Below are 72,089 nucleotides of genomic sequence, written 5' to 3'. Positions count from 1 at the left end.
AATGGCCCCTACAGGGATCAAACCCACAACCTTTGCATTGTTAGCACTGGGCTCCAACCAACTGAGCTAATCTCAGGGTCTTGAACAGGAGGTGTATATTAAATATCTACATCTTCATCCTCATAGATGGTGCTGCAGTAGAATGAGTTATGCCAGGCTGGAGTCAGGAGGGTAATAACATAAGATCTGATATTGGCTGAAGAAAATAAGCAACATCCTCATAATGTCAAAACAATTTCATAAATGGCAACAAAAGAAAATAAGTTGTGAGGAACATACTAATTATTTGATTCGTTGGCCATCTGAAAACTTTGAATGACTGATTACTCACACAGTCAAAAGTCTAAGTATGAAAATTGTAGAGAAATCTTTTAGACTTGCCTGTGCAACCAAAGAGAACTTGTGTAGAAATAGGATGTGAAGATTTAACAGTAAAGATGGTGTGCTTTACTTTTCTCAATATGTAATAATTTTTTTTCTGTCATGTATTTTCTAGCAAACATGTCAGAATTCACCTTTTACTTAGTTTTGTGCCTACAGAGAGATGCTTATCTCAATACAGGGATAACCCAGAGAGTGTATAGTGAAGCAGACTTTGGTACTTAATTATTGTTCCTTGTCCATTCCTTCAGAGACCCTCTGAAACCATGGAATGTTCTCTGCCTTGAGTTACAACTTTTCCTCTTCAGTTTTGCATCATATCACTGGGAATTTTCCAGTTCTTTTTGTGTTTTCTTATCTGGTTCCAGGCTTTCCTAATCAAAGACTTCAGTAGTCTGCCATATTTCTCAAATACATGAGAAATGTATTAGTATGCTCAAGCTCTTTGCTACAACTATGTCCCCGTATGATGTGCTCCCACTGGACTTACTTACTCTTTCATTTTTGTACTGGCAGAAAAAATAAATTGAGCAACTGCATCTCTTAATTGGTAACCTTTGAACTGCTCAGCTTTATTCTTGTATTGATACTGTGTCCCAGAATGCAGTTGAGGATTTGATTGCTTGCAAAATAGAGCGACCTTTTCGAGTCCCTGGAATTCCAGACTACAAGATATGCTTACCTGCCTAAGGGCCGAAGGGACAGATTTGTTCTGTACTTGAGTTAACCTGTTGCCAAAATAACTCAACCCACCATACTGTATGATATATTATGCCCTCAGAATAGAGGAAAAAAAAGTAAAGACATTGGGAAGTTTGTTTATAGGCCACTCTAACATGAGTCATTAAATAGGAGAAAGTGACACACATAACCCTATTGCAGCCATTCAATCAATATGAAATTGCTCACATAATTAGGCTGTGAATGAGCAAGGTTCCTTCAGCCATTCTCCTTATCATGGGTTTGGGAAATAGCAAGATTGGTTTTTTGGTGGTTTTTTTTTGTGTTTTTTTTTTTTTTTTTTTTTTTTTTTTTTTTTTTTTTTTTTTTTTTTTTTTTGTTTTTGTTTTTCCAGAAACCTAGGCCAACATCTGTTTTATAAAAGTATTTTTTAAATTTTTTTATCCATTTAATCACTTTTGTTGCTCCTCTGAGTTCTAGCAACCCAAAGGAACAAGTAGCTTAACTGAGCTTTCAAGGCTAAAACTAAATGAATACAGGGATCCTTCAGTGACTTCTGCAGCTCTGTTTTAAGAATGTTGCAGAATATCTCTCTATCCTCACCTTGCCTTCCCAGGCTTTACAGAAGACCTCCATAGCAATGCCTATTAGATGGCAAAGAAGAAGAGAATAAAGGTAAAAGGTAGGAGAAAATCAGCAACAAAATGAGATTAATGAGGGAAGGGGCAGACAAAAACTATATCTAGACAGACATTCCTTTCATCAACTGAACTCAGGTTTTGGGATTAAGTGCTGCAAAATCATGTCCATATGTTTTATCTTCTTACCCAGCCATCAAGATAGCCACTGACAGAGGTAACGGTCCACTTCCCCAGCCTTTGGTACCTCCACAGTAAATTGCTGACCAGTGTTCCTGATGCTCCTTTAGGAGGGAAAGGTGTTATTTATGGAGAGATATATGTAACATTTTTCAAGTAGAATTTTTTTCAAAAATAATTAGACACTACAGCATTGTTGCAGAACATAGATTGCTACAAGAATAGACTACTTGCAAGCACATCTACTCCCAGTTCATGTTGATCCTAGGCTGAGGAAAAGATGTGGGAGTGTAGGAAGCGCTATTTCCAAGCTGTTAATTCATTGTCTGTGAGCAATGGCAGCAATTATTTGCCCGTCAGACTTCCACATGAATAAAGCATGGTCTGGATACACTCCTGATCCCCTTGGTTCTCTCTCTGTGCAGTATGAGAACAATGTTCTTGAGTGTTAATACAGTTTTCCCGGTCAGCCAGCCCACGAGTGGGGGTTCAAGAGTCAAAAAAGGCTTTAGCAGGGACACAAAACTGTTTTAAGACTCAGAGGCTGAGCTGTCAAGAGCAACCAGCATTTGCTGGGCAAAGGAAAAACAGTGTTGAGGAAAGAAATTCAGAAAAAGAAAAAGGAGGAGGGGAGCACTAAAGAACTAATGAAATCGTAAATTTTCATGTGACTAAAACAAATGGCTGAAGATCCAAGCTTCTGGGATCTATTGAGAGCTTTCCTAAAAACAGACCTAGCCTCTCTCCTTGTGCAAGTTCCCAGTGGTATAATTCCTATTTATTATATTATACCACTTACCTATGTAACAGTCGTGCTGAAGGGCTTTAAATGCTTGGAAGAAAATTATCTGATGTGTGCCAAATTCTATCATTATTACAAGAGATTAGACATTGCAGATAAAACTCATCTCTCTTCTTCAGATTGTGTCCCTGGAAGTGCTCTGCAGTTGCGTTGAGCTCACCAATTGACTTGCTCCATGCCCCATCATTTCCACTGATCTATAGCAGTTTTGTGGTTAAGGCACTCCAGAGCCACTTCTTATCTCTCTGCCACTGACTTCTCCTGACAAAACACAAATTTCTCTGTGGCTTAGCTCCTGATTTATAGAATGAAATGTTCCTAGCAAACACATTACCAAGATCAATCCATTTATGATGTGTTCACACAGTTCACATAGAGTTGTACTTAGGGGAAAAAAAATTCTGACATAAACAATGTGTTCGTGAGGCAGGAAAAGTAGATTCTCAATCTTTTGCCCCTGTCCAGCACCTACATTCCCCATTACCAGCACAGATGATATCTGCATCTAAAATTTCATGAGAGTGCATTAAAAAAACCTGGACAAGACTAACACATACCAGAGACTGAAGTAATATGCACAATTATCTTGTTGGAAAAGAAAAAATAAACACAATTATCCGAATAAAACCAGAACTTACAATACTTAGATAGGAGGCATACCAATTTTGATTTGAATGAGTTACCAGTTCAGTGCTTGTATATCTACTTAAGCTGTCAAAACATTACATGCCATGGAATATATTATATATATTAGGTGGGTCAGATTTAGGCCACTTCCTTCCCACATACAAAAATCAGAGGTGGTTAAGTAGGGCACAGATTTTAAGCTTGTTCGTGGCCCATAATCCTACTCTCAACAATTCCTGTTGTGGGAGCCAAAAAGAGAACAGAAGGAATCAGACGGAATAATTTATATTTTTTGTTATTAATGCCTATCAGCCTGATGTTCTAAATGCTTTCTTTTGACAGAAGTCCTTAAACAGCCAAGCATGATATGGAGCAGACGACTTATCATTTGACTACATCTCTCACTCTCCAGAAGTTGCCTGAGATTTTCATGCACTTACAGCATGTTGTTGCAGTCTCTCTACCATTCTGTCACCCCCCACTTCAGAAGTATTGGATTGACCTGTCATCTACTGCTCTGCGATCTGCAGACCAGCTGGCTCTTGCACATGACCTGTGGAAAAGGGAGGAGACTGGGATGCTCTGAAGCAGATGCAAATTAGCTCTCAGCAGGACTCTGTGTTGAAAATAAGAATATAAGAAGTACCCTACTGTGCTGGACCAGCATTCTGCCTTCACCAGTGTCTAGGAGATGCTATTCAGGGAGAATATGCACTCTTGGCCACTATCTCCCTACTATTCCTCCCATGTCTAGAGTAATTGATTAAGGAATTCCTTTTTATTTTCTTTAATGTAGTATTAGACTTGTTTCCCAGAGTTTTTAATTCCTTGTATCCTCTGCTGAAACTGTCTCCAAAATTTGTGGAAACAAATTTCAGAATGATGAAGGGTTCAGTGAGTTAACAGCTCTGCATTCACTTCATTGCTTGCCTTCTAATTTCTCACTGGGAGTCCCACTCGAAGTTTAGGATTTAGCCCTTTGAATCTCTCATTTTAATACAATTACTTGACATGCTTAATCACTTCTCCTGTCTTTCTGTGCACCTTTTCTAGCTCCACTATGACTCCTTGTGATGTGAGGATCAAACTTCAGACAATGCCCAAGATGTGTGAGATTTTGTACCGTAGCAAAATTATGCTTTCTCTACGTCCTCAGTGCCCTTTCTGATGAAGTTTGACCTTTTTTCTTCCTTTTGACTGCTTCTGTATCTTAAGTTAATGACTTCAGTGAACTGCTGGTGATGATTGCCAGCTCTCTTCCCTGAGGTGTAACTGTCAGTTACAAGTTCAGAATCCTATAAGCACTGTTTAGACTATTTTTCCTCAAAATAAATTACTTCGCATTTTTTACACTGACATTAATTTGATAGTTTTTTGTCCTCTCACTCAGCTTTGTGAGGCCTTTCTGGAAAACAGAACCTACCAAAAGGCACATCCCTCACTGCAACTGCAACATGCAACTGTGTGAGATCCCTCATGTTACTGGAGCACCTCCAGCACACAAAGCTCTTTGCAGATACCCTGCAAAGAGATGACTCAGCACAAGGGAACACCTGTTCTCCTACCTGAATAGGCTCTCAGGTGCTGGGAGAGCAGGCAGTTGAAACACCTGCATGCTTAGCAGGGATTGTGTATTTGCATGACTGTAAAAGTGTTCTTCAGTCATTTCTGTAATGACTAAAATATAAAATGCTTGAATTTGAGTGGTGATAATTTAATCTTTAGGATCAAAAAAAGGGAAAGAATTTCCTTGCCTGAACAGCTATGACAATTTTGCGGCCAAGTGAAGAGTTCATACACCTTCTCCTTCGCTGGCTTCTGTGTGCAGTGACAAATGGTCTGTCAGCTCCTTTGACTATTCAGTTTGTTTTTTCAGTCCTTTGGGATCCATCTTTTATGTCAGGCTATTCTTATCTACAGGGACATCAGAAACACCAATTCCTCTGCCATGTCCATTGGGATTCAGAACACAGAAAGGTAAAGGAAGCATATTTTACATCCCATCATGGATTTAAATAACATTGCAGTGTCGTATCAGGCAGGCAAATTAATTTCAATTGTAATGACAAAGCCAGATAACTGTTTTCAAAATTTCCCCAACATACAACAGATTTAGCAATGAAAAGTAGTAAATAAAGATTTGTAACTGGCCAGGGAAGACCTGGCCAGGGAATGTCAGAGGCAGGAGACATGTTAGAATCTGTAAGAATCATGCAAAGGGCTGTTAGATTCAGAGTAGCAAACACCCTTTGGACTCTTGAATCCAGGAGCTAAAATAATAGTAAAATGAAATAAACCCTGGTTGTTTTGATGGTCTGTGCTTTATGTGCTGCATGAACCTTGCTTCCTTTTATCCATTCTTTGTTTCCAACGCTAGTGCTGAAATAAAATGCTTCAGAAACAGACATACTTGACAAGCAGTCTTCAGTAATGTATGTGAAAGACAATTCAATCTTCAGTGCTCTTCTACAATGGAGAAATTATTGGTTCATCATCTTCACGGTGTTTGTCTTTTGTTTAAAAAACCACCACAATAAGATTATGCCATAAAAGACAAATCACACATTCTGCCTCAGGTGGCCACTCCTAGAATGCCTCTCGCAGAATACTTAGTCTGTACTTTAAATTAGCATTCCCTGGAAAAAATTAGCTGTTTCCTCATAGATCCTGTCTCTGCATGCCAGAAGCTTTCACTTAAACCTTTCTCAGCAGGATGGCCACCTGCTTCCAGGGCAGGGTCCCTCAGGCAAACAGTGTCAGCCTCTTACAGGACAGCAATAGCCTAATCTTATTTCCTGACTGTGACATACAGGGAGAGGCTGATAGAGCTGAGACTGTTCAGCCTGGGGAAGAGATGGCTGAGGGGGATTCTCTCAGTGTGTGTAACTATAGGATGGTGGGGAGCAAAGAAAACAGAGCCAGGCTTCTCAGAGGTGTCCAGTGAAAGGACAAGAGGACAAATATTGAAATACAGGAAATACCATTTAAACATAAGAAAAAGGTCTTTACATTGTAAGGCTGTTTTAACACTGGAAGAGGTTGCCAAGGAAGATTGTGAAGCCTGTATCCTTGGAGATAATTGAAAATCCAGTGGGACTTGGCCCTGAGCAACCTGCTTTAGCTGACCCTGTTCTGAGCAGGGGGGCTTGGACTTAGTCTATCCAGCTGTTAAAGGCCCCTTCCAAACTTGACCCTTCTCTGTGATTCGGTGTGAACATCCACAGGCTTGCAAACATTAAACTCACTGATCTGCTTTTTTGCAGATTTGTCACAGGATATACAAGGGTTTGAACACAACTCTCGAGCAAGTGTGTTGGGGTAGGATGTATTTACACTGAGACAACTCAGGAGAAAAAGAGCAATAAATTTGAAACACACAGGTATAATTTATGTTTGGACATTTGTCTCTGTCATGGGCTGTAAGGCTGGCTCTCCACCAGGAATTATAAGGCAAAATCCTCCAGAACCAGCATAATAACCATTAAAGACCATGCCTCAGAAAAGAACTTGCACATATAATTGCCTACAAATTTTAGTGGAACTTGCTTAAGCACACTGCTGTATCAGGACTAAAATCCACCAGTATTAACAGGCACTTCACCTCTGCAGTAGGGTGACCTACTTAATTACACTAATACCTTTCAAGAGATTTATTCCTCTCCTGAGGTATGCATTTTCCCTGGTGTTTTAGGAAAGTCTATGACAGACATTATGATGTGTTAAGTGAACTGCTAAAGATTCCAAATAGTCCCAGATAACAAAGAACACTTTTTCTTTAATGTGCTTTATAGGAGTAAAGTAAATATATCCAGAAATTTAAGAGCACAAGTTGAAGTGTTTATGAAGTAGCACATGAGCTATTTGGTTGTAACAATGCTTGACTGTAATTTAGTGGTCCTATGTGCAAAACATTTTGTCTTGTTTTTTTATGGGACTAGGCAATTTACAGTGCTGTGCCCAGTACATCATGCTACAAAACTGATATCCACCTTTTGTTGTTCCAAATGGCAGCCAGGCTTCTTAGGTAGTTCTAGGAATCATTTTCCACAAATATGTGTACAAACATGTGTCAGACTCATTTGCTCATCTTGAAGTAACAAAAAGTGTTTAGACCAAAAGAAATCCCTTTGGAGAGACTTCAGTTGCCTAACCAAACCCATTAGCTATTCATTTCCATAAGAATGCAAAGATGTAAGCAGAGTACAAATATCGCTAATAAATATACCAGAGCTTACTTCTCCATCAGATAGTGGTGAAAACAGTTGTCTTTCTAGCATGATCAAGGTTAGATGAGTTCAGCACCTGTTGTAGCAAAATGTCTTAACTATTGAGCATGTTTTTCTACAGCAGGTGTTGAACTCCCTTGACCTTATTCGTGTCAGCCAGACAAATGGACAACTGTTTTTCCCCAACAAAGAGCATGTGTGTGATCTTGACATACAGTAGTTTCTGTGATTTTAAGAAAGCCTAAGAGTAAAATCTGAAGTTTGCTGCTTAATAATCTCAATAAAGTGGAAATCAGTCCTGAACTAAACCACTTCTCCAAGCTAAACTTGAACTTTAAGAGGTTTGTAATTGACTAGTTCATGTGATGCCTCTTACAAGGACACCAGTTCTTATTATCTCTGTTTATCTTTTTTTTCAGCCTTTCAGAAACCTATAGTTGACCTCTGCCTTAAATATCTCCAGATGCACTTCTTTTTCAACCTCAGCTACTTCTGAAATTCATGGCACCCTTACCTCTGTAATACCAATCAGCACAAGGCTGTTGCTTTCTGTAAGATGTGTTTCTTGGACATTTATATTAGATAGGCTTTCCTTATTTCCTACCAGTTCCTCCAGGAAGAGTAAGTGAAATTTCCCATTTTGTAATGTGCTGGTGGTGTGAAAATTGCATACCGAGTAACAAGATTTGTCTGTGTAGATGTTTTCCTTCTAATTTAGGTTTTATTTCCTCCAAAGTTATAACTGAGTTACCCTTTTCCAGAGGGAAAATAAACTGTTCTATATAACGCCTTTCATTAGAAGTTATAACAGTGTGGTTCACAAGGCTTTACCCTTTTACTTTTTTTGTGATTTCGAGATGCTTGGTTCAAAGGACCAAACAGTTGTGCCTCCCATTTAGAGAGTACCAAATTGTATTGGAAAAAAATTCCCTTGAAAAGTCTATGGTTGGATGCAATCATGAAATAGGAATATTTTAACTTGTTTTCAAATCATTAAAATTCATTAGCATTTATATTTGAGTATGAGATTAGAAGAAGAGCAAAATGTACAGCAGTGTATGATAATGCTCACATAAAGACATAATAGAAAATATAGCTAAACACAAGTGCTTCTAAGATATTACAATAATAGAAATCCTGTTCCCAAAGGAAATAGGATATCACCTAATATATAGAAATAAAGGAATTTTAATTCTTTTGTTTAATTTCATGAATGCCCACTGTGAGCCACATCTAAAAATTGGTTCATTCAGAAAAGAGATTATCATGAGCAGACAATTACTTTCATATTTTTCAATTTAAAAAGGGGGTATAAAGTTAGTTCAATATATAGGCTGGCAGTTCCTAGGACTTTTCAAGACTTGCATCATATGAAAAAATGAAATTATTTCCTACTTTGACTATGTTCAGAAACAAAGGGAAGAAAACAGCCTTATAGTTTGAATACTGAACTGGAATTTGGGACTCAGTATAGCATGCACAAATAAATGTCTACTTGCTTTTGGAGTTAGCACCTGTGGACTGGAAAAGGTTACTAAGTTTTCCTGAAAAGAGATATAGATATATAGATATAGATTTAAGTATCTCCAACTTTTCCCCATCTTTTTATTTTCTGGCATAAGGGCTAACTGTTTTGGAAGGGAGATAATTTCTCCTTCATGATACAGAGCTAGTTGTTCTATAATTACTTTTACACGTAAAAGTAATTACTTTTAAGTGCAAACATGTAAAAATATAAGTAGACTACAAAAGAAAAGCAAGGCATGTGTTAGTGTGACGGACTCCAGCAATTTGTCATGCAAGTGAGATTGTTATTTTCCTCCTCTTTTTCAAGCAGCTTTCTGGTTTTACATCCTCAGTGTAAGGCCCCAAACACATGGTGGTCTTCCTCCCTGCCACAGGTGCAGGTCTGCTGCACTGTTTCCAAAACCTGTAGTCAGAACATTCACATACTCTTTGTCCTCTCGTGTGTGGCTTATCCTGGTCCTCTCCTTGCTACCAGACCTTCTCATTTCAGGTCCATCAGCTACACTCCTGAACCACAGCACCTTATGTGATGGGACCCAGGTTAGCTAGTTCTGACATGCAGAGCACATGAACACCTCATATGGCAAATGCTTTAGCTGGCAGTAGTAGAAAGGATTGTATTTATATGTTCCTACAAAGCCAACTTGATCTTATGTTCCATTTGGTACATTTTTGCAATGAAACCACCCAACCTATGTTTAACTAAGGCTGAACAGCAGAGCCATCAGCCCAGGCAAAGAGTAGTCAGTGGACTACTGACTCTGGCCTTTCTTACTCCACTACGGTGGAATTCACTTGTGTTAGTGAAGGGGTCTGCCAGATAGCAGTCCTAGTCTTGGAGGAGTTGAATCTGTCCCTGACAGGTCAACATGAAGCTTGCTCCTTCATTTCAATGAAAATAGCCCTTTTTTTCCCTGAAAAAGTCATGCTCAGGACTGCTCCTGGGTGTCTCTCTGAGAGCAAGTCCAGTTTTCGTCCTAATTGAAAAATTAATCTATTTTTTTCTGCCTAAAATACTCTTGCATGTTCCATATAATTCATATGTTTCTTAAAATTATCTGGGCAGGGTGAAAAACACAGAGAATTTTTTCTGTCTTCTGAAATTTGTGTTTCAAGGGTCAGTTATCTCTCCATAAAGACTGTCTTACTGGGTTACAGATGATGTTAAAATCTGTTAAGCATCAGTAAGGCAGGGCAGCACACTATGGTCTGAACCTCCATTACAGCTCAGATGGTACTAGTGACCTCTCTGTAGGGTGTTTTCATCTCTGCAAATTGCAAAGCTGCCATCTGGACTGCATTCACCCTCTCTGTAACAACGCTACACAAATACAGATACTTTTAGGCACAAGATTGCTCTGTCATGAAAAAAGAGAGTCCTTCTGTCTTGATTCATTTAAAGGACCTCAGGGCACTTCTCCAGCTACACAGTGGTATGCTGGAAGTGCTGCCTGAAGCCATATACTGTGTGAATACATGTAGAAGCACTCAAAGAAAAAGAGATTTTACTGGTAAATGAGATTTTCTCAGTTTGTGTTGCCTATGGGTATACTTGCAGCTTTCTCCTCAGCCTCTCTCTTCTGGGTCCCTGAAAGTGTGCCAGATTCATGAAGCCCAGAGGAACAGCTTAGGACCATAGCATCGCTTACATGCATAGCCTGGTTTTCTCGAGAGGATAGCTGAGGGAGTGGGGGTGCTGAGCACTGCTGCAGGTGCTGTTAAAGAAAAAAACCCTACTCTGTTGTGCCTACACCATGTATCCTGAAGTCCAGCTATTGGTGAGTGCCTTCTCTATTGTAGAAAAAGAGCTGATGTTGCAGACACCCCAACAGTGGTCCTTGGGGCATTGCACTGCTGTCAGAAGAGCAACATTTTGTTCCATCACAATATTATTACCCAGCTACAGGTTTTGTTTCAGGTTTTCAATAAATATATCATTCATTTAATGAATATCAGCTACCCTTGAACTAAAGATTTATTTAAATAGTAGGTACAAGAGTACTTTCAAAAATACGAGGGACATAATTGCTTACAGGGGAACAGGTAGAATTCTGTCCCAAACCAAAATAAGTGAGAAATTAAACAGTTGAAACTGAGTTCTCCTGCAAATATACATTAAGTATTTGCTTTATTATACTACTATATAGAAGGCTGATAACTCAGCCAGAAGCTCAGCCAGTACAAATGCTGGGCTGCAGCAACTGAATTTCTGGACCTGGAGTACACGTTCAGGGGAGGCAGAAAACATTTTCCGTCTACTACCCTTCTACACAACTCCTGCTACTCCAACAATTTAAATTAATAGAGTACCTGGCCCCTACTGAGTCTCCACCTTATTAGAAACACATTGACTCTGATGGCTGCTTGGGAAGCCAAAACCCACATTTGTCACTGGGGTATCTCATCTGACATCAATGAGATCAGAATTTGGCTTTAATCCTCCAAAATGCACACCATTTTTACACAAGGTCTATGTAAGAATTAACTTTGACTGCTAGACTAATTCTACTGTATTTGGAGAAGGACTCTGAATGCTTCTCTTTGTTCAAAACTTACTCTTAATAGCATTTTGCTTTGCAGCAGCAGATAGGGCTGGACCTTCACACTACATGCTGTCAGGAATATTGTAGCCTAGAGAACAGTCTGGTTTCTTCTCACTGAAGAATGGAAACTTGCAGTATATTATTTGATTTGTATCTTCTGATTTTGTTATGATTTTGGCTGCTGAATAGAAATAGGAAAACAGAATGAATTTGTTTAATGGAAAGAAAGTTTATGAAACAAGATATAATGGAAAAGATGATTGTGTATGTACTGATTGGTTAAAACTACTTTTTTTCTTAGTCTAGAGATCTTTCAGAGAATCTTTATTATTTTTAAGAAAAGCTTTAAATGAAGTAAGGACTTTTGGTAGAAGACTTTAGTTACATTTTCATTTTAATTGGATGTTGGATGAAAATTGTTTTTGTATTCATAAACTTTAATGGTAATTTGCTAATGCTCTATGGCATCAAAGTGTATATAGTGTATAATTTGTCTCCTACACCATGCCAAAATTCTGGTCTTTATGCATTAGAACTTTCAGTCACAGGCCTCATTTTTAATACCTGATTCAGATATATTTTATATGTTTGCACTTTGAAGAGGTGGCTCTGATAAAAAGCGGTCAGAGCTTAATTTTCAAACTAAATTTCCAGCTGAAAATCAAAATCTTCTTAGTGCCTTGGATTCAGCTAATTTGTCACTTTTAAAAATTTAGACAGGTTCTTGCAATAAATTAAGTAGGAGATATCCATCTCCAACACAGGGTAAAACCACATATGCCGGACATTCCTCTCACTTGACTGTGTTTGTGCATGTGTATGCATGCATATATGTATATCACTTATGCAAAAGTTACTAAGTTGTTTATAACAAAGCTTCTCTAGCTACTTGATAATTTTTGTTGTTCCACAGACTGGGAGCAATATTTGCTGGAGCTCTGAATAAGTTAATTTTTATATAATTATCATAAAATCATCTTTATGGAATATTTCTTATGTAATAAGCATTGTTTGGAAAGTAGTTCTATGTCTTAAAAATTATAGACTTTTAATTAACCTCTCTTTTCACTGGCCTTTTTTAATAGGAAAAAATAAGGAAAACAAGGCCCACTGACAGAATCGATTATGCTATTTATTACAGAGCTTTAAAAAACACTTTCATAAATGGTTGACTAATGACACAAAGATTTACATCCAGCACTCTGACTTCTGCTTGCTCTAATGATGCTATCTATAAATGACTGGCAGGTTTATGGCATAGGAAAAAGTGGAATTTTCTCTGGTTTTCATCACAAATCATGCCCAGAACATGGTGTTCTGGCATCCTGAAAACCAAAATAGAACAAGAATGTGTTTCTTAGTATGAAATATTAATCTACATTGAAGTATGTTCACCCTCTGGGGGTTCTATTCTGATTTTCAGTGATTGCCACGTATCTTTATAGATGACTGATTTGGTGAGTGCTCTACCCTGTATTCAGCAGTACAAGCACTAGAAATATGTCATTGCATAATATCATAGTGATGTGATCTTGCCAGTGAGAGACAAACATAAATTGCAACTAAAAAGTAAGAAGTTTTTACCTCGTGCAATTTCTTAGGAGACTCCACCTCCCCTCTCTACCACCTGTTATCCTACCTATGGCGAAACTCCATCTAGAATAAAGCCAGAAGCAGTCTTATCTTGTCTAAATGGTGTAAATCTGTAGCAACTCCTGTTGCTGCCTTCTCCAGGTATCTCTTTTTGATTTTGGAAATGAAAACTGAAGACTCAGTAAGTATTAAGCTTTATAGACTTAAAAATCATGTCAAGTTAGTAAAATTATGAGATATATGAATGTTAAGAGGCTATCTAAAATACATTTCAATTTTAGCATTTTGTTATGGTTTAATTTGAAAAAAACCACTGCAAATTAGTGTCCATCAGTTTATATCTACAACTGTAGTTGCCCCAAGGTCTGATAGAAAAGAGACTTTTTTGAAAGGTAGTCCAAAAAATATTCTTTATGGTTAGAAATAATGAAAACAAGCCAGTATGCATGTATGCAGATGAGAATGTAGAGGCCTTTATCTTTTCTAAGCTGAGTGGGAAAAGGCTCAAATGACAAGTGAAGTAATTTTGGCAATTTGATGAAAGCTTGCAGTACACAGGCAGATCTGTCAGAGGCAATGCCCTCATCAGAAGTAACACTGAAAGGATAACTGATAAGAAATGGATATCCACAAAATGCTGGAAAAGGCCGGCAAAGCAAACAAAGAATTGAAATCCTGCCATCTCTGTATCACTTGTTTATATATGGATTGTATCTATGCAATGACAAAGTAGTTAGGTCTACATGTTACAGAGAAGCAGAGACTATTTCCATGTTATAATTATTATCCCATTTTAACTTGCTAAAAACGCCCATCAGGATGCTACTTCAAGGTGTTAAACACAGTACTAATAGCAGGACTTCATGGGTTGGAGTTTGCAGACTCTACTAATTTCTTTGTGGGTTGACAAATGAGATGGTGTGGAGTAACTTGTAAAAATAAGGAGTCTTCTCCATTCTGTCACTCTCCCTACCAGCTGTTCAGTGCCTTTCATTCATGCCACCTCTTTGTTCAAAACCAATGGTGATTTTAATATTAAAAAAGCACAAATTAATTTACAGTGTCAATTGTTGAATCAGAACACTAAAGAACATATCTTTCCCTGTTTCTGCTGGCAAGATCTGCAACAGCATTTCATGATTGTGGCGTGTTTCTCATCGCTAAAAAAAGCCCTGCTTAGTTTTGAATCCATAGGTAGTACTGGTGCTACACAATGTCACTTATTTGTAAAAGGCCATCAGAAAAGAAGACAAAAATTAACCTGTACAAACAGCTGTCAAAATTCACCTTCTGCCTTCAGGAGGTGATTATTTTCAGTTCCTCAGGGAAAAATCATCCTGTTCTTAGACCCTTTCATTACTCTCATCCACCATCCCTAAAAGGTACCACTTACATGGGGTGTATAGCAAGCTGGCTGGAGTGATGCAGTCTGACACCTCCTCACAAGAGTGCAGCCCTGCTCATCAGGCACTGGCTGACACTACAGAAAATTTTTGCTACACGTGATCAGGCTTTCACTGCACACATCTTTGTGACTAATGGTTTTGTTAATTGTGAACTACATTTTTTCAACTTACTTTCCTGCAGTTACTTCATATAAAATGCTGGGAATAGAATTTTTTTACCAGGGCAAAAAAAAAAAAGTCTTACTAAACTGAAAAAATGCTGAAAGGAATTTGCTCCATCTTTCTCCTCTCACAGTATATATACAGAGTATTAATCTTCAGACAGTAGAAGGATGATAACTGGTGTGAGCAGGCATGCACTACAATCAACAATGATTTAATTCCATTCTGGTTCTAACATTTAAAAACATTATCCCTTCCAAGTATCATAAATCAAGTCCTTGTTTAGGAAATACCAAATTAGTCACTGCTGCTAAAAGGCCATCGATTTTTGTATTTAGAGGGAATATTCAACTGCTCTTTTTTGTTCAGATTTGGTTGTTGGCTGTTAACATTTCAGTAGGAATGTTACAAAAGGCTTGTTCAGCACATCTCTATCTTCAAACTTGAGACAGAAGAGAACCATCTGCAGAGCATAAAGTATCCTCGGCACGACCATCATCTTGCAGGCAGCTGCTCTCCCATCATCAGAGAGGGAGCTGGTTTCAGTGTCTGTGATTTCCTTCTAAAATATTAGAAGTTAATGTGGTTCACACAAGTGACTGGGGTTATTTTGGTATGTAAGTAATCTAATTAAGGTTTGATCACTAACTGAATAACTGTGGTTTACTAAACAGTCTAATGAGAAAAAATAAACATGTTCCGTACTGAGTAAGAATGAATAACAATTAGATGTGATTCTTCAGTTACGAACTCTGCTTTGAGTCACCCCACTGAGTTCAGTGTAGCTTGGTAAGGAGAGGAAGGGAAAATTTGAGCCTGTTTTCCCTCTAACCCAATTTGTAGTTTGGACACTTACACTCAGTTTATAATAATTTTCTTCCATTTCTCCTTTTACATCTTACTTTTAATAGGTAATATGACCATATTTGGACAGATTAGATTCCAGGCAACTTTGCTGCACATTTTGTGGGCTCCTACATAGTGAGTATCCTGCAGTAACACGTGTTGGCACAGTTGAAGGAAGAATGGATTGAATAGAAAGCATGACCATTTGAAAGTGTGGTTCTGTGTATGATTAGTAGAAAACTCTACGAAGATTTTAACAACTTTGTTAAGATGAGTGAAATAGGAATGTGAGCAGCTGGTTAGCTGCTTCATGAAATGGATGCTCCACTAAACTGATCTGAAATTGCACCAATTTTCTACAAAAATGTCTGGCACCTGTTTCAAGCTACATTTTTTGTGGCCTGATCACAATGTTCAGAATGCGGTGGTTCACAGATAACATCATATTTTTCTAACTGAATGCTTCAGTGAGGCTTTAACTTTTAGTCTAATCCAATGTCTGCTAAAATCACTGGAGAGTGCTTGAAAGATTTTTAATAAGCAGTGAATGTACAGAAATGGTAGAGTTCTTTGTAGAAACACTCTCTTTAGCATTACTCTTACTTAACATAGAAGATGTATTTTTTTATCTTGTTCCTGGACAAATTTAGGAAAGATTTGCAGCATCCTATAAAATATGTAGAAATCAAAACATACTCAATAACCTGAAATGCAAAGTAACTTTCCTGGGACAATTAATCCAATGGATGGCAAAATCATAATCAGAAGCAGTACAGACATCTGCCTGAATCTCTAGGCTACAATAAAATACCTTTGTCCCCAAATGCCTTTCTAAATCATCTTTTTCATCTGTAACATTGAAGAGTACCTTATATAGCAAGGATTATGTTGTGCTTATGTCTCAGTTACTTCATGTGAACTTGCCAATTAACCTAGGTGTATGTTCAGATAGGTTTGGGAAATGGTTTCCTAGAGGAGTAGTTTATTGCGGAAAGGTTCAGACAAAGCAAGTGTCAGTCACTACAAATACAGTACTAATGTAAAGCTGATTAGGAAGATAAATGAAAATTTTCTAATACATTTGGATGCATGTATCTTGATCTTTCAATATAATTTTGCATCACAAGGTCATCTCTGCAGGAATTAACATGGGCATGTAGAAGATTGGCTTTGCAGCAGCATATATTGTGGTAGCTATAGTTACTCTGCTGTTTCTGTAATTTGTAAACAGTGTACAGTCTTTTGCAAAAGAAAAGAATATGTGAACAATGGATAACCTCTTTCTCCTGCCTTGATGTCTTAAGACAAGAAAGTTGTTTGGGGGTTTTTCCTTGGTTTATTATGGGTTTGGATTTTTTTATTTTATTTTTGGTTATGTTCCTTATCTGCTTTAGAGTACCCTTTCTTATCTATTTTTCTTCCCTATGCCCAAATGTTTTCACATTCCTTTTTGCTTTATCATTCCCCAAACATTTTCCTTATTCTCTGTTTCTATTTATTTTTTGTTTTTGTCAACAGTTAATTCGAGTCTCAAACAAAGTCTCCCTTCCTTACTCATTCCTCATATTTAGTGATGTTTGCCTTAGCCTCTATTCTCCTCTAGCTGTCTCTGCTTCCTCTATAGTGGTTTTCTATACCACTTCTAACCTCATTGTCATAACACTCTCACTCTCCTATGTATTTTTTCCAGGTTCTTCCTTTTTCCAGGTCTTTGAATCCCTCCTTCTTAACCTAAATAGAACGAATAGTTTCTATTCCCTGTTTTCAGTTTTGTACTCCTTGTCTGACATTGTTTCCATGGTTTTCCTCTCTTCTATCATTCTTAAAGCCGTCATATTTTTTTTCTCTTCCCTGCTCTTCCTTGCTGTCACTTCTGGCCCTCCATTCCTCTTTCAAAACACCCTACATGTCACACTTTTCTCTGCGTGGCTGTCATCTCCTGTCAGTTCTGGTTATGTATTGTGGGCTTTCACAATCAGCACAAGTGGGAAATGAGATATTTTGAATTCAATTCAATGCAATTCTGAGAGCAGGCACTGGAAAGACAGCACAGCTCCTTCAGTATATAAGAGGCTGGTGCTAGATGCGACAGTTTGATATAATGAGATGAACGTGAACGTATCCCTGTGTTAGAGATGGATTTCCCTGTCCTGAACAGTTTCGTTCATGTGTCGGTATTAAAGAATTTCCTAGGCCACAACTCACTCACATCCTGCAAAATTTCCAACAGACTCAAGTCTTGTGCAAGCTGAAGGTGCTCTTGCATGTCCCATCCATGATTTGTGCTTCCAAGTGACTGCTTTTTCTTTAGTGTGATGAGCTTTCAAAGCTGAAGCTGACAGATTTCTAGAATGAGACTCTTAATTCTGACAATTAATTTTTTTTCCTTGCAGTCACCAACTAAAGAAATTCAAGGCATGTTGAACTCTTGGTGAAACATCAAAGTCCAATTTTAAAAGCAATGACAACCTGGCAGCAGAATATCCTTGCATTTTTTATTAAAGATTACAATGCACCGAAAAGAACATAAAATTCTGCACATTGATCAGCCAGCCTGTCCAGTTTCCTTCTTTATGGCAGCAGTCTTTGCCTGCAGAAGACATACTTAAATCCAATATACCTAATTTTGAATAACTGTATTGAAATAATAATTCTCTTTCTCTCCTTTGAGGAAGAGTGACAGACCAGTGGAGCTTCCATAAAGAGAAATGCAAAAGTGCGTGTGTGTGGGCTAAGCTAAAGATTTCCTTTTATCAGTTCATAAGGACAGCATATTCTGACACATCTAGCAAAAATCCGGAATTTTCACACAAGGGCTTGTAAACGCTGTCAGCACTGGCGAAATTATCCACATTCTGCAGTTGGCAAAACAGTTGCTTGGGTTTTGTGTCCTTGAAACATATTTAACACAACCTGCCACTGACAAAATTGGATTTCAGTTATCCTAACAAGGGAGTTTTCTAAGCTGAAGGAAGCTTGAAAAGGTGAAGCATTTCCCTGCTGTTCATGACTACCAGAACTGTTCTTCCCTGAAACTGCTGCTGGCTGAAGTTCCTGCTGCTACAGATCTGTGAACCATGTTATGAGAAGAAAGGTCAGATAAGCACTGATACGTTTTTCTAGTGTGCTTGAACATATCAGTAATAACTATGAGATTGTAACCTGGTGAGCTAGACTTTGTGCAGCTGCCAGATACAGGAAAGTTTCTTATGCTTAACTTTTGTTTCATTTAATTCTTCTCTATAGTTTCTAATATAATTAGCACTGCTTTCTTTAACGCAATCTTGTTTCACCAATTGTTAGTGAAGCAGGCTGCTCCAAAGCTATGCAAGTGAACTTCTGACCTCTGGGGGTGATAGAAGGGAGGTAAAAGATACTTGACCTGTAGCCCTTTTCAGCAGATATGAAGTCAGAATGCTTCCAAGGTGCTGGCAAAAGTTACCTAGTACAGAAGGCAAGTCAAAAAAGGGGGGATTTGTTAGCCACAGGACCAAATACTGACAGGTGTCAAGAAAAACCCTCTTTTATAGCATCAATATTTTTGCTTTACTTTGTAAAAATATTTGCCCTCTGCTGTCCTACAAACAGCAATATTAGAAACACATTTCCAAATTACAAAAACAATCACAGTTGAGGTGGTTATTTCAATAAAATGTGTTTCATTTAATCTGGACACACGCAATTGTGACAGATGCTTTATTGAAAAAGCTTCTAGAGAATTCATTCATTACAGTACACAGAAAAAGCTGGGACTTCATTAGGACAGTAGTCACAAATTTTCCTTAATGAGGTGTATTTGGCCACTGCCATCGTGTTTAACCAGGTGTTAAACATGTGAAAAATTAAACTTCAATCTTTCCACAGAAACATTGCCAAACAAAGATTTAAAGAAGCACAATAAATGAAATCCAAGATTATTATTCTTGTTTCCTTTAGCACTTTATATCATTCTGAGCCTGCTGCTCCCTTTTGTGTGAATTTCAGTGTCAGGTCAGGGAAATGCCATGGATTTTCATTTGTATATGTGAATGTCAACATTATAAAAAAGATAATTTCCTGAATGAGCTAGAGACCGGGAGGGTCGCAGGCCTCCAGATCTTGGAAGGCACATGTGTCATTCCATTTATATCACTTTACCTCAAATGTCACAGTTTCAAACCTCAAATTGGTCTGGAGTCCAGAATGTGGAGACCTGAATTATTCAAAACTACTGAAACACTATTCAAACAGCTTTTTTCTAGCAGTAGATGTTTTGGCATGAGGATTGGGAGCACAGCTTTACGCGAAGGAAATTCAGCCCATGAATTCCTCCACTGATAACCAAAAGATAGGGAAACATTTATTTGCTTCCATGGGAATTCCACCAGAAACAAAGCAAAGAGTTCTAGTTAATGAAATTCAAGGCCTTTCAAAATTTTAAGTGAGGTTATCCCAAACCCTAATGTTTTAAAAGTAAAATACACTCTTTATCACTACTTGATATTTACATTCAGAGATCCTATCTACACAAGAAAGGTATTTTTATCTGTACAGTTTGAGTTGTGAGCTTAAACTGAGATAAAGAAAATCCTTTCCAAGCAAATAATTTGTTCAACTTTTTATTGCAGTATCCATTTTAGTTCATTCATTTCGAGAACAGTTAATTGAAAAGTTGTTCTAAAATTTATTATCTGTAAGGAAAACTGGGGACAAATATCCTTTGTTTTCAGTCTTACAAAGGACAGCACAGCAAGTTAAAACTGGAGTTCTGGTATGTCCTGTGGCAAAAGGGGTCAAGGACACTGATAATTATGATTTGCAAAAATAAAGGATTTTTAGATGTGAGATGTTTCTTCAGTTTTCTTCTAAAGTGCATAAAGTTAAATCTTTTGCTCTCTCTATTCAGGACAGGTTCATTTTAAGGCATTTGGATGTCTAAACATAGTGGATAGGTTCCTAAGAGAGTCCTGGTACTGTATGCTCGCTCACAGTGAAATCAGCCCTTGGAAACTGTAAGAGACAGCTAGAAATAATATTTTAAAACACAACACAGTACTGAAGAATGGGATCACATTTACTCATCAGAAACTAGGCTTCTCCCAGGTAGCAGCCTTGTTCAAGACATAACAGAACACAGAGATCCAGTCTCTGCTCCTGCTCCGTGTAAAGCCAGCTCTGTCCCTATAGCCATTGTGGTATACCCATAGAAGAGCTTTCCATACACATGATTAGAAAGCATACTCTTGAGGCCTCCCACTCTTTTTACTTTTACAAGTTAGATCTGCAGCCCTTATCTCAGTTCATGTATAGAAAATGTGCCCCTTAATACCTTCAAACTAATACAGAAAGCAGTTATATTTGGACTGCACATAACTAGAGAAGTGTCCAACAAAGCATGCCAGTAGAAATCCAGCATATTTCCTATTTTAACAGTCTGTAATTTGAGTGTTTGTTCTCTTGAGTGCCTTCAAATTATGCCAATTTCTAGAGATTAAAGTCTAGGCTAAGTACTCTCCATGAACAGATAGACACTGTATCTCTGTTTTAGTTGGAATAAGGTATATATTTGAATGGATTGCTCATTGCCTGAAAGAGCTATTCAACTGGCTATAAAAATTGTGGTTTTGACATGGGAATGTTCCTGTGGCATTGTTTTACATAGCAGTGGCTGAATCTGAAACTTCAGATTCTCTTTGGACACTTCAGCTGTGATGTGGTTTGAACTGGAGTACCCAAGTTTCCCTTTGATTCTCTACCAGGGGAGAAGTAAAATATTATTGCATGGTTTTGATGTCCAGAGAAGTCTACGTTACTTTCTCTGCAGGATCATCCTGCTATGTTGCAGGTACACTTCCTTCCTGGTAAGTAATGATGCTTAATTTATTTTTCTGATGCAGGAAAGAAAATTCAAGGAGTCAAGTTTATAAACTTGAACTTAGTCTAAATCACTCATTGGAAAACGTTTCTGTTTACATACAGAGTGGTGACTAAAGGTTGAGAAAAGTCTCTTATTAATTCCACGTTTCCTGCACTGACTCAAAGCAGAATCATGCGCATATGCCAAGACCTTGTCAGCTTCAGGCAGCTCAAATTAGGTTAAAAAATAAGCATTGTGGATGCTGAGTCCCATATACCACCTGAATGTGCTTTGAATAAGTTAAAATTCTTGAAAAGTTCAGATGAAACGGGGATGTATTACAAAAAATTTATGTACATGGGTGGATTATTGCACTCCTTACAAAAGAATGCTGCCTCCTGATAGAAGAAAGAAATTAGTAAAGTCAGCTGCTCATTTACATGACCAAGTAGAACTAGAAAAAGACTAAAAAAATGAAGGCTCTAGATTTTATTATTTAATTCTTTGGATAAATAAATATGTTACTGATTTGGGAAGACTGATGTGGTTCCATTGCTGCTGCAGATAAGTTCATAAGGCAATGAGCACTTTTCAGACTATCTTGCTTACTATTAATTGTTAAAAAAATAGCTTAAATTCAGCTATAGGATAGTTGGAATTTTATAATGAAGGAATTTCTGATGAATATTTTTGCTAAGTTTTTACATTTATGTTATATTTGAATTAGACATTTTTGAATCATGCATGAGCAGCAGCTTCAAAGAGACAATCTGAACTTTTTAGAGTACACTGTGAAAAATATGGAACTGCTAAATTCCATTTCTGAATGTTCTTAGATGAACTGAGGCACAGTTTCTCTTGGAATTTTGCTTGAATGAGTCCTATAGGATTTGTCCTAGTTTTGCCTGTCTTCAGTAAAAACAACAGTGCAACTGGTCTGTTCTTTGCCTGTCACAACACAAATGGTTCCTTGAAACGAAGACTTACAATGTCAACTTCAGTACGTTGTATGAATATTGACTGTAACTCTGCTTAGTCAAAAACATTATAAAAAGAAAACTGCAAATGGATGGAAAAAAAGCAGACTTTGGAATGAAAAGATTCAGTTGTTTAAAAATAGATTGGGTCCTTTGTGACTATTTAAAAAAAAGGTACAGCAGTCATATTTTTAAAAATAAAATAGCTCCACTGTGCAACTTTTTCTTTATTCCAACAGAATGGTGTTGTGTTGAATTTCAAGGCTGACCCTGGAAAACATTCTAGGTGGCAAAGCAAAGATCAAGGCTAATGTCAAATTTTTCTAATTTATACCTCTCCTATGCTTTCAGAGTCTGGAAGAAAGACAAAGTCTGACTGGATTGAAGGTATTATATTCCCACATATGTCTCATGAAGAGATTTCTTGGAACTAAGAAAATCATAGAAGAAAAATCTCTTATTCTTTTTGGCTTAGTATAAGATGTGCGTATGTGAAGGGTAACACTCAGGCAAGGCTTTTCAAAATCTCTTGTTTCAGACTGATAGTCATTCCTGTGGTGGGTATCCTCGAATAATGAAATTGCTATCAGCAAATGACCCTTCTCCAAGATCACATGAATGCCACTGTGCTGTGGAAGAAAATGAGGTCGTATTTCGCTTAAGGACAGAATGAAAGCTGGAACTGATTTCATATTTTCCCCCCATGTTTTCTTTTCCAGTTTCAGTCATATCTGCATGGCTGATGGTTAGCAGGGTGCTTTGCTTCCATGTGAGGAAGCATTTGTTGTTGCTTGCTCGCTATTTTCCATAGTAACACAGTGTCTCTGTTTAAGATCCAGTGGAGATGAGCAAACAGAAAAGCCTTTAAGAAGCAGTTTGTAAAAGAAGCTAAATTAAACTTAACTCCTTCAGGTTAACTGTGCAGTCAGTATTTATTATGGTATCTAAAAGGTCTCATCAAGAGTCAGAATGCCCTCAATCTTTAAGCACAAGAATGGACATACTGGGTCAGATCCACTGTCTCCTTAGCACAGAAAGCCATCTCTGCCAGCACTGGATAGTGGATTACTATGGAAGAACACAAAAGTAGGGCAGGCATGACATGATAAAAGCCCTGCTATATCCTTTACCTCCTCTTTCCTACCCAAGTTTCTACAAGCTGCAGCTGAGGAACTGTTGTGACTAGAAGAGGTGTCTGTGTTTTTAAATGCAAGTATGTACAAAGTAGTTAGATTGGAGATAATTTTATCCTTTATTTACTCCACTAATGGCAAGAGACAAATCACAGTTTCTGTATATGGTTACACACTGCACTCATTGGAACATGTAAGAAAAAACAGACACAAATCAGAGATGGAATCAGAGACTACTTGAAAGGTCCAAATCATTTCCTGAGCCTTTTAAAACTGTGGAATCAGTATAGAAGCTCGCAGCATTAAAATATCTCTGCTGATGACCATATTTTGTTTCCAAAGAATTAGAAGAGCAAGCGAATCATAAATTAAGACTCATGTCATGCTGTGAAAGATGAAGTATCCTAGAGAAATACTCAGCACATGGAAAAGGGTACAAAAACATCGGTAAGGATATACACAGCAAATGGTTTGTGGCCCAGCCTGAAAACTGAAGTATGTGCAGGACTTTGTGCACAAGTGCTGCCCTTGTAGTGTAGAAGCAGTAGCCATTTACAACATGCATTTCTTTAGAATCCTTTTCCCTACCATATACATTACCTACTTGGTAATAGCAATAGTAGCTAAGAACAACAGAGGTAGGTAAAGAGCACTGCCTGCACAGTATTTCCTGCAAAAGATTCTGAATTGAACAGACCATTCACCAGCACTGCCAACTCTTTTAACTTTTGTCATAAGTCCATCAATATATGAAGGGTGCTTCAAGCCTCAAGTCCTGGAGTAATTTCCTATATCATATTGGCTACACTTTTCCATTCCTTGCCCTTATGTTTATGTCCTTCATGACCGTGGATAAAACCTTGAAACACATATGCTAAAGTCTGAGAATGTAACAAATGAAAAGAATTATCAGTTTTTAGCTCCTGTAATTACCAAACCAAACCCAATTCACACGAGCCTTGTTCAGGCAAGCCTGCCAAAACCTCACAGAGTTGTCTGACTTGCTACAACAGCCCTGATTTTCCATCAGCATGGTCTTTTTATTTAGTGTCTGTCCAGTCAGGGGTGCTCCCATTACTTTGACATGACATCCTAAAGTAGTCGTGTACTTACTCTTCAATTTAGAAAAATAAAAAATTGTCACTGCTTTGAAAATAATATTTAAAACATATGTTACCTAATCTCTGATTGCTCACAAGCAGTTCTTGGGTTTATAATGTTCATTTTCCATTTAATAGAGATAAATTTGGATTTCAAGTATAATACTCTGATATTTCTACTTTTAAAAATCCTTACAAACCATATGGAGGTGGTTTGCAAATACTAGCAAAACATGCACTGTGAGAGCAGCAGTGCTCTGGTGAAAAGGGCACTGAGTACATCAGGGCACGAGGAAGGGTAAAGACTTAAGTCTGTAAGCAAAACCCTATCTTTTTGTCATCTAAAATGGCATAGGGACACTATTCTCTCTCATTTATGGTTTTCTTCAACTTTATTTTCATGGTTTCTTCAACTTTATTTTCACCAGACCCACAGAGCTGAAGAGCAGCCATTTTTCACATGACTTAGAGCTATTATACTGTATAAAAATATTTATGTAGGATATTATAATTGGGATTTTTCCTCTGCTACATCAAAATCGTGGTTATAGACACTTTTAAATATGCCCAAAGATTTATGAAAATACCAAGTGACAGTGAATGACAATATAGATTTCTACCTCATAAACATAGAAACAACAGACTGACAAAATAAATAGCAGCACAAAAGAGAGTAAGAAGAAAATAAAAAATGCTCAGAAGCTTCAATCTAAGCATGCAATAGCAACAGACCAAGAGCAAGAAGACACACAGGAAAGCATACTGCAGTTTATGTAGATGATTTCTATTTTCATGATTCAACCTGACAGTCTTTTGCAAAAGCTACATGTATGGCACGGGATGTTTTTAGAGTAATTTATGTTACACAACTACGTGTTTCTTGTAGTAACTCCTATTACAGGCTAACTTCTTTGACCAGTGCATCTATGTCACAAACATAAGAGAAAAATAACTACTTAAAGTCTGAATCAATTCTAAAGTTTATTTACATGTAGCTGGAATCTACCACCAAAATCCAGACATGCTGACAAAGTACCTCAGATCCTGTGTGATGTTAGACCTGTCAGCTTACCATCCATGAGGCCTGAACAATGTTCCTCTCTCACATGTCCATTTGCAGATCTGATGTGCATGTGCACAGAAATTTTGGCTTTTTACTGTGTGGTAAAAAGCAGCTCACATTGCTGGCATACAGGACCATGCTGGAGCACCTGAGCCTGCCAGGTCACCTGCGCCAGCACATTCACCACTGTGAGCTGTGCAGCAGCTGTGCGTCAGGAGTAATGCAGTCCCCTTACTGTCCCCAGCTGGGGGTAAACATCCACGGCATTCAGAAACAAATGAAGGAAAGGAGAATGTAAATTCAAAGGAATTAAAAAAAAAAAAATTCAAGTTAAAATATTCTTACTGCTGGGAATGGGACTGTTCTGGAGCTGCCTCTGCTTCACCTCAGGAAGGGGTAAGTGATACACACAGGTCTCTCGCAGAAAGAGCAGGAGCCCTGAGGGAAACCCTTGGCTCTCCCTCTCTCCTTGCTTCGCACAGCCCCAGCTTCTCCAAGCTCTCACCACTCTGCTGCCTTCTGGATCCATGACAGGCCTCTTCATTTCAAGGTATTACATGTATTTATTACATTCTGATTAAAACTGAAGAGTATGGTTTCATAAGGCACAGCAGGCTGATGAAAAGCTTGCTGCTACCAAAGGCAGAGTGTGCGCTCACCTGCCTCCTCTCCCCTTCTCACCGACAGGGTGGTGCTGGCACTTGCCAGAGCCCTTCTTATGTGCCAATTCCATTAGCTAAAATGGCAAAAAAAACTACCCAAAAACCAAGGAAAGATGGAATAATTCTCTGCCATTCTAGTGAATTAAATTAGAACACAGCAGGGCCTACAGTGTGCCAGAGCAGGTGTAAGAAAGGAGGTGCACAGTCAGCAACAGGAGGAGTGGGAAGAGGAAGCTGAAGAGATTAAGTCTCCTCTGGACCCTGTTTGGTTAGCTTATCGAATTTCAGTCCCTGGCCCATCAGCCTGGCATTGTCAGGCCTTTCCCTTCAGTCACTGGTATGTGCCAATGGAGTGCTGCCACCATTTTGGACCTTGGCTAAAGCATCCATCACTGCGCCTCTCACTGCTCAAGAGCTACCAGTAATGAGCTTTCTTCTTTATAAAACAAAGTTCCTAGGACAGGTATTACTTTTGTAATATTTAGGAACTGATTCTACCATTATGCTACAATGGCCGAAATGCAGCCTGAGCCCCATTCATGAATGAAAACTAGAACCTGCCACAGTGCCTAGATGTGCACATCCCCAAGGTTTTGTTCTAAGAAATAGCCTTCTAGAGAGTAATGTTAAACTTCCCCTGTGCAAGGCAATGGACTGATACAAATGCCTGTAACTTTTCTGAAGTGGGATGTAAATATTTTTCTTAAAAATCACTCAATAAAACCATGAAGAAAATGCTGTGCAGGCAAAAGCGTTCTAACTTGCATATGGATTAATCTAATAAAGTGTTCATATTGGCACAATATCAGAAAGCTCTCTTGAGGGTGATAAAATTTAGCAACTAATGCATCATGTATTTTTATGCCTTTCCTGGAAAACTGGAGAGAGCAAATCTGTTGCCTTTTAGCTTTGCTCATATCCTTCGTCCCACCCTACAGACAGAAGATTTTTTTATGAGTACTAAGGGCAGATTGAAGAGTGTCTAGTATAAAGGCATAGGGATAGCAAAATGCAGTGGTTGAAGTTTAAATCAGCAAATTTACAACAGGAAATAAAATATATTTTTAACACTGAGGTATGTAACTACTGGAGCAGTTTACCACAGGCATGAAAAACTCAGCATGTTTTGCACTCTTTGAATTTGAACTCATAGTCTTTATAAAAACATATTTTCTACTGTACTTTTTTGGGGTAGCCATGGAAGTTGCCAGACAGGATAGGCAGAAGGTCAGGTCAGGCCAGACCATTATAGCCATCCCTTTTTACTACAAACTATGATTATCATCTTCTGCACCTAACAAGCCATAGGTTGATAGCCTTTCATTTCTAACAAAATTGACTTGAAGGCTGAAGCTGGAGTGTGCATTCCCTGATTCCACTGAAGAGCAGATGTCCTGTGTGGCCTGCAGAGAACTGTGAATTTGGAAGAAACACTACAGTTAGGGCCAAATACAGTGAGTTCACCTTACATGACTATGGATTTTAGAGAAAGTAATCAGCCCAGAGTAATGCAAGTGCTATACAGTCATACATCTTTTGCTTTCCAGTTTCATTTAGTATTGGCCACCTCCAAAAGAGTATTTGGAAAATCTTTTTTTGCCTATATTGGCAATTTCCCCAAAGAGCAAAGACAGAGATGTCATTGATTTTAATTCCACTAAGTGTATTCATTGTAATTATCCACTACCAGAGTCCATGTTACCCAAAAAAGAGAATCGAAACCTAACTTCAAAAAAACCTGACAAGTGTCAAGTCCTATTACCTGTTGACTTGAATAACTGCACTTGATATGGGATATTTTTTTGTCTAACATCCATTTAGAACCAAATGTTCAAAGGGAAAATTTTATAGAAAAGAAATGAGAAAAAATAATAAGCTGTAAACATCAATGCATAACATAAAACTATGGAAGATTACTTAGCAACAGTAATGCAATTAAATCAATATTCTGGCATCAATGCTATGTATTTCAGGACTACAAGTTTTGGTATTTTCCAGAGTCTTTCACCTTATAGCTGCCCATTAATTACCTTCATTTTTCAGCTGGCAATACAAACAAGGTACAAATGTTTAGTCTGCTGCTTGTGTTAATATCTAGGAGCTGCAGTAGACAGAAGGTTTCCAGAACTCTGAAATTGCTTAGCTCTGATGTTTGCTAGCACGACTAGCAAGTTTTCTTTTTCTTACAAATAAAGTAACAGATGAAAATGTCTCAAGCCAATGCCAGATTGTTTGCATTCTTAACAAAACCATTTTAGTGCAGAGCAGTAATTCCACCTCAAAATCAGTTTTAGATGTGCTTACTTACAAGTTGCATTTTAGCATTCAGTTTTAGGGCCAGGATGATTTACGCAGTGAAAGATTTGCGTAAGCTGCCTTGTGTTCCCACCTCATGAATAACAGCGCAGGCAGGAATGGAGGTAAAAGCAGGTCCATAAACTAGCCTGTTCTGCTGGTCTTCTCAGACAGTGAAGCAATAGCATAATGAGACAAGAAGCACATTGAATGTTACTGCTGTGCTCCCACCAAGGGAAACAAACTTGATCGTAGGCATTGGCTCCCTCAGTCACTTGTTGCAAACCAGAGTATAAACATGGATGTGCATAAGAGCTTTCCATCAAGCCTGGCACCGGACCAGGCTTCCTCATTGCCATATAAACCAGCCAGTGCAATGCTTCATCAAAACTCTGACTGCAGATAGCATAAAATTCCTTTTCTGAAGTACCCATTTATCAGCAGCAGGCAGTTCAATATTGAGAGAAATCCTAGCAAACAGCATCAGCTAGGACCCTGTGTCTAAACTTCTACTGACACTTCGTTAGGAGGTACCATCGGCCTGCTTGGTCACTTAGCAGGACTGTAACTCTGTCAGCATTCCTTGGACTAAAGCTTTCCTATGAGCAGCAGCATCAACTGCTCTTAGTGCTACCTCTTTTTTTTACCAGCTGGAAGCTAACTGAATAGATACAGGTGAGATTCAGCGCTGTTCCTTAAAAGGCTTTCCCAGAGACTAACAGTGTGAATATTTTGATTTACACTTGCTTTCTCAGGCTCTTTTTGCACTGCAGTTGAAAAAACAACAAAAAAAAAAGTGGCAATTCAATGACCTACTAACATTTTCCACAAAAAGCCAGCAGCAGAACTGGCATATTAACCTAGTTCCTCACGTAGCAGTAGGTTGGCATGGATGTAACAGACAGATATGATAGGTACCCTGATCTTGCAATGTTTTACAAATGTCACCTAGCATTAATAATTAATATTTGCAGGATTAGTGTTGAAGTCACACCCAATAAAACTATAGGTCTGCACAGAAGAGAGAAGGTAAGTGGCCTTTGCTGCTTGTCCATGTGGAAGACCTGCTTCATCTTGTTTGTGACAACTACCGAAGACAGCAATAATGCCAGTTTACTCGTCTCTATATGTTAAAGAAACACAATGATGATTTCTGTCTTCAGCATTGTTGCTTCTGGCTCTTGCTGAGGCAGCCTACAGGTTTATACAGCTGAACTTTCCTCTTTTATTTTATACAGATTTTTTTTATCAATATAAACACAGACCAAGGCTAAAACGTTTTAAAAATGAAGCTACAGACAAAGAGGGCAGCTGGTCCCCAGAGGGAGGGTTTGAGCTTCCAGGTCAGAGCAACTGGGGAATTTCCTCCTTGTGTCTCAAAGGCTGTTGCTAAGGAGACCACTTTTGCTTCAATGAGGCTGTGGGATGGACTAGTTTGACATATATGTGATATTTCTGCTACTAAGAAAAAAGAAGTTCAAGCTGCGGAGTCTTTGTCAGGATAGAGCACAGAAACCCACTTACAAGGCTCTTTTTAACTGCTGTACTTGCTCCTACTGACAAAAGTTATTAACCTCACTACTTCTTTCCTTTGCAGTCAACTTCATTTCAGTTGAGAAGGAAAATATTGCTGTGAATGGCCAGGAGATGATACCTTACCACCAGCAGAAGTCCAAGGGGAGCACAAGATTTCCCAGGGAACAGCTCTCCAGCTAGGCATAATCCTTCCTTTACAAGTTCAGCAGGTAATCATTCTAAACTTAGTTCCATCTGTGTATTCTTTGTTAGTATGCTTTTACAATAACAGGAGGTACTATAAATGAACAGGAGCTTGTTTCACCCCAGATAGTGCTCCTGTGCTACTGAATAGTTTCAATGGTGCTTCTAAGTAGCAAAATTATTTGGCTTGGTTTAGAGCTTAAAATGACTATTTTTACATTTAATCTTCCAGCATTCCCAGTTTTCATTTTATGTTTTTTCCACATTGACATTTGTATCAATAGATTTGACATTCACTTCAGTTGTGTGACTGAAGTTGCAAGACCTCTGTTGTCCAATCTATTGTTTCCCTATGATGATCTTTCTATGAGATAAATTATGAACATTTCCTAAAAAGGAAGAGAGAGGAGTTTCCACTGCAGCACTATTGAGAATCAAAAGGTCATTCAAATCTGATATACTTTTAAAAGTTTTACTGTTATTACTGCTTTGATTAGAAGTGTACTGTTTCACCAAAATAGTTATATGCAGGAAAGGCTGTTGGGTGGGCATCCATATATAAATGTATTCCACAGAAATAGCTACACAGCTTCTAAATAAGTTCTACTTGCATAAGCATGTTCATCTGCACTAAAGAAACTCTGTAAAACCTTGTAGCAGTGAAACTAAGGCTCCCCTAGCAATCTATGGCTCATCTAGGAATAATAAACAATAAGCCCTTCCCCTGTTCCCTGAACCTAACTTTACAAAACAATTGTACAATATGGAGGAAGGACATGCAGGTTTTATCAAGGAGTTTCATTCTCCTGCCAGGTAAAGTGACACTCCTTTCCCCAGTAACAATGGCATGTTATATTCCTCACTTGGCTTTGGCTCCTCTAAACTCGGACGCATTTTTTAATCTTTAACCTTTAAAATATTGTCTCCATCAGTGATGTAAAGTGGCTTACAGTGTATACTTGAATAGCACAGATCTTTCACATCGAAGGAAAATGTAAGCATGTGAAGTTGACAGATGGCAAAAGAGGATTCAGAAGCATTGATAATTTCTTTTCTGTTCATCTAAGCTCTTTTATTTCACTATAATAAACACATTTATTCTCAGTCTACAGGGAAGTAAAAGCAAAAATGGTGCATGGCAAGACAATGAAGAGCCGATGTGTTTCCTTTCAATTGTCTTTAAAGAAAGATTAAAATAATTTGTCTAAATAACCAATTAATTCGATAATACAAATACATGTATTTACATTTACATTTTACATGTATTTACATCAATTTACTGATTCTATTAAAGGAATATGAGCATTATTAACTTTGGAGTAAACAGGAACATAAACTATTTGATTCCTGATGGTCTTTTGCTTTGTACTCCCATGCTTTGAGGGAAGAAAACCAAAATATTAAAGGTGTACTAAGGAGGGTGCCAAATTCTGAAAAATGTGCCATTTAGTACCAGCTACCATTCCTACTGCTTAGAAGGAGCAGGTTCCAAAGCAGGCAGATGAGTGAGGGCTGGTGACAGCTGGAGAAAAGTAAGACTCATTTAGTGGTTTCCTAAGGCCCAAGATTGCAGCAAGAACACTTGGAAAAACTCTTGAAATGACCTAATGTGCCATGCTTTGCATGTCTTTTGTAAACTAAAAGGTAATTTTGTTGTTGTTGTTACTTTTTGTTCTGGGGGGAGGTATAATCATGTTCTGCAATACATTGCATTTTTATAGAGCATTGTTTCACAAAATCATCACCTCCTTGATGCTGAGCTAGTAGGAAAGAATGAAATTTCATTGTAATGTCACTTAGATCTATCACCAATCAACTCTGGTTTCTTCTCACTTAATTACTCATCTCATCCTAAACTATTTATATCTTAGAAATACTTGGTTTATTTTTCCCACTCAGAAGGAATGCAACTAGAACAAATTGAAAACAAAAGGAAAAAGCCAAATTTGCTTCAAAATGAGTGAGCATGGAGTTATTCTTCTGAAAACACTGTTAGCTCTTCATAAATTATTAACACTTAAAAAAGAAAAAGCCTAAATCATCAGATTTAACTGCAGACTTCTTGTGCTGAACCTTTTTTCTTTTTTAAAGGTTTATAGTAAAAACCCTGTTTTGCTCACAATGCATTAATTCTTACTGCCTGTAGAAATTATTTTGGAAGGTATCATGTTTTAAATACGAGTTTCCAGTAATTTTTCCACATTACTTCTTTGCATGTGGGACTGAGCTTGTAGCCAGTATTAGGGCTTCACTCTTTCAAAGCTGATGTTTTACACTCCGTGTATGTTATTCAGTTTCTTTAACACAGTCTGAAGAACTTCTGCAATATATGAAGCTGGAGCTTCTCAACACTAAACCAAAGTGGATCGCTAAGTTGCTGTGCACACATTTAAACTTCCTAACACTAGTTAGGAACTAGTTCACTATTTTATGTATTTTAAATGTGTGGGGAACATTCTTTGCTAAGAAAATGTGGTTTCAGCTAAGCCGTGACAATTCTCTGTAGCCGAAGAACTCCTATCATGTATTGTTATAATTCACCTTCTCTGTGATAACATTTGTGTTACAGCTACTAAAATCTATTTAAAATAAGCCACATGCAGAAATTTTACCTTTACCAAAGAGGATGACAAATAGAAGCTGTGATCTTGTACATTATGGTTAGCATCCAGGCCATCTGGGCCCAAGGAAAGCCAAAAGGAATTTTGCCATTACTTTAAATGCCACCAAGTTTTCGCCAGATTTTGCAATTACATCTATCTAGTCACAATCAAGACAAATTCTTTCCCTCTTCACAATGGTATGAAAAATGAGAAATTTTCTCAGGAAATTAGAATCTCTCAGAAAATGAGAACTATATCCACACAATACATTCATAGTCACTATCTCTAGAAGGGTTGAGCTACCTCTGTGGTAGGCTTCTGTTTCCTCCAGTCCTGAGGAGGACCCTCAGTGGTGGCTCAGCTACATCAGGTTCGAGCCTTCCCAGATCTGTAGAGCCTCACAACACCTTATCAATAAAGGATGAGATGGCAACTGCATAAAAACTCTCTGAGATTTCTTGACACTATGGATGTGCAGGAAGGAAGTAGCTCAGGTTCATCCTTCTGTTTCATGAGGATTTACTGGAGACAACACCTCTGTACTCCATAACAGACCTGTAGAGAACTGACTGTTTTGGTGCTACAGTGTGGGTCATGGTACAGGAACATGTGTGGTAAGGCAAAATACTGCACTAATAACTGGTGGACAGTATCCACTCTACAGGGTCTTCCTTTTAAATGCACATGGAACAACTCTCCAGCTTTCCATCAAAGCAAAACCAACCACTGCTTTGAGAATGGCCAGCTGGAAATGAGGGGGACACAAACTGGGCCTTGTAGCAAGAGGTAAGTACTATGGGAAAACTTCTAATTCACACAAATGCTCAAACACATTTAGGTTCTTTCAAGCATTTCAGTGCTATTAGGTATCCAAATAATGTCTGGTTACGGCTGAGGCTGGATTTCCCTTCCAGAAGTAGGTCTGACCACAGGGATGTCTAAGTTCAGGAATTCAGGAATATGTAACCATAACACTAGCTGGGAATAAAAACACAGAAGCTAATGTAGCCTCTAACTGGTTCACCACATGACAGACTTTCTACTTAGCAACAAAAGCCAGCACTAGCATCTCACTTCACTGCTTTGCAGCCTGTAGTGGCTTCTTAAGGCCCAAGTCTCTAGCAGGCTCTTCCAGTACAAATTGGGAAGTCCATGTACTGGCGAAATAACTTTTGGGAAACTGCACAGTCATGTGTGTACAGGAAAGATAAACTTAAACTGGAATATTTGCAGAAAAGAGCTGGAAGGATCATCAGAGAACAAAAGGCCTTTTAAGAGATTTAATAGAGCAGCTTGTTTAGTCTAGTAAAATTAAGATTGAGGGAGAAAATGAAAGCTGACAACAAATACACTGGTGAAGAGAGGTAAACACCAGGAGAAAAAGCTTTTTAGGTTAAAAGACAGCACTGGCACAAGGGTACAGACTGACCCTTAATGATTTTAGAATGTAAAAACAAAAAGGTTGCTGCAAGAGTGAAGTGATGGACCTATGACAGCAGCAGTGGAAACAAAGGGTTTAAGATGGCGTTTGACCTTGCTATGAAAGGGTCTATTACATAATGGTCTATATATAAGCTATGATCAGTCTTGTTAACTGTGATTCTTTAATGCAGTTTTATCTTTTTAAGACCTAGTCTACAAACAAACATGTACTGAAATAACTCCAGACATTGCCTCTCCAGCTGTGAGCAGGACCTTCACACAGCAGATAAATTCCACAAAAACAATGAAATGAGCCCAGGCTCCCTTGTGAGCAACACAAAAAGAGACTTGGCTTTACTGCATTGGGAAATTGTTACTGTAGAACTAAGGACAAGCTTCAGATCTTACTGCATTCATAACTAAATATAAAACTAATTTGTTTGATTTTCTACCATAAGTGTAATAGGCTCAAAGACAGGCTCTGATTTTAATGATTTTTTTACTACTTCTACAACTGGGGAGAGAAAGAGTTGGGGAAAAGTGTGGTTGGGGTTTCCACAACTGTTATAAAGTGTTAATTTTTAAAAATTTTTTTGAGAAACATGGGCAGGTGCCTACCTTTAATGAAGAATTCGTCACCAGTTCCTCAGAGCAGTTTCTTCTAGGATATTGTGTTCTTAGACATCTTAAGAACTTAGAAAAATAATTTCAGAGCTACTTCGTTTTGCTGTGCTGTATTGCCTTTACAGATAAGCAGGTTTACAGCTGTTCCTAGAATTCTCTTTCTGCTGGACTACATCCAGAGACTATACCTTAGACTTCTGTCATGGCCTAATAGTCTCATGCTGATGAAATTCCTTTTAATACTCTAATCAGAACAGATAAAAAGGGTCTCTAAAGATAGTCTCTTTGTGTTGTCCTATTGCTGATCCAGAGGTGTCTGCTTGGCTGCCACATTTCCACGCAACACAGTGAGGTCTTGCTTGGGTGTGTGGCTTGTCTTAAAATTACTAACTCCTCTTCACAAGACTTAAACAGACAGAAGCAAAGCATTAGAGCCACATCTCTTTATGATCAGGCCTAGATTTGCTGGTTTTAAATTCCTCATTATATTCTGTCTGATCAGAAGAAACCGTTCATCTAGAACATTATAAAGTATACAGGCAGACTATAAAGTATCAGTTACTCTCTTTCAGCATATTCAGCTAGTGGGTAACCTTACCCATAGATCTAAACTATTTATTTATAAAGCACAATTAGAAATGATCTCTGGTGTAAAACACTTACTGTAGGAAGAGTTTGGGCCAGTTGGATCTAGCAGCGCATATAAGAGAAGGGGAAAACAATCCTATAAATGGATGAGATTAAGAAGACTCATGAGATCATCTTGAAATTTCCCCAAGATAAACATCAGGAACAAGTTACGATAGAAAACAAGTGGTTATTATCTATGAATTCAAGACATACCCGATTCTTTCTGAGGTACACTGATGTTATTCTAGAGTAGTATCCTGTCATGGTTAAATTTCAGATCATCATAGATGATGGGCTTAGTGGGAAACTTCCAAGGCCACCTATGTATTATCTATGTATTACCTAATATAACTGGGGATTCTGTAATGGATTTCCTAATTCAGTATTCATTTCTGCATACATTTCTTATGCTCTAGACTGCTCAAGGGGTGGTGGCCAGAAAAGACATAGTACTTTACTGTGGCCTTGATACTAGTAACTGGGGGAAGGAGGAAGGGGACAAACCCAGAACCACTGGAGCACTATAAACTTACATAGCTTCCCACAGACAGCTCTATTTATGATTGCATTCTGGCAAACACTCAGATCTATAGATAATATATTTTAAAGCAATAATTCTTCCTTCATTCCACAGGAGCTAAACACAATTTCATTGTAAAACTGAGTTGAAAGATAGCAAAAGAAAATTCACAGAGCACCGTGGACTCTACTTATCCTCAAGTCAGGTCTAAGGCTTTCAGTTTGTCAAAGAGTTTTACTGTAGAGAAATCCAAATTCCCTTAGGCCTGCTTGGTACTGTGAGAATTCCTCACACATGTAAATTGTTACAGCTTTATGGATGGATTTGAGATATTTCGTTGTTTCTTTTCTTCCTTTTCTTTATCAAGTCCAGACATCACTGAGTTTTATAAAATGTATGTGAAATGCTATTTAAAGGAACATCTCACATTGGGGAGAGAAGGAAATCTGCCAAAACTACATCACATTTCACTTTTCAAGGTGTTCTTTTGCACCTCATGTTATGAACTCTTAGTTTATTTAGTTAGAATGTCTAAGGATATTTCCCAGTATCACAGCTTTCTAAATGTGAAAAAAGCTTCATAACTTTCTGAACTGTCCTATACCATACACACATTTGCAACTAGAAAATACTTTAACCAGACAGGACAATATGTTCAAAAGAAATGTAGATTTAATCAGGAGATGTGTTTGACTAGATTATTACATGAGTTTTAGAGGGGAAAATGTAGAAGTTCAATATTTCAGAGTGTGTGTCCTCCCTACTTTGACTCCTTCATGTGCAGACTTTTTGCATATCAAAATGAAAAGACTTGGCTGATCTGAAAAGCTGGAACGTATCAACTAATACCTTTAATATAAATTGAACGCTGGTAGAAAGTATAATGAGTATGAACAAGCAGGTATAGAATGCAAATAAGGGTATATACTCACCTCCCTTGAAATGAAGACTAGTGGAAGTTTGCTCTGTCAATAGATTTTCCCCTAAAAGGAAACAGTTCACAGAATCCAAAAAATAGCCACGTGCAAGCCCAATTGTACATATCTCTGCCTGACAGTGATGAACTTTTTATGAGGTAGTTTAAATTACATCTTTAAGACATTTCCTAAAAAGGAAGAGATAGAATTGTCCACAGCAGATTAAAAGATGTGTTAAGAAACAATGAACAAACAGTCCAAAATTGGACTCCACAGCATTTAAATTTATTTGTACTTAGCACACATCTGAATATCAAAAGACTAAGTCAAACTGAGCATTAATTTATACTTTGCCTGACTTCCTAGACTTTGTTATGGTGCAACACAGTACACAATTAGCCTGGCTTTATAAAGAAATGCAGTCTGGAAATCGCAGTGTGGGATCCTGAAGTACTTTTGGAAACCTCGTTTTGTTTCAGTCAGAATGAAAATAAGCAGCTAGACAGCAGAGAGAGACCCTTTTAGTATGCCTATACTCCCCCAATGCAGAAAAGGGTGTATCATGAAAGGAGCCCTTTTTAGACATGAAAGAAACCACACAACAGGATTTCTCCCTGCTCCCAAAGATGTGAAAACTCTTAAAAACCCTAATGCATTAGCAATGTTGGTTTATTTGTATAAGTGTGCATACTTATGTCATAATATTCATATAATGTTATAGATTTTTATTCTATACCAGAAAAAACTGCAATACCCAGTGGGTCAGCCACTAACTTATGGTTTTTTTCTCAGATTTGCCCACTGGCATGATGTATCTTCCAACATTCCAAGGGTTGAATGGTTATGATTTAATGTAGTAAGGAAGCTTTCAGAATGCATCTTGGAAATGCAAGTTAACTGTGAAGAGAGGGAGGCAGTAGGACCTTTTCTTAATCCATATGCCATTTTTAAAAATGCGGGAGGAGCCCTACAAATAGAAAACTGTGTAATTTATACTTTGCTTCTTCTCATGACCCACAGAAAGCAAAGCCCAGTGGGCACACTTTAATCTGAGTGACACTTTGCAAGGTGCATGGTGAAGAGGCAAAGCCCACACTTCCAGCAGGGGAAAGCTTCAGGGCTGTAAATAAACTGGTGTGCTCTTGGGCTTCTGGCTACGGGGTGTGCCTGGCAACGTCCTGTCTGAGATCAGAGCAAGACCCAAGCAGACATTAATTTTCCATTCTTTTGCTCATTTTTCTGTAGAAGGAACTGAACATATGGGGCAGAGGGGATCTAGGCATACTTTAGCTTTGTCTTGATGCTGTTCCACTGAAGGCTTTTAGCCTTCATGTGCATGGTGTTGCTCAATGCAATTTCTAAGTGGAAAACCCTAGACAGTTTTTAAGTTGGTGTGAAGGCACTGAGACTAAGTAAGCAATGCCACAGCCTCCTACAGATTATGGGACATCAGAGACAATTTTTTGTTGCATGAAGTGCAAAGTAATCCCCTTGCTAAAATCCCCTGATAAAATGATGTGGTGAAAGAATGCCACCACCATATGCAGACTACTTATAATTTCCCTCTTTTCATTCAATAACTGTAGGAAAGGAAAATATCCTTTGATTACTCCTATATAAGGGAGCAATCCACAACATTAACAGGATAAATATTTTTCATTATGCAGCAGTAATTAGGGATGCCTGTTTCTCTTGCTTGCTTGCTTTAGGAATAGTGTTAGATACTCTGTGCCTACAGGATGGTTTAAGATTACAGATACCATTAGGGTAGGGTGCCTCATGCCTGACTTACAACGACTTAACCAGAAAGTTATTCCATGGTGGTCTGATTGCACCTGTTCACACTTAACTGATTCTGCACAATTTGACCTCTGACATCTCTGCTAAGGTGTCATGGGGCAGTGTATATCCCTCTGTTGCTGGACATGTGTTGTATTACTTTTTGTACTGTGATAACAGCCAGGTTATTCTAACTGCTCTCCAGACAAAGGATAAGACAGTCCCTGCTCCCCAGCAGTTCCAAAAAGACAAACAATACTAGCCAAACAAATAAGTCAGATGCCTTGCTTGTAATCTCCGAATATTAGATTTCCTGAGGCCACCACTATCCCATCTTGGCCTCTTTTCCAAGTCATGTAATCATACTGCCTTTTGATTGATTATAGTTCAAATTGAGAGCAAAATCTAGATTTTTTTTCCTTCAAATGATACAGTTTTTAATGGGATTTTATAGAAAATATTATTTTAAGGCATCTAAGATTGAAATCTTACACAGCCTGTTGAACATATATAATTCCATGTTGTGTATAGCCTAGTAAAGCACTGTACTTCCATATAACAGTACTCCTTAGATGCCCTAGCTAATGCTTTCAGGCTAAGCATTTCCCTCCAAACATTTTACTTGTAAATTTTTTCACTTAATTTGACAGAATTTCACTCAGTTAGAAGCACTGACGGGGACACTTAGCACCGTGCTGGTTCCCTAGAGACACTGCTGCTCTGAAAGTAGAAAGGATCTCTTCCTTCTTCCCTCCTGGACTTATATTTGGAGAGAGATTTGATCCATTGTAAATACTGCTTTATCATGGTAGAGATAGTTGAGATTGTGTGTGTAATGTATTATAATATTCATTTGTACAGAGTACAGTCATTGTAATATAACCCTTTCCCCCCATTTTGAGTCTTGTGTGGTGTCTGGAAAACCCATCTCACACTGGGCTGAGATGTGGGAGGGGGGCTTAGACTCGGGAATTGGATTTTGGGGCTCTCAAACCATGACACTCTCTTATTCTGAAGAGCCAAGAGAGTCTTGGAAGTTCAGGATAATGTTGTAGTCGGAGGGATCTTTCTCCTTCTCTTAGTTCTTCCTATTTGCTTGGTTGTCTGCCCCGGCACTGGTAGGCGAAACTCCCTTCCGTGTTCCAGAGCAAGCCAAGTGATCGGCGTTGGAAAGCATGTTACTGCCAGTATGAGAAATGGTATTCCTCAGTGTGCACTTAGTGTGGTTAGGATCTCTGCAACACTGCCACAGGGTAGAAGTCTCACTAAAAAAACCTTAGTTAACATTTAGCATATTTGTGGCTTACATTCAAAAGTAATTTCATAAGCCAAATGCAGTGAAAGCTCTTGCAAGCCTGCAGATGCAGAAAGTCAACATTTACAGCTGGATTGTTAAGTTGCTGTCTCCATCTGCATTTTTCTAGCAAGAGCAGTTTGGATAAAATAACAAGTGACGTGAAGCTTTTCTGAATTTAGAAAGTATTTGATGATTAAACATAAATACATGAACCATGAACTACAGATATGTGTTTCTGCCAGGAGAGGAAATAGAAATATTATGATTCAGTATATTCTCACGATTTTTTTCAACCACCAGATAAAATTTATTAGAAATTAAGGAGGAGAAAAAGTGAATATATCCCCAGAATTTTTTTGTACTGCACCAACTGCTTTGCCAAAAAGGAATAGGTGGAAGCCCTGAGAGACAGAGCTAACATCCTACAGCATCATTCAGAAGTATAAACTACCGGCTGGTACTCTGTTTCCTATAAAGAAAATAGATATTAGAAAAAAATAACTAACATCCAGTTAGTTTCAGTGATATTTGTTTGGGACTTCAAGCATTTAAGAGTTTCTTTTGATTCTGATATTGTCTTTAGGCAGATGTCTAAGGAGCCCAGTGTAAATGGTTTCAGCTAAGGTGCTTTTTTCTCCAGTGAGGTGCTCTAGAATAGCATTAGCAACTTGCTAAATGAGCAAAAGGGTTTGACTTTTCTTTGCCAGACATTCCATCCTAGATAGCAAACATTGAAAGGCCCAAGGCTCTTTCATTTGTACTGAACCAAAATCTCATTGCATGTCAAGATGGCTTTTGTGACTACTTGTGACTCACTGAAGACAGAATTAAACTTCATCTCCCAGATCAAAAGGATTGCCTACAAAATTCTGCCAGAGATTATAAGGGTTCTCAAGTGAGACCACACCCCTGTCCATGGGCTCAGGAGTCCCATTTCATCTCAGCCCAGGGCCTTTAGTCCCTGCCCTAGCAATGCCACAGGAGTGTTGGTCTCTACATCTGCCACCACTCATGTTTCACCCTGACAGGAGGTTCCAATAGAAGAAAGGTTCCTGAATATGTGATTATTTAAGAAGCAAAGAAAACACAGCACAGGATAGAAGTCGCCCATCCACAAACCTAAAATCATAGTTTCTCTGAGCATCAGCTCTAGCTGATGTCTTAGACATCAGCTTGTCTAAGACAATCAGCTGATTGTCTTAGACAATGAGGAAGATAAATAAGTTGAAGAATGTGTAGGGTCATACTACAATATACCCATGAAAAAGAACATTCTCTCTGGTGTAAATAATCTGGGAAATGTATTTCTCTGAGAATACCCTGGTATAAATCCGAATCCATGATTTTATTGGACTGATGTTAATTTATACCAGGAAAAAATCAGTCTTTTTATAACAGTTAGGGGGAGAAAATAACTTAAAATATTCAAAAGTAAACAGAAAGTATTAGGCACTTCCTTGATTTTCTAGCACTTGAAAAACACTAATTAGAGAGAAGCAGTTAGTGATGGATCCAGCCTTACATTTGGAGTCAGGAAAGCCCTTTAAAAAACACATAAAATGAAAGTGTTTATAGGAAACAGATGTATTAATGTACTTTGTGTTCATAGGGAAAAGCAAATGGATGCAAGCAGAGAAGTTAGGTCACTGCTAATTTAATTGATCTACAATAACCATTTATTTCTGTCCTTGGAATAAAGTCCAGTGCATCTTTCTCTCTCAGCTTCTTCTTGCATCATCCAAACTCTACTTGGTCTCTCTATGCCAGATCCAGCACCTTCTCTGCTAGGCTTGCATCTGGGTTATTTTTATTAGACATATCAAACAGCTGCTTCCAATTCTGGTCAGGAATCACATTCAAAAAAGGAGCCACCCAAACCGTCTTTTCTCTCACTAATTTTAGCAGGAATTTAAAAAAATTTGAGCTGGTATCTCCTATGTTTTTCTGAAACTTGGCCTCAGCCTATTTCTGTTGTTTGTTGAGAATTTCTTATACGAATTAGATAACATCCTTCAGGTCTAAGCCTGATAATTAGCTTCCTTGTTAACACCAAAAATGTAAAAAGGAAAAAGGACTATAAAGTAAAATCATCCCTAAGCAAGGTTTTGACTTGTTTATGACTGTCTTTGGATTTGTGGTTTTTTTTAGATTTTCTGCCCTTTTCTATCATGTTCACATATTGCACAGTTATTTATACCCATCTGCCAGCAAATTTAGGTGGTGCTGTCCTGTATATACTTTGTAGTGGTACGGGGAAACAGGTGAAATGAACTAGATACCCTCAGAACATGGATATTTCAAGAATGAGGATTCAAGTTCAGGGTTTCTGCTAGCCTTTTGTCAAGATGCTTTCCATCCTTCAGCTGAGATCTAGCCTGGGGGCTTGTTTTTCTTCTTAGTTGTTGTTAGAAACTGCCCTGCTCTTCATCTCCCACGGACATCCCCAGCACAATACTGATCACCTCAGTAAGGCTGGCAGGGGAGCTGGGACAGTTCAAGGGTTCTTGAATTGGATGATTATTGGGACTTTCTGGTATGTTTTTCTATCACACTGTGTATATCCCAGCTTGTAGAATTGTACAGATGTGAAACTTAGCAAATACTCATGTAGGAACTAGGCATATGCTTTATGGCTACTGCTTTCTTCCTCTGGCACATTGAGATTACAGCTTTAGGCCTCCACTGTAGTTCTTCAGTTAGCAGAAGAGGTGGAAAAGTGCTTTCTGGAATATCAGAAGACTTGTGAAGCAGCTGTGGAACTTTTTGTGCAGCTGTACAGTTAGCATACTTTTCCCATGGTCACAGAAAATTGATACAATATCCAAGGCAACTCCTTCTAGTCCTTAGTTCCAGCCAGGCAGGATCTTGGTTTTCAGGAAATAGCTGAGTAAGTCCCCTTTGGAAAGTCTAACTGTCAAGGCTTCAGGAGAGCTGAAGTTCTCACAAACCAGAAACTTAGGTTTTGATCTGACAAGCTGTATTTTGACAGCTGAGATGGTAGATCAGATGACACAAAGCAGTATTTTACAGAAGATCATGTCAGAACAGAAGCTGAGACACTTCAATTTTGCATCTTCTAGGTCTTTACATGTAAGACTGAGCAGATCTGAACAATTCAGGGATCCAGCTTCTGAGAGAAGTAACAAGAAGGCTTTAAAGAAATATGAAATCTGCTTTGCCAGTGTAAAAGCCCTGCTCTTGACTTGAGGAAAGTTTCTCCAAAACACAGTAGTTCATTTTGCCTGGAGCGATCGCTATTATTTTAGTTCAGACCACCCACCCTCATCACAAGACTTGAGGATTTACAAATTTAGAAGAACAATCACATAGAAAGAACAATATAGACCAAAAAATCCTGTAATAGCAGGACACTTTTCAGCAGCCAAAGCCAGGAAACCAAGTATAAAGCAGGACAAGGCAAAAATTACATGACTGCAACAGCTGCTATTGGAATCTGGTTTTGCTTTCTAGAGAATACTTTCTTGGAAAGTCCTGCAAGATAATGACTTCCCATTCAGCAAGTACTTTTAATGTTCTAATCATGGTATTTGAAGCTGGACTACATAGAAGATGTCTTAATTCCTCATTTCACCCAAACTTCCCCTATGCTAACGAGTGACAGATTTTTCCAGGGCAAGTTTTGGCCTAATTCTCTTCTAAATTCTAAGTTCTAAATCCCCAGGTCCCATAAGAAACGTGGCCAAGCAGAGTCTTGAACTTGCTTTCTAAAACAGAAAAAGCACTAATCCCAGAACCACCATTCTTCTTGGATCATGAATGCCCTGGAAATCTGATCCAGGCTTACAGACAGAGAATATGAAGTTGAAGGCAATTAAACATTATCTTAACACAGTTCTTGGATATTCTACATCTCACTTCCTCATTTACAGGAAAAATATGGGAGACTGTGCACCAATGAGACATGCAGCTACAATAATAGATGCATTTAACCAGAAACATGGGTAATGACTGTGTTCCTAAAACATGCTGAAGGAATGTTTTTAGTTGGCATTGACTCTCTCAAAATTTTAAGGATAAATATATCTTAAATTATCCATGACTTACAAGTTCTGATAGGAAGATGCAGATAAATATGGTTATCTAACAAAGAACAGTCTCCAAATTGCATTGGGATTTTACCTAAAGACTTTAGTGAAAGCTGCTGGAAGTCTGCCATTAACTTCACTGGGACCAAAGTATTACTCTCCTATCTCCAGTTGCTTAAAATCAGTGTATATACCAGAGGGTCTGGGATATACAGATATACTCTCCTTGGAGTTTGCCCTTGAAATCTCAGGAACTAAACTGAATTGGAGAAGTCAATTGAATTCAGATAGCAGAACTGATGTACCCCTTGGTCTCGTATTTCTGCAACTAGTCTGTTTCATTACAGCAGAAAACAAAACTTTGTGTTGTGGTGAAGCTATGTAGTGAATCACAAAGACATAGCAATTTAAAGGGTTTTTTATTGTATTGCACAAGATATTTATGCAATCCATGTAGGTACTGTAATTGAAGGATCCACATTTCCCAAAACATTAGCTGTTGCAGCACACATCACAAGCATTGTGAATAACCAGTGCCTTCTTCAAAAATTAAAATAATCAGCTGCGAGTTTAAGCATGTTGTGGAAATAAATGAAGAAAAAAGCAGGAGTATCAATACATATTTCTTTTCAAACACACAAATATACACTTTTCAGAAGAGCACCAATAATGCCAAGCAACTATTTTGATGAGATACTGGATGTGTAGGCCCTGCAGTAAAAAGCCAATATGCATATAGAAAATATATATCAACTTTTAAAATAATTTAACCATAATATCTTGCATGTGTCACTGTTTACAACATATCATTTCATATACAGTGTCAGGCCCAAGCCTCAGCTTGTGTAAATTTGTGCATACTCATTTAAAGCAGCTGAGACTCTGGACCAGGTGTCCAAGCTGAAAAAGCCTTCAAACTGTTCATATCTGAATATAAGGTGGTAGTATAAGACCAAGAAAGTAGTTATGGTGAATTTATAACAGAAATGGTACTATGGAAAATGAAGAAAAACACTATCAAACCCTCAAACACAAGGTTCTAGAAAGAGGCCTACACGTAAAGTGATGTTGTAATAATTTATAAAAGTGAATAATTAATATCAGTCTCCTTTCTGACGCTTAGAGATTCTCCCATATTCAGAAGCCCGTAGAAGTGAACTAACCAAATGTCACAATCAGTATCATCCTCAAACTCTGTTTCTTAAGTTTCTGATCATTAATACTGGTACTTCAAAACATTTTATGTTTGCTGAAAATGTCTATTCAAATTCACCTTCCTGATATGAGAATTTATTGTAGTAAAAATCATGAAAAACAATAGGTAAAAAAATAGTATTTTAAGAATATTTTTAGAAAACCCGTCAAACAACTGCAAATACAGCTGATTTTTTAAGTATCTACTTTTGAACTACGGTCTTTTTTGTTTGTTTGTTTTTAAGTGAATCACTTATAAAGAAGCAAGGGAGTACCAGTTCTAAGATTTATTCTTGTCCATTACGTTGAGGACCTCATCCAAAAGTGAAGGCCCCAAGTCGAGTTGTAGTGAGAGAAGAGAGCCTGCAAGATCTGAGAGGGATTCTTCTGACTTAGTCTTTGTCTTGGTTAGTTCACATGAAAGCCGACTGTCATCAAATAAATCAACTGTTTGCCAATCAGTGCATCGTTCAGAAAAACTGGATGAGTGACTGTCGCTACTATTAGTAAAATGCGACGAAGAACCGTTTTGCTCCCATATGTCATCTTTGTATGTTTCTCCATCCTCCATCTGTTTACTTTTCTCCTGCAATTTTTCTTCTATTACTGGCTCACAGCTAAGCCTAGGATTTCTTGATGACCTGATGGATTCTTGCTTTGAATTAAATGTCACTGGTGACAATAAGGGCAAAGTAAGGGCTTGAGAACCACCAATGGCAGGAAGGGAAATAGCATTTTTGAGCACTGGTGATGGAGTTTCTGTAAACATGGATTCAGAAGTGCTGTTTGCCCTTAAGAATTCATTGTGGAGACCAGACTGGCTAACTCTGGTTTCACCTTCATTTCCAGGCAAAAGCTCATAGTTGCCCTGCAGAAAGGAGATGTCTCCAAAAACATCATGTTGTCCCTCTTTTCCAATGTGTATGGTGTGACGAAAATCTCCAAGTGGTGGACTGATCATATCAGGAGATAAGATATCCCTTAGTTTGAATTTCTTCCCTTTCTTATTGTTAGCAGCTTTCAAGTAGATGGGTGTCTTGGCTGGCATCTTGGTTGTAGACTCTGAGAGAAGTAGTTATTTAAAAACAAAAAAGAGGGGTGGGGAAGGAGAAGCCTCTTAGAAAGTCAGTTATTCTCAGAAGAGCTTCAGCTTTATCAATGTTACATCATCATCTTGAACTACTTTTGCACATAAAGGCTCTTTCTTCTAATACAGACAACTGCGGAGTATGTGAAGGTGAATATCTCCCACTTCAGCTCTTTGCAAGGTAGAGCACAAGTTTCAGGGTCAGTAAGCAACCAAATGCCCTGCTGCTTCCAGAACTTGAGGAAACCTGCATGGGATAAAAAAATCAGGTTATCGTTAATTCATTCCGTTTTTTTTTTTAGCAAAACCTGAAATTAATAATGGTACTGACAGCTCCAGTCTGTGGATTAGCTTTTATGATGTTGCTTCCCTTCATTAGGCAGGATAAAAGAGTTTAGATTAACATGGGCTAGCTAACCTTTCTCTGACTTCATAGCTTTTTTTGAAGTCAGAGTTTCTTAGACACAGTTGCTGAGCACAATTCATCTTCTCCTTATTCTGGCATTCAAAATGCTAGCCTTTGAGAGCACATCCAGAAACACATTTTTAACATTCAACAATGTTAAGTTTTTTGGTAGATCTAGGAAGAGTGGCAGAATCATTCAGGTAACCATTTTGGAAATGGAGTAGACTCCCTTGAATCAGATAACTTCAGATACCCCCGTTTAGTGCTGGAACTCTCACAAACTGTCACCAACAACATTTCTGACAATTGTGTCCATTTAAATGGGCAGTTTTAGGTACTTTAAAAAAGAGCTAGTCCAGGTCTTTACAATTCATTAGGAACATCCAAATGCAGATGTCTTAGAAGAGACTGATTCTTGTGACTACAGTCTTTAGACTACATAAATGCTTCATATCAGTTATAGCCTAGCCCACAAATTATGCAGGCCATGAGGCTGCAGTGCCTCAGAGTTGCTCTGTGCAACCAAAAGAAACAGTGTTTGCAAACCATGTTGTCCTATTAGAACATGGTCTTTGAGAAACCTGATAGAGCTAACAAGGGCTAACAGGCTATTGGGTCAGCAAGTTATGGAAAACCACTCTTCATTAATCTTTAACAGTGTATTTCTCCCTTACAGTACCAGTTCCTGACCCCCGAGCAATCTCAGAATAAATGCATTTTTTCTCCATTTTTATACTTTCCTCTATTAAGCCCAAGCACCACAGATCACTCCTCCTCATCAGAATGCTCAGCTGCAAATCCCTCACACTTTGTCCATTGCCATCCTCACTCTGTAAAGGAGCTTGCAGAAAGACTGCTCTATACAATAAGTGAAGGGAAGCCCTCTGCAACGAGACTTACTTTTGCTGCCTTTTATCCATGCCCTGGTAGATATTTCCCTTCATCAAATTAAGCCCAGTAACAATCACCAGTTTTAAAAACTTAGTACTGTATGGTTATACACCCAGATTGTCAAGAAGTACTTAAGTATTTTCACAAATCCTTTAACCCAAGTAATTAGTTCCTACAGTGGGGTACTTAACTGTGCATCACAAGGGGAGCTGGGAATCTAGCCAGGTTAGTGTTTTGGTTTTTTGATTCCCACCAGATATCTACTGCACTTCAGATAACACTGAAAAGCCCTCCCCCCCGCCAAATATATCAGATGTAAACAGATGAAAGTTGAAATACAAAATAAGCTCAATGTTCAATAATTTCTGAGGGCATTTTATACTTTTAAGATCAATTTTGAAAATATAATTGATCACATCAATCAATTAGAAGCCCTTCAAAGCTTCCTTTGAAGGAAGGTAAATGTAAAATGGTACTTCATTAGGGCTTACAGAATACTAGGAGATTCACATTACATTCCCAAAACTTCGCCAACTTAACTCCATGTCAGTACTACAAGATACAAAAGTAACTCCTAAGATCACTACTTGTGCCACATTCAAAGGGGACAGAAGTAATGAGTCAAGTCAGTTACCTCGGAGTTTTAAACTGTAAAATTTACTGCATTGTTTCTCCCTCTTATAATTGTTCTGCCCAAGCAATCCATTTAGCCAAACAAAATGTCCTCAACTCCAGAGAGAAAACTATTATCAAGTAAACTATGAGGTTGTTTTATGTTCATCTAGTGAACTCAGCTCTATCTCGCTTCACAGAAATAACAGGCCAAATTCTCTCTCATTCTGATTCCTCATTCTTTCAGATGTTTTAATCTGGAATGAATGGCAATGTAGCATCAATGCGGTTCAAAGTCATGCTTGTTGGTCACTAGTTTAAAAATGAAAGACAAATCCTAGTTCATTCAAAGCTTGCATGGCTTTCACCAGTTTGAATGTGTATCAAATACCATTATTACTGAACTTCACAAGGAGATTTAAAGAAACCCTGAAGGACACAATGAAATATGTGAACATGAGGAAATATTAAAAATAAAGCGTAAAATAACTTTAGTGTTAATAGACCATTCTGACATACAAGAAAAGCACTTTATTTTATTTAGCTCATACTTTAGGAGGAAAAAAATGCCAAAACTCTGTAGGTAGAGCAAACTTTTGGGCATCCAGATCTCCTTTAGTTCTTGCGCTACAAGAGAGCCCCAGTAAGGGGCAGTGTAAAACCACACTACCTCAGAGGATGCTGCAAGAGACTCCGCTATCAAGAATTATAATCTCTCTCTATACAGCAGTCCCTTTAATTGTGAAGGCCTTGCCTTCCATTTGGCCAGTGCAAGAGGCTTTGCATTTGAAGACAGGAACTTGCACAATTATATGCTTAGTGCAAGCATTGTTTTCTCTGCTGAAGACAAAGGCTACCCTTGCTGCAGTTTTCACTAGCCACTGTATTGGAAATCTGCAAATTACGCTCTGTAAATAAAAGGGTTCTCTCCTCAATGGACAGGCTTTCCATGTACAATATAACATAGGTTTCACAGCAACTGTATTTTGTTTCTGCATACCTACCCTCTTTGTCAACTACTGCCCAAAGGAGTACAGATTTTAAGCTACTTTGAACAATTGAAATATATCATAAATCTGGAAATAGTCACTTAGTTGAAATACTATTGTTATTCATATTTCATTTACAACTAAATAAGGAAGAACCTATATCAATACATATACATGTAGTATATGTAGGCTTTTTATTAAGAAAAAAAATGTAAATCAAACTTTGGCAAATGAAGAAAAGCTTAACAAGACTAAGCCTCCAGCTCAAATCCTGCAAAACTAGTCAACAAAATTTTCACAGGACCCTTAACACATTCCCTGCATTCAACAAGATTTAATGGAATCACAAGTACACACGGGCTAAGAGAAGGGACGGATCACACTGCAATCTTAATACGGGGCCATACAGTAAAGTTGGTCTTGTCTTAAAGGAGACCTTTTTCTGATCTTACTGCTAAAAGAGTCTCTGTTTTAACTAATTTCAGCTCAGTAACTGATTATATAGCCAAACTGGAAAGCTGAATAAGAAATTACCAGAAAACCAAGTCTACAATCCTTGACTGCCAGCCTATGGTGGAAGACCTTAATTTAAGAGAAAACAACATGAAAGGATTTTTCTTCTGGTTGAAAAGATATCCCTCTCCTAACAAGATCCAAGCATGAGCCAAACCAGAGAAATTTCAGGCCAGTGAAAATTAAAGTTTTAGTTTGGCTATAACACTTTCTCATTTTCATTCCTATCACTTCACACTCTCATTTAAGTGTTTTGCTTGGTAACTTAGTATAAGACTAATATTTTTAGAGGTACTTCTCAATCCTCCTTCTGTCCACTCAGCAATCATCACCTTCTACACAGCTCAACGCTTTCCATGGATCCCTTAGTTTATTCTACAGTCCATTTTAAAAGGACAGACTATCAGCAAATATCTCAACAGCTAAGCTTGCAAAGCCAGAGACAAATAAGGGTCAAAGTGCAGACTTTTATTTGTGCACAAATCCTAAGAGACCCAGATCCTTAAGCAGTGTCCTAAGCAAAGAAATGACAGAAAGAAAATCACATTTCCACAAAACAGAGCCAGAAGCAACTGTTTGTGCTGGGAAGCCTATGGGCTTTCTACAGGGCAATCCCTAGCAAGGGCTCTGCCTTACACATCACTGACTAGAGGCACATGAACTTTGGAGAAACTCCTTTCCAAAGCATGATTTCAAATAGCATTGAATTATCTTGTGGAGCAAGTCAGTAGGAGAAAGCAGAGTCTGTACATTATTTAAATAACGAAATGAAAATGCAGTAACATAGCAAAAGACAGATACAAACTACACAATAAGCTGCTGCAACTTTCCTACATGCTGAAGTTTCTGCAAGTGTAGAAGAATCAGGCTTTAGGGTTTCCTTCATTTTAGGCTTTAGCTACCAGTAGCTTTCAGTATGTGAACTGTTGAGAGCATCCTTGTCAACACTGTTACTTTCACTATGCCTGAAACAACATCAGTGTAAAACGTGTTTTTACAGGTTTTCTAACAGGGGCCTGAACTCATGAAGTCACAACTCCTGAATGCCACAACACAAACTCCCAGCCTAACCAAGTCCTCAGGTACAAGAAAAGCAGCAGATAATGTACTACAAGGCTTACCTCTCACGTTCCTGTGGACTTAGGTGTCCATATCAACTATCAGACTCTGAAGATGAGATCACAAGTCTGTCCACTTCTAGACCAGGCCATCACCTTTCTGCTTATAGAGCCAACACCTTCTGAGTAGCTTTAACCAAATCAGGTGGTAACTCTTCTCTCTCCAGATTGTTTATAAGAGGCCCTTTGAATTCATCTGTATTAAAGTCAACTTCCCCAATCATATTAGAAGTCCTTGACTCTTTGCTTCTCCTTTCATCAAAGAATTTGCACCTGACTAAAGCTACAGATTTAATTACTTTATAAAAACTAGATTTAATTATTCTATAAAAACAATCAGGCTAATTGCACTTCAGTTCTCTCAAATTGCATTCACCCAACTTTCCTAGATCAAATCTAACCTATTTTATCCTATCATACACATTTTTAAAAAATGAAGGAAAAAATAATTCCAAATCTTTCCCAAAGCTACAGAAGCACCGGTCAAGAGGATGCAGCTCATTAATTTCTCCATTGTCCTGAAAAGATACAGATGCCTTGTGCTACTTGTGAAGATGCTTGTCCACCTTTCTCTTAAAATTCCCTGTACATGCAGACTGCATACGTTCATTTACTTCACAGAGGTTAGTCATCAAAGAAGATGCACCTAAAGTCTCCCCTGCTCCAATCTGGGTCCTGATTAATACAATTAATTATTTTATGCCTTCTACATCTCCTTTCAGCCTTTTCTTCTTCAGATTGAATAACACAACTATTTTACTTTTTCAACATAGGGCATGTTTTCTGAAACCCGGAGAGCTTCTTCGCCCCAACCTCCTTCTCTGGTCTTCCTCCCCTAAGCTCAAATTCTTCTTTAAATATGCTCAAAAGCAAAGACAACTTTCAAGCTGACACCTCAATTTCTCTCTTTCTCTGCATTTTACTTTCAGCATCACAATATGGTTGGCTTATGTTTCATTTGTGGTCCACTAAAACCTAGCTGCTTTAGTGAATAACTGTTGTCTAGCTAGATATTCTGTATCTTTTTCTTGGTTATACCCTACAAGGGCAAAGTCTTTGCACTCACTGCATTGCATTCTACTAACTTCAAACACTTCAAATGGTCAGGATCACTTGGAAATATAATCTTGACCTCTGCAACATACTAGTTTAGCATCATCTGTGGATGTAATAAGCATACATTCCATTCATTCATGAAAATATTGTGTAGTAGCAGAGATGGAAGATAGCCCTGCAGAGTTCCATTTGATATATCCTTCCAGATTATTACTGGCTAAATACTCCAAGGTACAGCTACTTGAAACAGCTTAAATTCTGCTCAGGGGTAAGAAAATGTGAATATGCTCCGTACTACAGATACATTTAAGAATGACAAGGAAGGCTTGGACAACCTCAGAGGTACACCAGCTGGGGAGAAATAATTAAAAAAAAACCTGTAAAGTGACTAATTCATTAGTTGTCTTTGGAAGGGAAAGTGAATTGTAAGAAAAATCATGAAAGGATACATTTTCATTTCCCTTGCTATAAAACTCTTTTTTTCCATGTAAATCAAAGACAATAGTATACCAGCTGTGAGCAGTCCACCTGAAAAAGTGTTAATTGCCATTAAGTGTAAGCACAGCCAGGGATAGGCTGCATACAGTGTCCTTCTCTCCAGGTATCTTCCATTTCTCCAGTATCCTCCTTTTTTTCCCACCCCTAAAACCTACATTCACAAATAAAGAAAAAACAAGTTCCAGAAATGATTTTTAATTGTTGATACCTTTAAATTTTGTCGCTTTTCCCTGCCTAGTACACTTTCAAATAGATTGAGCTGGAGTAAATCATATTAACCACGGAAGACGACCACTAACTTTAAACCACTGAAGTACTTGTACATTATATTGAAATCAATTAAGTAATTAATCTATTTAAGAATTTTCATTTTAGCTTGTAAGAAAAAAAAAAAACAACAAAGGAAAGCCAACCTGGTTTGGAAAAAAAGGAAGAAAAAAGTCTAATTTGAGCACCTGGCCCCCGTCTCCAGTTATTGTTTTGTCCTTTATCAGTCTGTGAGATTACAAAGGCCCTTTATCAAACAGAAACCTTCAGCCTTGTTAAGGGACTTGAATACTAACCAAGTTGTTTCTCAGTCATCCTTTTTGATCGAAGTGAACAGGGGAAATTCCTCATGTGGTTATAGTGGGGGAGTAATTTTAAGCCTTCAGATACATCTCTCCCTCCCTCTCTTTTGAACCACCTCCAATTTTCCAACATCCTTTTTTGAGCAGATCAGAATTAGTAACAAGATTTCAAAACCCTTCTCCCTAACAGCATATACAAGATAAAAATCACTTCTTTCTTCCCATCATCACTGCTTTGTTTATAAACAAGATCATATTTCTGCTTTTATTCTCACCATCTTACAACAGGAATTTTCCTGTATATACAGGGTAGCATTATATGACCAACCATTTCAGAATTCTTTCTTGTGCTGGCATAACAAGTTCTCCAAGCAGAAAAAACTACAATGGCCAAAGAAGAATTTGTTATCCTTTAGATTTTATCCATTTAGAGTCAGCATTCCCATTCCAGTTTTTTAGGATGAATATACACATATATTAATCTAATTGACAAATTTTGCCAGCACAGTCAGTGGTAGTGCTCAAATTACACTGTCCAGTAAGACTCTATTCCTTAGGAACAACAAAAATCCCCCCATAAAACGAGAATAAACAAAAAAAACAAAAACAAACAAAAAACAAACAAAAACAAAAACAAAACAAAACAAACAAAAAAAAAAAAAAAAAAGGGAAAAAAAAAAAGGTTTTCCAAACTATCGTTCTCCAGCAAATAAACTGGATTTCTATTCTTTAGGATAAAAAAAAATGCAATTCTTCAGAAAAAGAAAATATTTTATGTGAATGTGCTCAGGCTGTGAATCAATAAATCAGTTGAGCTTTCTCCATCTTCCTCATCAATATATTTCTTCACCAATGTCCACCACTTGCAAATTTGTACTGCAATAATTTTGTATTTATTAGCAAGCTGCTCATAAAAATATTATGCAGCTCAATGCAGTATAAAAAGATTGTTTCAGTAGAAATGCATCCCTCTTTGATGCTGACTTATTTCTGACATTTATTCTAAGATTCTAAATGTTTTTAAGACATGCTTTGTTGACATTCCAGAGGACTAACATTTTAAAAATCTGGCTGTGATGCAATATTAAATTAAATGCCTTATAGAGTCTGTTTTTGCAGTTGTGCTTTTGACCAGTCATTACAATATCTTAAATAATTCCCTTTTTTAGTCAAGTAATTTTTTTCACCTTCCAACAGGTTTCAGTCACAGTTTGCTTTGAGCTTTGAAATATTAGCATCTTTTCTAGAACAATAAAAACCTTTCTTTCTTTTCTTTTCTTCTCCAGAGACAGGGATTTAATGAGCTCACTGTATTTTGTTGTTCAGCTCCACAGACTGAAACAGGTCCCTCTTTATTACTTTCTCCTTAGCTTTGTTGGCTGGTACATTCATATATATGGATTTAATACCATATAGTTTATTGGCTTTCAAAACCATGCAGATTTACACATAGGTATATGTCAGTACAAAGTCTGGCACGTTAACTAACGCAGCCAGTGAAGGTGAGGTTATGCTGCATCAGACAGACTGTTCACTGAAGCACAGTCACACATTTCCTCCTACTAAGTCACAGACCAGATAAGCAAATAGCTGGGAATCATGAACTCATAAGCCACAAGGTGGACAGGCCTAAAAACTTGCCCATCCATTTTCTTAGGCCATAAGGAAAAACATTGTGAAATTTGACAAAAAAACCCCAAACCCTATAACCTGAGCCTATGTGCCACCTAAAACACTGCTCTGGTTGAAATCTCATCTGCTCAGAGAGAAGAAAGGAACATTTTTTAGCCAAAGCAGCTGCCTTACACAACTCAAGGCATGTTCATGTAAGTGCTGATATTGCCATGTGGAAGAACTTGGGAAGATACGGACTGAAGAAGGCAGTGTTGCCCCTTTTGATGTCACCCAGCACTCAAATCACTTTAAGTGGATTAACAAATCCACACTACACACCCTTTGTAATTCTGAGCAGGTTAGCATAGACGGCTTTCTCTTAACACAGAAGGTGTAGTTCCCCAGCCCAACGCTGCTCTCAAAGCCGGTTTAAGAAGTTCCCACTCCGGATTCCTCACTCCTCGCTGCTGGTTCCCGGTTCTGCACTGCAGTTCCTTGTACCCTCTGCGGGCAGACAGACCTACAAGCCACACTGCAAACTGGTCACAGCAGCAGTTCTCCCCACTGACTCAGTTTACAGTACAGGCTTACCAACAGCTGCAGAGTGCCTGATGGCAATGCTTCAAGAGAGTTGCTGCCAGAAAGGCATTCTCCCCTTCCCCCCTACTGTGTGCACATGCTTGACCCCTCATAGGCCAGCTCAGCACACAGAACTGGGTGAAAACTAACTAGGAAAGGGGTGTAAAATCACAAGGCTGGGAGTGAGATTGCTACTTTCAGCTGCACCAAGAAATTTCAATAGCTCACCTGACTCTTGAAATATCACTCTTAAAAAAAAAAGGAGTTCTGGCAGAAGTGATGGGCAATCCTTAACCAACTCTTCTGCAAGGAAAAAGTGTCCATGGATTCATATCCAGGTTTCATGCACTTCTGATGCAAAAATGGCTTTGTAGCTCCACTTGTTTCTGCCTTAGGGTTCCCAAAACTGCTGTCATATTGAAATGAAGTTTTTCTAACTATAGTTATTATTACTATTTTATGGAAAGCATCTTAACGAAAGGCAATCTAACATAAAAGGATCTTGCAAGATTCCAATTAAAAAAATCCCCCATCAACTAAACCCACAAAACCCTACCCTGAACTCCCCACCTCCAATTTTCAAATACCCTTCATCTCTAAGTCAAATATTCCTTATCATCTCCTCGAAACACACAAGTGACATAGGAATATCATAATCACCAGTCTATTATTCAATTCTCAAAGTGTTTCACTTTAAATAAGTATTGACCACTTAAAGTGTCTGATAAACTAGTTTTAAAACAAATTTGAAGGCCAGAGAGCCCTTTGTATGCAAAGGCTAACAATGAGGTAGACATATAAAGCTACAGAAAAATATAAAGTCACACAGGGCTTATTTGTTTTATTATATAGAAAAAGGAGCTGGGGTAGGTGGAAGAAAGGAAATGTCTCAGTGGATTACAAAAATCTTCACTGAATTTCTTTTTTAGTCCAACTCATACCCTTTTAAAGAAATGAGACTAAAATCATGAAGTAAATAAGGCTTCTAAAATTTGGTTACCTATATCCAATTCCAAGCAGATTATTAATACAACTAAAGTAACTGGTTTAACACCCTTAGATGAAACAAAAGGTAAAACCCAGAAATTACATCTTCATTGTGAGTTTATACTATACTTCTAACAAAACAATTCCACTATTTGAAAGCACTGTTTGAGCAGAGGTAAGTATCTGGAGGAATAAGCGACAACTGGAAGACATGTCATAATGTGGTGCTGCTCTGCAGCATGTCAGTGACACCTGCAACATGCCCCAGCTGGCAGGGACACATCACACTGGACAGCAGTGCAGGGGTCCCCACTTCCTCCTGAGATCTCTCTGCCACAGACTTTCTGTTCTGTTAACTTGAGCTGCCTGTACTCAATTGATCAGACTTCTTTTTTCTTGCAATATATCAAGTAGTATCAGGGTGCATTCACTCTCTGTGCCAGTAGTCATATTTCACATACTGCTCCTAAAACCTGGCAGAGTTAATCAGTTTAATTTGAAAGAAATTAATATACTCAGCACTTGTGCAGAAGTGTACTGTCTGAACATTCAGAGTGGCACAGTGGCAATTCAGTGCTAAAGCTAGTTTACTGATTAGCAGCTGTTATTTCTTTCAAATTCTAAATCCCTGTATTTAACTAAACTGTCCAAAATACTGCTGTCTCAAATCCCCACTAAAGCTACCTTCTCAACACTCAGGGTTTTACCTCAGCCAGTACTCAGCACCTATCTTCCCATTACTGCAGCCATATTTCAAGAGATAAGTAGAGCTCTAAGACACAGCTTAAGCCAAATGGTGAGCGAGACAACAGCCTCTGTATAAGACAAGACTGGACCTTGAGCTTGCATGTGCAGGCAACATGACAGAACAATTAAATGGGTCAGGGAAGCATGTTGTATCCAACGAACCCAAGCAGATCTAGTGTACTGCAAGTCAAATCCTGTCCTTTGCAGATTTCTGGAAAAGCATTTTGCAGACATTCGTTTTCACTCTGCACTCTGCAGGGGCTCCTGCTTAGAACTTTGCCTTGAAACTGCAAGAGAACATAAATCTCTCTGTTCAAAGGTCAATATTTCAAAGTGCTCCAAAATGGTCATTTTGTTTTCAGAAGTAGTGTCAAGGGAAAGCGCATTGGCGGCAAAAAGAAAACTCCTAGTAGGCAGTCACACTAGGGTAATGTAATCATGACTCACGCTCCTCACCCATTTCCTGACTAGGGCTGTGCATGATCAAAAGAAAGCCAGCCACAGTAATGCTGCCTCTCGTTAATGTTAGCCAGCCTGAAAGGATTACAAACTACCAGAAAACAAACTCGTTGCAGAATATCCTATTTAAAACTTGGTATAAATCGACACTGACAAACACAGTGGCACAACACCAACCAAAACAACAACTTGCGTTTGTTGAGAGAAACAAGTTACAACTTTTTAAGATGAATTCTCCTAACCGAACAAACTCTCTCATGCACCTCTAAAACACTGTAAATCCTTGGGGTGCCTAGGGAGAGACGAATATCCAAGTGTTAGTTAGTATCTAAAGAAATACAAGATACAAAGGCCTTTTGAAGAGGATCACACCCAACTCAGACTGCTTTAAAACAACTACCTCCTCCCCAGAAAGGCTGTAAAAGAACCCATACATGGGCCAAAGCACTTGCTGGGCTTAAGTGGCTGTCACCTTATAAGAAAAGCACTGCAAGAGGCAATTTCTATCTCAGTGTTCCATCCTGTTGGGCAGCCTGAGTGAAGTGTGCGCTTAATGATGCAAATTGGTGTTCATTTGTATAAAGAGTTCTTCAGCAGAAAACAAATTTCAGATCCTTGTTGGCACCTCGGTCACATTTAATTTGTTCCAAAACCCACATTAATGGAAACCTCAAATTTAATCATATATTGCAACAGAAACTAGGCTAGACATTAGGTAACAAAGATGCCAATAGCCAGCTGCACCTCTCTGCAGCCCTCGCAGGCCCAGATAGAATCATCGGAAAAGACCTTTAAGATCATCTAGTTCAACAAGACAATTCCTTTCCCTCCCTCCTACCTCAGAAAGAGAGTCCTACATTTGCAGGTCCCTTTCACTCTCTTTTATAAAGGCCAAGTAACTGCTAAACGTGCTCTTCAGTACCAGCCACTCCCAACAAGGGAGATCAAAAGGCAGAGAGATCCTGAAGTTGACCATTAAATACATAATCCGTTGCCAAAACCATTGTCTATAAAATTAAGACTGGTCAGCAGTGGCATTCCACTTTCAGGATACTGAGGAGACCTATGCCAGGTGTCTGACAGCCAAATTCAATCCAAATTTAACAACCACTAGGCATTTTATTAATACCTCAGCTAACCTTTTAGTAATCTCAGACATATCACTCGTCACATGATACTGAATACTGAGGGACAGGTAGGAGAATCAATCTGTTGCACAAGGCAAAAGTTATGTTTAGGTCTGACTAAACCAACTCAGTAAATATGTTGAGCCTAAACTTTACCCAGGCTGCAGTAATTACTTCAGAGTTGAGAGAAGCTGGTTTTGAAACAGAGCATACTATACCAAGGCCTTGTATTGCGTTGTGACGCTGCTAGACTGCTATAGCTCTGTTTGGTTGTCACGTGTTTTGTTTATACAACTCTTAACAGCACAGAAATGAGGTGCAAGTGATCCCTTTGGGCATGGATGCACCTCCTATTGACCAAGAACGAGCCGTTACCACGTGCTGCAAGTCTTTCACACACCAATTCATACAACTGGTATGGAAAGCAGTGGGGGTTAGGCAGAAAAATAAAAACATAATTCAGGGACCTACTTTCCTAAGTAAAGGGCATGTTTATTTATTTAATCCTTTAATAAGTAGGTAAGATGAAATTCTACCTTTACTACAGGCTATTTAAAGCAAATTTCTAATGGCTCTTGCCGTTAGAATTCAAGACATGGGAGCTTAGTGTGGTTTACCACCCTTCAAAAATTTAAGAAAAGATGACATGTTGTAGAGCCCAGGACAGACACTTAAAGTGCGGACAAAAAATTCTGCTCAAACCCTTGGGGGACAGGGGGAAAATAACAGCTAAGGAAATAAAACACTACTACAGCAACAACAAAAACCCCCCACCAAATACCAACTCAGAAAACAAAACCACTGTAAAGATGGTCAGAATCCAAGCCACAGAAGTAAGTGGCCAGGTATTCCTGATTTTCTTAGTGTAGACAAAGGAACAGAAATCAAGGTCAATTTCCTTGTCCTGAGTGCAAACCATATCCTGAAAAAAACCCATAACATATAACACTGTAACAATGCATCAGGATTGCATTAACTTAAGGCACAGTGTGGGGCTCTCTTCTCTTGTAAAAGTCTGTACTGTTTTACAGAGATAGCCTTTGCAGAAACACAGGGAAGCAACAAACTTTACCTCCCTGAATTACAGAAGAGCACAGAGACAGTACACTCCAGAAATTTAATAGGGAACTTGCATCCGAGGAGGGCATCAGCATCTCAGTGTTGCTGCTTCAGTACTGGACCCTAAGAAATTAATGGATAATATAGGGCCTGTTCCATAGACTCTCTGGATATAGCTCACACGGGAAGGAATAGAAATATCATAATCAAAACACTTCGAAACACAGTCCCAGCAAAAGACATGTACAGTAACTCCTAGAAGGAAGATATTACCAAACTGGCATTCCTTCTTTCCCTCTGTACATGGGCGCTGGCCTGGGTTCACCAGAGGTATGCTCCTTCTGGCTGCAGAAGCAGCGGGGCAGCATAATTGGGCTCCTTCCTCAGAGCCCAAGGAAATCCTTACTAGAGGAAATTATTAAATTGTTCACCAACAGCTACAAAGATCAATGTTAGAAGTAGTTCATCAACACCCCTATAGCTACAGTCATAGGCTTCTTAAGTTAAACCACATACTTGAGGAAAATGGGATTTTAATATTGTTGGTTTAAGTTCTCTTACAACACAGAGTATTAAATACGGTTTATCCTACAATAATTCGAATCATATATGTATCTTCTTAAACAAAAATCCAGCCATAGACACTGCTGTTAAACTCTTCCCATTCCTGAAAAGACCATAACCCATTCAACAAAAGTGGGAAGGCAAAGACAATTTAGCATTGGGAAGAGAAAAAAAGCTCAAACAACAATGAAAACAAACAAAAAAAATCTGCACCTAGTCAGTAAACTAAAACTCTCCAAATACAACACATTAGCATCTTGCAGTAGAACAGATAACTTTTTTATAGTCACCAGGTTCCCAGGTTAATGGCTCCTGATTAAGTTCACGCCTCCCAAGGTGAGTGTTTCAGACTGTCTAAAACAAGGCAGGCAATTTCACTTAAGGTACGAATAGGGGCTGAAAGAGCATTACATCTTAAAGTGAAATCTCAATTTTAAAAACAAATAATTGTGAATACCTGAAAAATTCAGAGAGACTGTTAATCTGCCTTGCATTTGGACTGTTACATCCCCAGTGACTTACTATCCAACAGACAAACTGAGTGCTGCTTTAGAACTTGATTAAGCTTAATAAATATTTAAACTCCCTTAATAATTCTTGCTAGCGACCTTTCTTATGCAGAAGATACAGAAAATGTTCTTAAGTGTTTTTTCCAGATACCAAAATATTCTTCTTGGGCTTTCCACTGAAATTCTGTCATTTGCCTTGTACCTGGAAACAGTCATTTTCTCCTTGATCAGCCACTTTTTGATAGCTTTAAAAACAATCGAGATGAATTTTCTTTAAAGTCACTTAGTATACATCTTTTTTCTCTTTCTCTCTTTCAGCAGTATTTGAATCAGTGTAATTACTGGAAGCTGTAACTACTGCAAATCAGATGATCTGAATCAAAACTCTCGCTTTACAAAATAGATGACGAGATACAAACTGCTCCATCAGCAGTGGAAGGATAGGTCTGTACAACTTGCAATATACACAGCTCCTCTTTCTGCCCAGTACATCCACTGAAAATTAAAAGAAAATTCTTTTTTCCCTGTCATGGAATTTCACAGTAGATCAATTATGACTTCTTATACACCAGCTTAATATGCCTGATTTCATAGGAGTTTCTGCCCATTTGAGTCCTCTAAAAGGTACTGTCACTCCCAAGCCAGACTAACGTTACAAAGATAAGTTGTAGCTTTTTCTTCTATAGGCATCAGGACTTGCAGCCTCCATTGCCAGTGGATGCTCTTAAACTCTTTGCTTTCAATTCATCCGTTTCTGTTGGAGAAACCACCCTAAGATGACCTGCACTGGAAGACTGAGGATCAGGGGCAGGAGAGAAAAATCAATAGGTAGATAATGGAAATGAGAGGAACAGAGCGATTTATTTGAATCTTTGTTATTTTTTTTTCTTTTTTTTCAAAGAACTGACCATTATCTAATTCAAACAGCTGTGGCAGAGCCAAGAATCATATTGACACAGAACTGGGTAACAACTCAGGAAAGGCCTAGAGCTTGTCATAGACAAGTTCCCAATAGTCTGCTCTGGCTTTTATCATTCAAGATATGAAGTATTTTCCCCTAAATTCATGGCATTTCTTTTAAAAATTAAATGAAAAGCATTTTTATCTAGGGAAAGGCATACTAAATTTTTAGAGCCTTTCTGTCCACAGATTGTGTTTTCTTGGCCATCAACATGATTATGGAGGTTGAAAGGGCAAATCTCCTGGAAGTTATAAAATGGAGCTCTCATCCAAAATGTTGTGTTTGTAAAGTTCTCATCTTTCAGCACAAAATAGAAATAAAAGACAAAAAAAGCAGATATCTGTGTTTGACACTACTTCAAATCCTGCATGGAGAACCAAATAAATTCTTTCCTGTGAAACTGCCATGAACAGTTTGAGATCTGGAAACTTTAAAAGCTGACATGCAAGCAGAAGGGCACACATTTCACAGCGACTTAGCCTATTCAAAATGAACAGGAAAAACTTAACATTTTAAAGTACAGCTTTCTAACAAGGGTATCTCAGATGCATGACTGAGCAGAGTCCATGTCCAACTTCAGATACTCGGTCCTGAAGAAAAGCACAATGAAAAAAATTCCATGTGGCTTCATTTACTTTTAGTCAAGAGAAATTGAAATAGTTCTTGAATTTGACAATATAACTGTAATTTCTTTTCAAGCCACATCTCCCATATATTGTCACTACTGAAAAACTTGACTTTGGGATCACATTTGTACTTCCAGGATATTTATCCAAAAACTACAAACTACAGCTATCTCACCAGATGGACTGAAAGAACATAGAGTCAGAGCACCTGAAAAATCATCTGTTACCATTTCAGTCGAGGATCTTTAATGTACACATATGTACATACACAGACAGCTGCTCCCACTTCCGCAGATACCACACTGATTTATTACAGAGAGAATATACACAGTTTCTTAGATGATGCCTTTTTAACATGTCCACCTACTCTTCAGATGTCCTGAAAGCTTCTATTTTAAAGCTCATTTTCAGAGTTGTTTATAAATATCAGACATTGCCATTCAAGCCAACATTTACTATCCTCATTCTGCAGCAATCTGTTTGCTTATTATGAGGATTAGAAAGAGGTGGAAGAATTTTAACCAAAGTTTTTAAACTGTTTCTCTAACAAGACAATACAGAATTAAATTATGTATTCCTACTCCCCTGCTTTACCATAATGCCCTTTACTCCTATGGATACACCACCCACCAAAATCTGCAGCATTGTTAACAAGTTCTAGCACTTCTGTACTTTTAAAGCTAGTCCTGACCTTAAAAGTTGTACCTGGGAATGTGTCTTCTCCTGTCACTGTGAATCACCAAGACAGGCAATTTTAAGGTGTTAAACTATATCATTTTTACAAGACTCTGGTGGTGTCTGCCACCTAGAATTTTCAAAAATCCTCTCTATTAAAAATACCACCCCTATAACTTACATTGCTCTACCCCCACAAACAACTCAACAGGTGGGAATAACCATCAACCCAATTTCAGAGGAAGGACAGAACCTCTGCATAAAAACTAGGAATGCGGAACCAGGAGACGGAAAACAGTGGAAGTGGGGAAGGGTAGATGCAATGAACAAAGACATGTAAGCAGGTTTGATGCCTGAAAATTAGCTGGAATTTAGCAACAGGAGTTATTTTCATGTTTAGATTATTCATTTGGGCATTGAAGCCTGCTTCTTTCCTTGCAGATTATATATTTGTATTTTCAGAGATTACCCGAATACACATAAAAGATTTACACTTGAATGGATATACTATTCATACCAAAGGCAGTGTCAAAAAGCTTCCAACTTTTCTGTTGCTGCTTCATTAGATGCTACTCCTGTCTCTTCCTCCTATACACCTGTCAGTGCATATTTCAGTAATCCAAATATTATATTATTATATTATGTCACAAAATATCTTATTTACAATGTATATTCCTCTGCCAAAGTAGAGGCATGGTTGCAGTCTCGAGGTAAAAGAACTACTCCAACTAAAAGTGAAATTAATTCTCAGACAAAAAGCTGAAAACTGTCCACAGCATAAATCGCTTGATTGTCTGTTTCAAGAAGTAGGTTTTATTTTTGTCCTCACTCCTTTAGGAACTCCTACAGATTCATAACCTTCTTGGATTCTTGCTATTGTAACTCTTCTTCAGGACTAGAAGTATGTATTTTTAAGAGAGCTGTACAGCCCACTGTCTTAAAATGGATTACTTTGTTGTCTTTGCTGTTGACCTCAGGGGATCTTATCTAAAAAGACTCTGGAGGCTGAGATGGGTATTCATCATGCCTGAAGGTACATAGAGGTAAAACCACAAGAAGATAGCCTCCCTCTCCACTAAAATCATACCGTGCAAGTGGGGAAAGGACATACAGAACAGAGCAGCTGCCATACAAATTACGGGTCTGCTCAGTCCACTATCTTGTTCCTAACAACAGATTCTCTATTCAGGCTGTACGACTTCTCTGTACCACTGATTACTTTGCATATTATTAATAAGAAACAAGTTAGACAGATATGATAACAGTAACAATCCAACCTTCTCATTTAAGATTTTCATCAAACCAACTAGATGCTACAGTTGCCTTCCAGGCAAGATGATCAAATTGAGCAATGTATTACTATAAATCTGTATTTCTGTAGCACCAAAGCCCTAATCACAAGCCAGGTATCTGGTATATTAAGAATTATGCAGACATAAAATGACAACTACAAAATCTCACAGAAGACAGTTCTTCTTTTGTTGCATCTTTTGGGGATATTTAGCTTTACAACAGAATTGTTATTGGTATGAGCATCACCTCCCTCCTATTTCACCTTCCCATTCCAACTCTTTGGACTGAAGTGAAGTACAATTCTGTATGCCATATTTGCAACCTATGTATGAACATGCTATTCCATTCTTCACTTCCATACTCCCATCTGTTTTTTAAACATCCAAGCAGAAGAGATGCACTACATCTTATCATCTTATGAACCATGGTTATTATTCCAAGGTCATCTAATAGAGGAGCCACAAGCAAGCAAAGAATCAGCTTAAACTTGATGAAGAGCAGTGATCTTTCGTATCTGGAGCAGAAACATGTGAGCTGCATCTGACATGCAGGAAAATCAATGGCACCGTTCTTTCCTTGTCCCTCTTTCACTTATCATCTAGCTCTCCTGCTGTTCAAGCCTTAAATTGGGCTCACCCATAATACTATTTCTAGCAGCCACACTTCCTTAAAAGAAGGGAAACACTACATAACCACATACCATCTTACAAATGAATACAGACAAGTCATGGAAAAGGTAAAAAAAAAAGAGTGCCTTTGCAAGGAGCACAGAGCTGGGGAGAAATAGCATGGCTGACCTTTACATCAAACTACAAAGGGCAGAATCTGCATCATCTTTTTCCTTCACCCTCACTGTGGCATGTGCAGTTTTTAGTGTCAGAGACGCTTTTGTTTTTATTCTTTGTGGTTACAGAAACATGGTTAAGAACCAATGAGTCACATGAATGCTTCAAATGACAGGGAGCTCATAAAATTCAAATTGATTAAGCTATCATTTGAAATCTGAATATTGAGAAGACTGACCAAACCATTCTCTGGAAATAAATTTTAACCAAACTGAAACTATGCTTTAGTTCCCAAAAGACAGTTTATCAAATAATCCAAAAATAAAAGACCAAAAATTAAAATTGATTGGCCATTCCCCTAGAGAATTAATCATTAAAAGCAGCGGCAAGAGTGCCTGAACAAGATGCTGTTTCTAAATGGTAGCTGTCACACAGAAGACAGCATATTTATGGTGTGCATCTCAAGCATGGCAAAGGGGAGAGAAAAAGCAAACCAAAACATTCATCTTAAACTCTACCACATTTTGGACTAATCTTTGCCTGCAGATCTAATTTACCCAATCTCACGAATAAATAGAATTAAAGTCAAACTAAATCAAAACATACAATGAAACATATTAACTGAGGCAAAAAGGTAAAGTTAGAGGTTTCTAAAAAATACGTAGACCTTCACGAAAGAGATACATTTAGGCTTTACTTAAGTAGGATTGAAGACACACATAAGAAGGAATAAAGAATGGAACTTGTTTCTTATCACAATATCTCGATTAATACAATTTAAAAGGTTAGATTTAGGAAGTATTACAACAAAGAATATATAAAAAATTGTTCTGGTATCATAAGGATTTTTTTAAGGTTCTAAATTACTAAAGTATTAATTTTTTGTAAAATTTAAAATCTTTTTGAATGACTTCTTGACGATATAAATGAAATATGGGAAAAAATAAAAGAGCAAGAACATAAATGTGGGGCAAAAATCCCCAGCAACACTGGCATTACGTTCCTGTACATCACTTGGGTACTAGTCCATCATTTAAGTGCTAGAAAAAACAAACACACAAAAAAATCCTGTCTACTACACAGGAACTGACCCAGTCATATGGCTTGAGAAAGTCACCTTCTTAAAAGTCAATAAGGAGCTTTAATAGAATAGGACAGAGAAAGTGTTTATCGAGACAACAAGATCCATGTGCCTCTTCTTCGCTAAAGACTTATTACTCATGCGCTTACAGGTATCAGGGTTTCTCCTAGTGAAGATGATGACTGAGAACTCTGCTGGTTAGAAAGCTGGTTTCACAACCACTTAGGAGAAATGCTTCATAGATGCTGACTGTGGTGGCAGCAAAGCACCTTTGATCTTCTTTGCAGAGTATCACTGAGAATTATGAACCCCATAATTAGAAATATCGTATGTAGAGCACTGAAGTTACAAAGTCACAGAACACAAAGTAAGAAAATCCCAAGACTATATTGCATTACTTGTCCAATCATGCTTTGGTTCTTTGACCATCTGCACCACCCAAAAGGGCTATGACAGAGCAAGACCTTCAGCTTTAGCCCAGAATTTCAAACAGATCCTCTCTTTTTGCTACTTCTCACCTCATTCACCCCACATACTGTTTAAGGCAAGAAATAAGATGACCATAATGCACTTATATATGTATCACCATTTTCTGCAGGCTTTTTCCAACTTACGAATACTTGCTTTTTCCAGCATAACAGGCTTTAGGGTTTTTGATTTGCTTGACTTAAACGTTATACTGTACAGACTTAAGTCAACTCGAAAAAAATGAAATTTCAGACTAATAATTTGCTTTTACTTACTATTTTTATAGTAGTGTCTAATATTCTAATAGGAAGAACCCCACGTGGAATGAAGACTCAACACCTGTTTCCTTTGTTTAAGGTACAACACAAATCTTCAGATGCATATAAAATTCCTACAGCAAAACAGTGAGAAAGGGACTTGAAACATCTGGTATTTCAGAGGGACAGGAAAAAAAATACTATTTTAGGTCTTTTAGGCAAAGACATGAAGTAGTATTTATTTTTAGAAAGTTCTCTACAGATGACTTGAAAAAATTATTTGCCATCTAAATGCATCTAAACAAGCTTGCAGACTTGACTAAGCAAGTCATACCTAGTTTCAGCTCGTCATCAGCTCTTCTATCTCTACAGAAGGTCAACTGCTGTTTACGCGTAACCACAGAAAAGTTCACTTAGCTCATTCAGAATGAGCCCCAGCACAGTAACTCAATGTATCAGTCCATTTAATTTCTTATCTGACTTGTTCCCCGTTGACCTTTATGATAGAAATCAAAGCAGTGTATCAGACTTGGTGAGCTTTCTTCTATTATTCAGTGTAAGTAAATAGTATGAACACAACATTTGCATAGTTAAGTTGTATGTTGTTGTACCACCCACAGCGGGGGTTGAAACCCTTAATGTGGCTCCCTGGCATTCAAGTGATACTAGTCATCAAGTTTTAAGAGTATTGCGCAACTTTCATGATTTCAAAGGTAAGTATAACAGTAATTCAAATTACTTGTTCTAAATATACATTTCAGCGAAATGGTCCTGCATAAAAAGCTACAAAGATCACGAAGATATAATTTAGTTTGAGTACTTAAAAAACACTTTCACATTTTCACATCTTCGGGTACTAAAAAGTGCTACTTGACTGTAGGTTTAGCCCGTAAATGGCCTGCAAATGGCTTATCTCCCCTCTTTAAAAAAACAAAAACACAACACAAAAAGGAACCAAACACATTCAGCAGTTCCCTAGCCTCTCTAATGAAGAATCTCAGTTGCTTACCATAAGATGAATGTTTGTTTCTATACTTGACTATTTATTCCATAAATGCCAATGAAACCTAAGTAAAGGTATAAATATATCTCGTCACCCTGGTCAACTCCATCCATTTGTAATCATCTCATTATATCTTGGCAGTGTGTTTTCTGAAGCTTTACTGGTTTTGATTTAACCCTTGAACTATGAGGAAGCTAGTCTTCTTGTCAGCCAGGTCCAGCTGCTCCTGTTTAGAGTCACCTTCCCAGCTGTATCAGTATCTTTGCTCAATAACCTTATGAAGGTAAATGCATAACATTGTAAAATACTGTAGGTAATGCTTATTTGCATGAATGTCATCCAGAAATCTTTCTTATTTTAACGCAGCACTAAAGGTATGTCTCTTCATCACGAGGTTTACCTGAGCTTGTACTCATTCTGCCATCCTGCAAAAGCCTGTGCTCTGTACGTGGTGCTTCAAATCCGCTCTCACTGCTCTACCCAGACACCTCCCTCAGCACCAGCCAGCTGCTTTCCCTGGCTAGCAACTGATCTGCTTTGTAGTGAGAGGAAATCATTTAAAAACAGTCTGAACACAATTCTTCCCACATCCTCATTTAAAGTTCAGGCTTGAGTTTATTAGGGAAATTCATCTTGCTATCACACAAACTAATAAACACAGGATATACTGCCATTCCTGTAAGTGCTCTACCCATGGGGATACCATGGCTATTAGGTACAGACCACTCAATTGGTTCAGTTTTGCCACTGGGGAAAGAAGAGGTAGCCAGCTCTCCACAAAATGGTGAAGATCTTGAGAAAATACATTTACTCTGGCTTGATCATTGTAAGAGGAAAGAAATTATGCTTTTGCTTGATTGTTTGTTACCAAAACAGTAACATCTGCATGCAGGAGGGTGAAAGCCTGTTTTTGATGTTTTGCATGATTATCAAAGGCCAAACAGGCACCAGGTGACCCAATCCACAGCAATTCTGCCAACTAGGGTGAGGGATGGGAGGAAGAACTGGTCAGGGAGCACTGCTGAGCCCCTGGGACACAGCCTCACTGACAAGCAGTGAAGAACTTGGTGGCAAATTCTGCATGGCAAAGGGAAATTTGTTTTTAAATGTGAGTTCCCTTTCCTGCCCCAAACTATTTCTCAAGACTTGGGCAGAGGACCAGAATTTCTTCTATAAGGAGCCACCTAGCTTAGAAGACTATAAACCAAAGCACCATACCCAATTATGAAAAGCTGAGAGCAAAACATGTTTTGCCATGAACAGTGGCTTCTGTTGGTTACTGTAAAGCTGATATAAGTGGTTTGGAACAGTTTTAGACGCCTCTTTGAAGTCAATGTGACATTTAGCCACAGCATTTAAATAGGGATGGTGCAGAGCCACATTGCCTCAGGGAAAGAGTGGTTCTGAGCTGCCTCTTAGGGTGATATCCATCTCTTTCCTTTCTAAAATTCACCCAGGCCACCTCCTGGTGATCCTGGCTGGCTTTACCAATCACAGAAGAGAAGCAGAACCACTGAGGTAGTTTCTGCAGTCAGATTTTTACCTCTGTGGATGCACAAGAGCACAGTAAGTGTGATTATCTTTAATCTAAGGAGAAGATAGGCCCCATTGTTTCCTTCCCAGATATCGCTGGCTTATGCTGAAGCCAGGAAAAATCATTCCCTTCAGTACTATCCTACCACCGAAGAACCTGCTCAGTTCCTCTCCTCTGTATGCTGTAATACAAAACAAATGTTCAAAGCAAGGAGTGTCTTGAACATATGAGTTTTCTCTTACTTTTCTTAATGTTTCTGCTGAAAGGCTATTTTTAATATGCCATAGAGCTCAAGTAGATCTTAAAGCTAACGCTAAAATAGGCTCAAGCCTTTCACTTTAAAAATAAATCCTTCCAACAGTAATCACCTGCTGATACATGCTTTTATGTTTAGCCAGCTGCTGAGATGCCACATCTGTCACTTCTTGCTTCCAGAAATGCACTTTCCTTTTCTGTAGGGAAGGAGAAAATTCAGCTCCTAGAATTGCACTGAGTATCATGATGCCTTTTTTGGTATCTCTGTCATTCCTCTAAACATCTGAGCCATGGCACATGGATTATAAGATTTCTAGTAGTGTCTATCTAAGGAATTTTTCAGCTTTAGATTTTCATACCTTAAACCTTCTGATTTTTTTCCTCTACATTTTGCTGAACAATGTTACATCCTTACAATATATTTGTAACTGAAAATAATGGTCTATGAGTGAGGAATTTCATTTGCGGGAACATTCTTTGTCTCCCTCCCCCAATTATTTTTCAAAGGAAAGTAAGAGATCAGGATCATATTTGTTACATTATGCATTTCATAATAAAATCTCTTCCTATTTTAAAACATAACAACAGTCTACAGTGACGCAAGTCCTAAATTAATTGCTTCCTCTATTTTGGTCTCTTTTAAATTTCAACCGAAAATAAATCAAGTCCTTCTTATTAATCTACAGCCCGCATTTCTTCATCAGCAACCCAACGCAAATTCTTCTTGAGTTCACGACTTGAACCTTTTGCTCCACAAGTAGCATCAATCTGGGCCACTGACTTGCTCCAAGTGTCCTGCCTGCCCTCGGTCTAGGTCCGGGTCCCGGTCCAGCCCAAGCCCCAGCCGGGCATGCAGTGGCGGCGCACTCAAGCGCACGGTTATTCCTGGGCAGGAAGGTGCGGCAGGGGAAAAAGGGGACATCCCTCACAAAAAAAACGCAGGCTGTTTCAGGGGGATGTACGCTAGGTATGCCTTCTGCCTCCAAGGCGAGGACATAAAATCGGGTATGCCAAAATACACTGAGAAGGAAGTTTAAACCAATTGTAGGAGCGGATTTCAGCTCGGAATTTCAGTGATGTAGAAACACCCTGAGACATCTTCGCGACATCTCGGGCATGAACCCCGCGAGCAGCCAAACACGATCATTAATGGACACTCTCCTACCCACCCCAAAACGCGTCCCCTCCCTCCAAGCCCCTGAGCTGGCGCTGCGGCTCCGCCGCCGCTCCCCGGGGCAAGAGGGCAGCGCCGGGGCTCGGAGGCGCAGCCCGGCCCGGCGGCCCTCCCGCCCCGCTCCCCAACTTACGGCGCTGCCGGCGGCTCCCCCGCCGCTCCTCCCTCCCAGGCTACCTCCCTCCCGCCGGTGCGGAGCCAGGAGGGCAGCGGGGCCGCCCCTCCGCGACTCGGGGCGAGCGCGGCACCTGCGAGCGCCTGTCAGTGCGCGGGCGGCGGCGCCCCGTGTCCCGGGGGCGGGCGCGGGGCCGCGGGCGGCGAGCGGGGCCGCGGGGAGGCGGCGCTGCCGCCGGCGCTGCGGGCGGGGAGGGCGGGCTGCAGGGAAATCCTGGCACCGCGGAGCGCCGCCTGGGAGGCGGGCAGGGAGGCCAGGAACAACCACAATAACAATAAAGGGGTTTTGCCTTCCCGCCCCCCCCCCCTTTTTTTTTCTTTTTTTGAGCTCATTGCCGAGGTGGCGGCGGGCTACCTTCCCTACACCCCAGCAGCGTCCTGCTGAAGCCCTCGGGTGGGCAGCCCCCGTCCCCCGAGCACGGTCATCTCGGAGGTGTGCTTAAAAGCTGATGATTTTCCGCCTCAGCCCTCTTCCCCCTCACCTCCTCGACGCCCCGATCCTTCGGGGTGAGGCTCAGCCCGGTCTCCGCCCGCTACGCTCATTCATCCTGCCTGTCCTCCATTATTTACGCGTTGTTAAGGAGCGCTTGGGCTTCCACGACTCCGCAGTCTGCGATTTGCAGGTAAACGGCAAACACTGCGAGAGCTGGGGAGGCGCAGGGGCGTCTCCCCCCGCCCAGCGGCGGGGCCGGAGCGGGGCGGCGGAGCGTTGGTGCTGAGCGGGGTGCGGAGCATCCAGCACCGGCTCCGAGGGACCCGCCGCGGCCAAGCGCCCTGTAGTGAAAGATTTAAGGGCACCTGCCCATCTGTTTTATACAAGTGAAACTGCCTTGCCCAGAACGGGAAAGGGCTCAAAATAGCTGTTGGCAGTCCAGCAGGTTACTGACTAGGAAGCCCATAAATACTGCGCTGATGTTAAATTTTTTACAAGTTCCCTGCTTAATCCAAATAGAGACCCCGCTATTGTTTCGCTTCTCCCAGTGACATCCT

The 72,089-nt window shown here is 38.7% G+C and overlaps 1 protein-coding gene across 4 annotated transcripts; it reads right to left on the bottom strand.

The window, feature by feature from the left end:
• Window positions 1-44,635: 44,635 nt before the first annotated feature.
• CDC42EP3 (CDC42 effector protein 3) lies at window positions 44,636-71,713 on the bottom strand. Of its 4 annotated transcripts, none has more exons than XM_027735139.2 (3): window positions 71,582-71,713; window positions 66,978-67,093; window positions 44,636-46,763 (listed from the first exon to the last, which is right to left on the bottom strand). In XM_027735139.2, exon 3 carries the CDS (start codon window positions 46,475-46,477, stop codon window positions 45,710-45,712), a length of 768 nt encoding a protein of 255 aa, XP_027590940.1. In that variant the 5' UTR covers window positions 46,478-46,763; window positions 66,978-67,093; window positions 71,582-71,713; the 3' UTR covers window positions 44,636-45,709. The 4 variants fall into 4 exon arrangements, with proteins under 4 accessions (XP_027590940.1, XP_039245424.1, XP_027590938.1 ...); XM_039389490.1 differs by lacking the exon at window positions 71,582-71,713 and adding an exon at window positions 71,059-71,224; XM_027735137.2 differs by lacking the exon at window positions 66,978-67,093.
• Between the last annotated feature and the right edge of the window lie 376 nt (window positions 71,714-72,089).

This window comes from Pipra filicauda, unplaced genomic scaffold (genome assembly GCF_003945595.2).
Source record: "Pipra filicauda isolate LSUMZ 115617 unplaced genomic scaffold, ASM394559v2 scaffold72_size3293161_pilon, whole genome shotgun sequence".
NCBI classification, from domain to species: domain Eukaryota; kingdom Metazoa; phylum Chordata; class Aves; order Passeriformes; family Pipridae; genus Pipra; species Pipra filicauda.
Note: the sequence above shows the minus strand (reverse complement) of the source record. Positions and strands in the feature narration are given on the sequence as shown.

Coding starts and splice junctions, on each gene's coding strand:
- CDC42EP3 (XM_027735139.2), bottom strand. CDS start 46,477: ATGCCAGCCAAGACACCCATCTACTTGAAAGCTGCTAACAATAAGAAA.